This window comes from Liolophura sinensis, chromosome 9, assembly GCF_032854445.1.
Source record: "Liolophura sinensis isolate JHLJ2023 chromosome 9, CUHK_Ljap_v2, whole genome shotgun sequence".
Classification (NCBI taxonomy): Eukaryota; Metazoa; Mollusca; class Polyplacophora; order Chitonida; family Chitonidae; genus Liolophura; species Liolophura sinensis.
In genome coordinates, this window is record NC_088303.1 from 33991300 (window position 1) to 34063388 (window position 72089).

Consider the following 72089-nt stretch of genomic DNA (forward strand, 5'->3'; position numbering starts at 1 on the left):
GTGTTACAGTCTGTTACATTTGTGCTTCATGCAAACCAGTCTGACACATGTAACAAAGTGATCAGGAGCAACAGGAGTTAAATTTCCTTCTGTGGCAAATATTGTGCAAAAAAAGTGCCTGCAGTTGAAGAAATAAAACGAGAGTGTATGTTGCCAAAAAGATTCTTCCATTTGTCAGTGGAAATATATCTTGGCATTAAAGGCAATTTAATTGTGTTTTCATCCCAGTTGATGAACTTGATGGAAAAACAAAAACGAGAATTGAAAAAGAGATTTAAATAATGAAACAAAAACCAGATACCTTTTCACCTTACATGTCTATATTGAAGTGAAGTGTGTTTTCAGATTGGTGACGCTAACTGCACATGCAGATGATTTTTTCCATGAAGAGAAGCTGCATGCACTTATATAACTTGTGTGGACAAACTGAGTTCTGTTCAAAGAACATTTTGTATCCAGTAAGAAATGGTTGTATCTGTGTAGTTGTTTGAGACGTGAATGCCACTAGTGTCTCTTTGGATTTCCAGTTAACTCTCAGGAAAGCACCTAACATTTACATGTTGTCTGTCATCAGTAGCAGAGTGGTCATGGCCACAGCATCAGTGTATATACATGTAGGATCAGATTGGTGAGTGAGTGAGTGAGTGCTTGGGGTTTAACGTCGTACTTAACAATTTTTCAGTCATAAGACGACAAAGGAATCATTAGAGTGCATGTAATGTGCCTCCTTGTTGCAGGACGGATTTTCACCGTTCTTTTATCTAGTGCTGCTTCACTGAGGCTCCTCACTGAAGGCAAGTAAGCCGCCCCACCCAAGCCATTATACTGATACGGGTCAACCAGCTGTTGCACTATCCCCTTCATGCTGAATGCCAAGCGAGGAAGTTACAACTTCCTCTTTTAAGGTCTTGGGTGTGACTCGACCCAAGATTGACCCTGTATCTACCGCTCCCGAAAAGGGCGCTTTACCAACCGTGCTATCAGGGGCGGGTGGATCAGATTGGGTAGGACATTTGATTCATTATAAAGGCTGCAGTGACAAGGGTTGTACCAGTATGCATGGCCTTACCGATCATTGTCAGCAATACTAGCTGGTATGCAAGGAATCCAAAACCAATTTTTCTCCACTTCTCAGACATGGAGAATGTATGGATCAGACCTCAGGCACGAGATTTTCTTGAGTACCGGTTTGGTCTAAAACACCAGTCAAATAAATAAATAAATAAATAATGTGTGAGAGAAGTATGTGTCACTTTTTAGCTATGTGCAGCACTTTCCTGAAGTGTGAAGTGTATGCGGCTCTTTTTGGAAGTGTTAAATAAATGTAGTGCACTTTTCAGAAATGTAATATATGTGTGAATCACTTTTGTGAAGTGTGAATTGTGTGTGTAGCTCTTTTTTGAAGAGTTCAGTATGTATACATCACTTTTCAGCCAAATGTGAAATGTATGTGTAGCACCATTCAGATTTTTGAAACATCTGTGTGCAAAGATTTTTTTTTAATAATTTTTGGCAAAAAGCGTAAGTTCATATTATTTACAACTTCTACCCTGTACCTGGACTCCAAAGATCGGCCATGGTCCCCAAACTGTTCTAACTGGTCATTATAATAAAAAAATATGTACATGCATGATTTGAATACTGTTAGACAGAAGAAGGAAAAGAAAGTTTGAAATTTTAATAGATTGGAATACCTTCTATTCTCAGAAAAAAAAATCCCCAAAAGCCAGCCCATGTGAAGATCATGCACGTGGTTATTACCTGCTACTGTACTAGATAATTGGTTGAAGTTTGACTCTGACTTCATTTTTGACTGACTAATATTTAACAATAAGACATTTTTTTATGAACCTGATGTTGAATGTGTACAGTCTTTCATTGATACATGATTATGTGTTAAGACGTTGATGGGAAATTTAATTTATTTGTTCCTATGCTGATAACAGAATCCCCAATGTCTTTACAACTGTCGATTGAATGTTTGATTTTAGAATGGATTTTTGATAAATTTAGGGTCTTATTTTTAAGTCTGAAAACCCAGCTTGGAATGCCATTAATGACCATGCAGAAGAGAAACTATGTTTGTTTTTGTTTTTTAAGATTCATAGTCCATTCTCACAAAACTTTGAAGTAAGTTTGGCATGACTTGTCAGTCATGGGGCCTTTGATAATAGTGTTATAACGTAGACAGTGTGACTTCCGAAAGAAAGTTATGAGACACTAAATTCATGAAGCTATGTGAAAGCAATCCAATATTTGATTCCACTTACAGGTTCCAATGTTTATTTTTCTGTCTTAAGTTCAGATGATGTCCAATACTGATCCATGTTACATGTTGATAGTATATTCTGTTCATAATGGTCAGAGGAAGCTACATGTATCTGCTAGACAATGTAAACTTTTGAATTTGTCTCTGATCTAGTAGCAACACAGAGAACTCTGAACTCAATTTTTTTCTTTTACATAATTATTTGGAACTTTTCTAATGTAAAGTTTATTGATCTAGAGTAAAGATTTTGACTTCAAAGGTAGCATGTCTTATGTGTTAAGAATGATAATTTCTATAATGTATTTAAATAAGTAATTAACGCATCTTTCAAATTCTAGACTAAGTCATAATTGCCATCATGAAATCAATTTGGAACACTGTGAACTTACATTTTCCAACCTATTAACACCTTCTTAAGATCAGTGGAACTCTCAGAAGCAAGCCAAAATGAACCATAACCTGCGGATGGTCGTGGGTTTCCCCCAGGCTCTTGCCCGGTTTCCTCCCACCATAATGCTGGCCTCTGTCGTATAAGTGAAATATTCTTGAGCACGGCGTAAAACACCAATCAAATAAATCAAATAAATAAAATGAGCCATGGACAAAATTTTAGGTTCTTTACGGTACTTCATTATTTGCTCTCAGCTTAGACTCAGTAGATCAGAAATAAATTTCAATCAAGGTAGAAGGAATCCAGTCTGATGTACTTGGATCCGAAATTATAATATGACCTTGCACAAGTCTATGCTTGTCTCCTAAGCAGATCCTTTTAAACAATTCCTTTGCATATTATGGTCCTGAAAATGTCCCGACTTAGATTGTACCATTGTGTGATGTGACAGTTATCGGTTAAGAAGGTTGTGAGTATACAATGCTGTGTATATATATATATATATATATATATATATATATATATATATATATATATAATACTGAAATTATATGATACATGTAAATACTGTTAACTTTTACAGTACTCACTAAACGTAGGCCTTAATCAGATATTTTGTTTGGTGGGATTATTTTTTCAATTATTTTAATTCAATTATAAGATGGTGTTCCAGAATATACAATATACATGTTACTTATACTCATTTTCTTCTACAATCTCGCCATGCTTCTGGCAGAAATACTGCGAGTGTATTATTAAGCCTCAATCATTCATACGTGCGTCCTTTACATTCTTTAAATTTACTTATTTATCTGGCAGAGAAAGCCATGTAACATCTTCAAAAGTACCTTCGTTCAAATCTTTATTCAGGGGATTTTCAGCTGAACAGATGCTAAGCGAAATTGCCCCGTTAAAGCTTATAATCTGAACTCTATGGCACGAGGAAAAATAATTCAGTCCAGTGGACAATCCAGCATCGTGATCAGTCATTTGTAAATAAATATTCTGTCATCCCACCAAGTATGTCAATGCAAATAACGGTGGACTAAAACTATAGGCTGCCATTTTTTTTATTTCATGGCCATGTCTGTAACCAAGACGCGATATTGCCTGTGTTTGGTTTAGAGGGTATATTTACACGACTCAACCCCGTTCTTTCATATGTACCATAAACGGTCTTTAAAGCCCTTGTTGTAGTTATAGTGTATGTAGTGTAGCTGTGCGATAGTTTTAAAATATGGCTGTTGGCGAAGGTTGTTTAGGAACGAAGATAAATGTTTAGAATGGAAAATGACGATATTTTTTCAACTGAAATGAACACCCTATATGCATGTATATTCCCTCACTTCATGCCCCCCCCCCCCCACCCAATCCCCCAATCTCCCAATCTCCAGCCCCATCTCCCGCTCCGCACCAATGAAAGACACCTTCAACCCAATTGACTGTTCCTATCTCGCATGCCAAATACATCTTGTCAATAGACACGTAAAAGGAAACACGAAATGTTTTGGGTCCACTTAATACACAAAACTTGATCATCATAGGAAATCTGGATTATGCTAGCAAAGTCTTCACAATCTGTCAAAGAAAAATGTTTGGGGTCTTGATAATTTTTTTCGTAGGTTTTGTAAAACGCTGTTAGATGTAATTGTAATCTGTATCGCTGTTAGAGGCCGAACCATGAAGATCTGCGAAGGCTAATGTGTGAAATTGTTGGCCACTTCCTTATCATCAAGCGAATGGCGAACGTACATGTATTTATGTTAATCTAGTCTGTAGAGTCCTGTGATATTCTATTTAACACTGTCTGTTCGTGGGAAAGTCACTCAGCAACCTGCGGATGGTCGTGGGTTTGCCCCGGGCTCTGTCGGGTTTCCTTTCACCATAGTGCTGGCCGCCGTCGTATAAGTGAAATATTCTTTAGTTCAGCGTAAAACACAAGTCAGATAAACAAATAAATGAAAAAGAAGTCCATTCTTTTTAACTTTTAACTTAAAGATTTAAACTTTGACTTGTGCTAGACTACCGATAGTTCTTCTGTGTGTACACATAAATATGTGCTTTTCAATAGAACTCTTCTAATTTGAATTGTCATAAAAACCGAAACTTGTTTTTGTAATAAAGCCATGCATTTTTTATGACTTCGTGCCTTATGTTAATTATTGCACTTAAGCGAAAAAAAAACAAAAACAATATTGTGTTTACATGAGCTTCATCGAAAGCACTTTGCCACGGCAGGATACTTGTTTGCATTCGATAGACAATTGTTTCCCTTCACTCTACCGCTTCACTCTGCTGTAGAATACAGTCTTCATATAGCAAGGTGTATTCTGGAGTCGCCATGGAAGTGCGTTACTGGTGAACGTTGCAGATGTCAGATATGTAACGAAGAGCTTCTCCCGGGCCCTGCCAAAATAATGCTATCCGCTATCATATAAGAGAAATATTCTTGACTACGGCGTAAAATAACATTCAAATAAATTCAGTAAATAAAAATGTAGAGTATGGTAAATGAAAAAACATGTGGCAAAAGAAGAGAAAACAATTTTTTTTTAGGGCATGTTTTATATTCGTTAATAACCGCTCTGTTTTTAGCATGTTTCCTGTCAGTGGTCAGAAATATTAGAAAATTACGTCCTCGATGAACATATTTGGTGAAACGTTACCATGGAACACAAAGGATTTAGTGAATCAAAATAGAAATCAACTGACAAAACGACAGATTTTTAGACATCACTCTTTATTAATGAGTTCAAGCTATTAACCCATGTAGGTATATCATTGAAAAATTATCACAATCAAGTCTCAGACGGTTGAGTGAAGAATCCAAAAATACACTTTATACGTATATATTTATGCCGATATTAAGCTAATATTAACGTCAAGGCAAAGTAGTAGAAAAACATCATTTCATTTTACCTACAAAGTTTTTTGTCTTACAAAATGTTGCCATTGTAACGGATCTTACATAAGATCTTTCACCATGCAGGTTCCAGGAGAGCGGAGAGAAAGTGTACTAAGTGAGAGATATTCGGTTTCAACAGTTTACTAGGCTGGAAAAGATCATGAACAGTAAAACGATATCTGAAAATATAAGCATTTATAAACAGTTACACATTCTCCCTCGGAAAGTCTTGAAATTATACACTTATTGTGAACAAGAGTAACCAGGAAGATTATCACAGACAATCAGACGTTATTTACACAGTTTTCAGCGTGATTATTTGGTCGATTGGCTCTTTTGACTGAGGAGAATTATTAGTGTATTACGATATGGACGTATTTAAAGCAGTTTGCTGAATTGCCTCCCCTGGGTCGTCACAGCATCTTCACGGTTGCACAACATCATGCAAGCCTAACCGAGGTTCAGACTTAAACAGAAGGTCGAGAAAAAGTCAGCATTTTAAGAGTACATGGAATCCGACACTACTGTGACTTAAGCCCTTACTTGCAAAAATACAATTTTATTCAGCTAAAATATTTATTTATTTGATTGGTGTTCCACACTGCAACATAAGAATATTTCACTTATATATCGGCGGTTAGGTTAATGTGGGGAGGAAACAAGGTCGGACAGCGGGGGGCAACAGGTCAGAGTTCAGAGGAACCCCCGCTCTAGCCCAGATGCTTTACTAATTTTCCGACGTTGAGTGGCAGCATCATGTTGATTACGTGTTTGATTGGTGTTTTACGCCGTACTCAAGAATACTTCACTTGTTCGACGAAGGCCATCATTATGATGGGAGGAAACCAGACAGGGCTAGGGAAAACCCATTACCATCTGCAGGCTGCTGACAGACCTTCCCACGTACAGCCGGAGAGGAAGCCAGCATAAGCTGGACTTGAACTCACAGCGAACGCATTGGTGAGAGGCTAATTGCTAACGGCCGCAGCGTCATGTGTGTCTGGCGTCTTCGGCATAGTATTTCGGTGAGGCAGCACTTTAAATTTTAGGCATTTTGACCGGCCTCCTACATGGAAACACCGTTGTAATATAACAGAAATATTAACGGTACGGTAAAAGCAACACTGAAGACAAACGTTTTCGTGTCTCCGCGATGCAGGTGAGCTTCTTAAAGTAATAGAATACCCACCAAAGCGTCCGTGGAAAAATCATTGAAAACTATTTTTTTGTAGTTGTGTTTTCCCCTATGAACGAACAAAACGAAGTCTAAAATTTGAAATTTATTAACCAATTTAGATATCACAAAACGTCAGATTAATTCCAAAATACTAAATGTAATGTCTGAGATATGTGGATAAGTAGTCATCACATCTGTAAACGTCACAAGACTTTCACCCAAAGATGAAAATAAAAGTATAAAAACTAAGTTTACATCTCTGGCTTTCAACGGTATCGACCATTTAATTTTAATTTAAATTTCATCTGTAAACAATAAATAGCTTTATTATAGGATACACATGTAGTTTTCAATGGCCTTACATATTTTGAGGGTAATCTTCCACTTTAATCGCTTGACCAGCATATGCAGAAAAACGGGAAGTAGGCCTATCACAGAAATAAGCAGCAGTCTGCTCACAGTGTGGATCTTAACTGCATTAAGCTAAGACGGCTCCACACTCAGTTCAACTGAATCGGCCATGTTTATCACAGAAATGGCGGGCAAGCTAACAGCAGTTCCTTCTGTATGATGAGAGATCTCGTGCTGTCTCACGAGAGAAGTGGTTTCAAAGCCCACTGCATCAAGACGGCCTCTGTACCGCCAGCTGAGATGATGTACCTGTCTTCCATAGCGAACTGGACACTCGTCACTTGTGAGGAGAATGACTTCTTCGAGTAACACTGTGCCTGGAGAACGATGCAAAAATTGGAGTACATTTAAAGAGTACAGAACATAACAACTATATCCTGGGCGAAAATTATGATATTACCGGGTGAGAATATAGACCGTGGCCTACACTGGATTAAAATGGCAGTTTACGTTTGCGTTGAGCAGGACAGAGATGTTACCAGCTTTATACCTATACATGTATTGTAGGCCCTGAAAATAGATTTCCACAAATCACGGTTGTGCACATTGATTACAATGAGAATATCGCTTGTCTTTTTTGTTAGTCTATGCACCCCTTCTCAGATGTTTATTGTGAAGAACTGATTCTTCAATGAATTGACGCCACTCTACCACGTGGTACATCCTCAACGTTCAAATTCCCCGTGAACATTTCCCGCCTAAACAAGTCAGTTCAAGTTGTTTAAAATCACATCATTTAAAGCCATTACGCCGCATTTCTTGGGAACTACCGCTTTGCCTTACCGGCAACGGCAACGGCAACAGTGACGTATCACAGAAGACGAGAAGAGACCACCGCTTGAACCGTCCAGTTTTATGCGGGTAGTTTTTGCAGACGTGAGTGGAAGTGTGTAGGTTTCTCACCTTCTGACAAGAGCTAGGGTACTTGTACAGCTTCACTGACCCACTGTTTGTCCCCACAGCCAGGTACTCCCTAAAGCCCGATCGACTCACACAGCGGATGTCCTCACCCGCCTTCAGGTTCGTCCAGGGGCCTATACGTGCATGAGGGATAATGGGGGTTAGCGTACTTACTGATACATCCATAGATTGATGGGCTCCGGGATCCCGAAGGTGTCTTAGACTGAATGAAAATTAGCGTCTAAGTTCAAACCTTAATATCAAAACAGCTTGTTGAGCTAAAATTGTGACTCTCGTTAAGTTGTCTTGGGCCAAAAATGAAAATTAGCGTTTAAGTTCAAACCTAAGTTCAGGTACAATACTAGTGTGAATTAAGACTAATACAACTCGTGATCCAGGAATACCAACGAGTGCTGTGAATTAGTAAAAAGTGTTCTAACAAAAAGTTGTATTAGACCTTCATGACAAAAGTTCAGGAATAATACAACAAGTTAAGACGGCTTTGTGATTTCAGGGGCCACTGTGTTCTTTCAAGATTTCTCCTGCGCCGCTCAAGTATAGGTTGCAAATACCTAGGCCTATATGCACAAAATTAAACTTTTTTACGTATCCTTGGGGTTTAAAGTCATACTTAACAATTCTGCATTCATATGACGACGCGGAGTCATTAGGTGCCCGTACTTATATTAGTCTGCCGCCACTGATGTATCAAGCCGAATACACCACACTCAGTCACATTATACTCACTCTGGGCCAACCAGTCCTGTATTCTCGCTCTAACCTTTCAGTGCCAAGTGTGTTTAGCTCGCAAAGCGTAAGTAAGGGAACACAATCGGTGAGAGACTACCGCACTTTGTGCAATTTTTAAAGCACAAATTAAGTACTCGAGAGTCATCCCCGTCTTGGTCCTAGCTGACACACGGACAGCTGTTAATTTCAGACATGCAATATCTGTAGAATTTTCGGGCGTAGGCAATGGCGGATTTCCCAACGGAATAGACTACGTTGGATAAACACACGGTTGAGGACATTTCTTATAGATCCAAATATCTTGAACATTCACTTCAAGGTACCTATTACAACATGTAACAACCTTAGTGAGCACGTTGTTAACACCTACATAGCACAAACCTAGACTTAAGTTATTGCAATCGTTTAAAACTCGCGCAACAACAATATTTCAATAATAAAAGAATATTCACTTGAAAAATGTAAACAACGCGAACTACTATAAACGGCTATATGTACAACAACTGTATTCTCATATTGATACACCTACCTATGATGTTATAGGACAACACGCATGTTTGTGTGGACCAATCCACGTCACGCATCGCCCTGACAGAAGTCACGTGATTAAGGTCTTCCACTTCCCCTGTAAATCAAGTGGTGTTTTTTTTTTAAATAACGTGCACGTGTTCGAACAGGTGTTTGATAACGCCTATAAACTTTCTCAAATCAAAAATGTTATTCGACTTTTTTTACATTTTGTTCATTTTTTTTAGGTTTCTATGTTATCAAATTGAAGTTTATAAAGACGATCTCCGTTTACAGATTCCTTTAATGAAGCAAAAGAAATGCGATAATCAGCATATACCTGAACTGAAATTATTATATTAAAACATAATTAGCACATAAACAGAATCCATGAATATCACCGTTCCACCCAAAAGGCCTGGGTGGGACGGTATATATATATATATATATATATATATATATATATAGCCAGGCAGGAAAGTCTGATTGCCAAATGTAATAATTAAATTAAACGGATTTAGAAAAGCGTACAGAAGAAGAGGTCGTAATCAGCAGAAACTGTCTGTAGAAACTTGTTATCACTGGACCAGTCCATTTGAGTCACGGCATTCTTGTGTCCCTAGAAGAAAACAATCGCGCAGAAATATAAAATAATGTTAAACAGTGCCATGAATCGACAAAGGAAGGCATCAGTGTCAGAGGCCTAAATGTCTGTGCTAACGCTGACTAAGGAGTAACCCTTATGAAAACTCAAAACAACAGTACGTAATTCTATATCGGATATATGAAATTTTGGTAACCGACCCAATACAAACCTGTGTTAGTTGAACATTGATGTTTGTTGTGCTAATGCAGAATTTATTTACTTAATTATTTACTTTCTCTTTTATTTACTTATTTCATTGTTATTTAATATTCAAGAAAATTTCACCCATAGGATGACAGTCAGGATTATGGGTGGAATAAACCAGAGTTACCAGTGCAAAACACCGATTTTTGGTAAGTTATTGGCGAACTTTTCCACCCGTAACGTATATATATATATATATATGGACACCATACTGCAGGAAGACAATTGTCGTCACCAAGCCCCACGAGCAGTGATGGTAATGCAGAAAACACACGCCAGAATGTAACTAAATTTTCTAGAGATCTATTCATTAATTTGGTTTCTTCCTAACAATCTAATAGCCCAAAATCAGAGCCAAACAAAAATACCTCCTACCTGCAGATTGCCAATCTTCCTCAGGTAAAAGCCGTCATCCATCACTTCATACAGACAGACGGTGCCATCTTGGCAGCCCGCGGATACCGTCTGGCCGTCTGCAAGCATGGTCAATTAAATAATGGACGAAATTTTAAAATGTACCAAAAGTCAAAAAATAATGAGCACAGCTGGAACGTAACAGAGGACTGCGCCCATTTCAAATTATTATTATTATTTTTTTTTTACATTTTCTTTAGCAAGAAATTCCTCAAATGTAATTGTTTTCTAAGGTAGACTTCTTACCACATTTCCCCCACATGTTTTTCACATTATTCTGAGTGCCTAAAAATCCAATAAAAACCGATTTCAATCACCCTGAGCCAGTGCACCACAGATGGTTTTGAAGAAAATGTTCCGAAGATAAGCCAGGGAAACTCTTACGAGCAAAGTGATGTCACACCACTTAGTTGTTGCTCCTGTAGTATTTTATCCTTTTTTCATGGCGGAAAAACTATTTTAGGGTACAGTTTTGCGCAAGGTTTTGATTGCCACGGACTGTCACAACGTTTATATCCATTAATTATTGAACGATTTGAGTGACTTACGAACAGAATTCTTGACTGGATGTTCGTCTATGTATGTTTGCTTTGGGTTTTAGGTCATACTTAACAATTTTAGTTATATGACGACAAACTGGATGTTCGTGACGCACTGGTTGACTTATTACTGAATTAAAAGAGTGATAAACTCATTGATACATTTCTTAAACGTATTTCTGATCTGACTGTTCGAATGATCATGTTTGATGAAGACATTAAGTACATACAATAACAGTTGGACCGAGCAGCTTATAGCTGAACTGATTGACCTTACTGGCACAATTGTTCTCCACACATGAACTGGTAAATGTACCCATGAGCTGATCCAGCTGATATGGGACACGCTGTGCTTGTGATGATTTTTAACAACCAAGGCCCAGGGAACAACTGAACACGGAAATCTTGACAATTACCTGTGACTTAAAGACTATGATAGTATCCTTGTTAATGGATGGAGGAAACCATTACATCTCTCTATGCTCTAAGCTACACTGCGTATTAGTAATGTCACAAAAACTCACTGGGAGAAAATCTGACGACAGTGATCTTATCCAAGCTGACTTGTGTCGCAGAGATGTTAGACCCATTTCCGGCACTCATCACAATCAATTTCCCATCCGTTGTCCCAACGACGAGAAGATTTCCACTTGGGTCGATTGTCATGGATACACAAGGTTTCTACAGTTATAAACATAAATGAGAATAAAGCTATAGAACATGCAAACGGTTCTTAAGTTTACATCAGAATAATATGTTTGGTGAACCCGATGTGACGATCCGTTACAGAATACTAAAGCTGGGGTGTCTGAATATACACGTAATAAGTTATTCACCACAGCATTGATTGTTGCTTTCAAGTTCTTGGCTCTTTAAAGTCTTGTCGTTATAAACGTTTTTAGGTCTTGTATCCAGCATAAACTTGCTCTCAAATTTACGGAAAACTCATGCTTCTCTCTTGAATAATAGCAAGCAACTGTACACTAACAATTTAATTTCTTGACTGTTAAGGTTTTAACATTATAAACGTTTTTCCTTCTTCTATCCTCCAACAATGGGACACAAAGTTCACTTGTTAAATTCTCAAATCCTTTTTCTATAAATGACGTCGCCTTATGGCCCTACAACATTTAAACTGTCCCCAGTTACTAAAAGTTACAAGAAATCATGATTGCGAAAGTGGTCCATGGAAGATATACGCATGGCTTAAGGTATTGGCAGACGTATGTTTCGTGTTTTAGCGTTCGAATTGTAGGTATAAGTGCTCTAGGTTGTACCCACCTCTACCTGAATCCTCCATGCTACCGTGTGCATGATGGTAGACCATCTACACACCTGCATGTCAAACCCAGCCGTGAAGAAACAGGGTTCCTTGGGGTGGACAGCCAATGCCCAAAGCTTGTCACTGTGCCCCTGGAAACATCCATTTTGAGTATTACCAGTGTCCATTATTGACAGCAATACTGATAGTAGTAGTGTTCACGGCTAAACATCATTCACCAATGGTAAAACTGATTACGACATATACATTTTGGAAAAGGTCGCTGGCATAACCATGTTCTACTGATAATAGAGACCTTTAACAAGAAGTTACAAGTTCGACTCGTAACTTCAAACTAAAAAAGGTAAACTAATTGTAATTTGAAGTTAATAACTACAACTTGCTGATATCAATAAAAAACTAATGGCATTAAAGGTTTGTATATTTTGTTAGTTTCATTCAATGAATATCAACACATACCAGAATCAACCATATGGCCACACTTCATTCACTGAATATCAACACATACCAGAATCAACCATATGGCCACACTTCATTCAATTAATATCAACACATACCAGAATCAACCATATGGCCACACTTCATTCACTGAATATCAACATATACCAGAATCAACCATATGGCCACACTTCATTCACTGAATATCAACATATACCAGAATCAACCCTATGGCCACACTTCATTCAATGAATATCAACATATACCAGAATCAACCCTATGGCCACACTTCATTCAATGAATATCAACATATACCAGAATCAACCCTATGGACACATTTCATTTAATGAATAGATGTCACAAGCCGATGTCCAACTACAACCGATGTTTTTAATCTCATTGAACAAGACCACGCTACATCGAGCAAAATCGAATCTATTTGTATTCTTAATCCCCAAACTTCGAAAACTGTGTCGCCAAGAAGAGCTGAAATATTGTCGATTTATTGTCATTCATTGGAAATCTGTGTTTTTCGTTATTGATGTTAAGGTGTTTAATGTAAATGTTTTATTGTAAACGTTTGTGGTAAACCTATTTATCATACACGTGTTTGTTGTAAAACTTCTTTGGTGTGAACGAGTTTAGTATCAAACTAGTTTAATTTAAACATGTTGAGTCAAAATGTGATTGATGTACTTTGATTTGATATAGTTATGTTTAACAAGATGGGCCATATACTGGCCGTATCTCTATAGTTCTTGATTAGCACCTATATCCAAACATCCCAAAGCGTACCAGAGAGTCACTTTCGACCTAAACAAAAATGGAATCGCCAGCGTCCAGCGTCTTATCACATTTTAATCTACTCCAACCATCTCTGTACCCACCTGAATAACAAACTTGAATTTGTGCTGTAGCGAACCTTCCAGTACGAAGTTCTTGGTGGTGCCGATGTACAGCGCACCGTCGGCGTCGCTCTCCGATACCGGCACCAGCGTCCGTATATAACCGGCGCTATCTGGTAACTACACAATGGGACAATAGGATGGGATAACAAGACAGTAACAAAATGTATTTATCTGGCACATACTTCTTATATATTTGTTTACACTTTGTCCACCTTCTTCTTCAAAGTAGATTTCTATGGGAATTCATGAGCATTCCACATATAAGCGAAACTATTAAAGATGTAGTCTGCCTTCAACCTGCGGGTGGTCGTGGATTTTCCCCGGGCCTTCCGACCATAATCAGTAGTCAGTCGTCGTATAAGTGAAATATTCTTGAGTACGGCGTAAGACACGAATAAAATAAATATTTAGGAGGTAATGTGGAAAGCCTTATTTCTTCTTATAAACGTTGGCTATGGAATAGAAGGTGTGCATGTACTTAAGGCTGCTTGAGACTGAGTTCTGTGACATTACTACACTGGTATAGACTCACCGCTCGTTCTTTTATCATCCGATAATAATTCTCTGAGTCCCAGGTTTTAATTTCGCTACCTCCACCGGACAGGAGAGTTCCGTCTTCCAGAAAACACAATGAGAAAACGCTTTTCTGAAACAAGGTAGCGCAGAAAAATCCAGTTTTGTTTTGTTATGCTTTTTGAATTAGACTGTCCGTTCTTTTGAGAAAAAAGCCGTTGTGTCTGCAAAAATTCCTCAACTACCGGTAAGTACTTCTTCTATTTACAACAAATAAAATAGAAAGAGTGAAAAGATATTTTTGTTTTAGAAACTTTCTTGAAACATTTCTTTATCAAAAGAAGCACACACCTTATGGGCGTTCTTGGTGTGGTCTGAGCATGCGTGGTTGATTCTGAAAGCATCCGTTTCGTCTCGACTCCACACAGTGATGTTTCCATTAGAATCACCCACAACTACGTCTCCGAGAGGGGAAAATGCCAATGACGTCACAAATTTTGGAATATCATCCTGAATGTGAAATGAGATAATAGTCATTTGGTCATAATGGTCATGTTTAATAAGATACATGTAGTATACTCAACGTTCAAAACATAAACGCCACAGTGTCCAATACATTCAATTCGAGGCAATAGTGGTTTAATCAATCAAAAGAATGTTTTCAAATTATGACTGAAAAATTATTAAGTACGACTTTAAAACCCAAGCACTCACTCACTTAAATTATGTGCCATAATATGACGAAATTCCGAAATATTTAACTTTTTTGTAAAATTTTAAACGATGTATAAACCTAGTTTTTGTTCCCATTTCATTAAGATCACATCAACATTTTGGACAGCTGGGTCAGCTAATAACATTGGGTGCTGCTTTGACGTACCCTGAATATGCCACTCTCCTTGTCACGGATGATTCTCCCCTCCCCCTCTTGTCGTGACGTCCACACCAGACGCCAAAAGTAGATGTGACGTTTGCCGTACGTCACCAAAATGCTATCGTCCAGGTTATGGAATCTGCCCCATACTACCATGTCGGTTGTCGTCTGTAAGATAAAAAAGATAAGGATTTCTTTTATCCACTAAGACTATATTTGCACACGATGTTTTCTCTGATGTTTGAAAACCCGTTATGTTAAGAATGTGTCCAATGACACAGAGAGTCGTAAAGACATGGTATGTTTTAAATGAGTATCGGTGGTTGAGGATATAGGAAATGTTAAAAAGGTTAGCTTTGATATAAAGTTATTGACATCGGTAATGCTATAATGCTTCATCAACTTTCTTGAAACGTTTGCTATAACTATTACGAATCGCGGTTCATCGGCATTTTGACTTGTGCTGTTGCTTTCCCCCCCTTTTACAACATGAAGAATCGTTTCCACAAGGCCATTATCACCATCATGAAAAATTCATTTTGACTCAAGGTAAGCTTAATTGCATTCGACGAAATAAACACAAACTTCAGTACAGAAACAGAATTGTTCATCGTGTCCAAATCAATGATATAAATCCGTGAAGCTATTATGACAATTTCAATGATAGTTCAAGAATACGTTAGTTTGCTTTGAGTTCTGTCATATGTTATGTACAAAGACAATACTATATCAACCACGCATAGAGCAATTAGAGGATACAGGATGACACCATGCATTCATGTCATGCGGAAATTGGTAGGAGAGATCAGAGATAAACTGGGATCTGGGCAATCAAAGAGAATGTCAAAAGAGTGGGTAGCTTAGATAATCATGTTAATAGAAACTGTAGATGGGTTTGTCTTAGTTTAACGTGAGCATAGCATATCATGTACACAGGAAACAGAGGGAGGGTACATATATAGGAAGGTTATGTTGACTATCCAGTATAACACGGGAGTAGTGATTCCACACAAATTTAGATAGGGACGGAAGATATAAGTACACCATAGAGACAAATACTCACTCCATATATCGAAAATTTGACGTTGTACGCCAGCTATGTGTTGTGCGTAAGATACAGAATGAGAAATGCAATTACCGGTGAACCATTTGTGATATCGTGAAAGAATTTGACTTTTGAGGTGTGAATGAAAAGTGTATATTCTTGCAAGACATTTATATTGAATAACAACTCTTCATCTTCAATTTTTAATATTTATGAAATAAAGGCATTTATCCCATCTGCAAAGTTACACGTCCCTATATAATCGTACAGGATGAAACTTTAAACACATGATCGGTCTACTAAAATTGTTCACTTCTTTAAGTGGTGTTTAACGTCATACTTAAGACTTTTTCACATATATGACGGCTGTAAGGTTTATGGGTGGGGTGGGGGAAACCGGAGGACCCAGAGTAAACCAGGTAATGAAAATATGTCCTGACTTAAAGCCGGGGTTGAAATGAGGAGGGCTGAATTCGAATCTGCGATCTCATTGGCCAGGGACCGACTGAGTGAGGCAACATCAACGCATTGACAGAATGACTGTTAAAAGTGAATTATCTTCCAATGCTTCCAATGACGAAAGGTCAGACAACACAGTCAACACGAATAATGTATAAATTTCATGAAACAATTTCATAAAACATCTGAGTGAAGTGATATTGTGTGTGTGAACAGTGCAAATAAGTCTGTGTGGCGACCTACCCTCTATCATTGGAAACAAAAAGACAACAAGTTTGAAAATACATTTCTCGCAAAGAATGATTAAACAATACAATTCTTTAAGAAAATACATTTCTCGCAAAGAATGATTAAACAATACAATTCTTTAAGCTGCTTTTTTTGTACATTATACTCATGTGTGAAGTAAAATATTAGTCAAATTTCTCACTCATGTATATTATCCTCAGTAAAATTTGTTATGTCTTCAAGGAAACAACCTTTAAAGTCACAGGAGATCTTATCTACCTGTAGTCATTTGACCAATGGCAAAGCAGAATGAGAGTGACATTAAAATCTTTCATAATTTAAGAGTGCGGAAAAATTGGTAATTTGCTCTTTGTTGTGTAATATATGTTGAGAGACCACGTTCGACTTCTGACAGATTTAAGCCCCTGTGTTAAAAAAATATGAATTTGGGTTTACTGTTATAAAGTGGACGAAATGTTTCGCCTATCATCACCAAAACCCACATGTCCGCCTAATACCAAGGATCCCGGCCAACTTTGAACAAAAACATATATTTTACAACAGAAAGCAAATATAGCCATACACCATAATTATACTGGCCTCTACTACCCCTTCCACACAACGGTGTACAGTAAAGACAGTCCAAGAATTAAGGATGGCAGCTGGGGCGACTAAAGCATTATTTAACTTCTTTTCTCTGTCTGATCAAACATCAAAACGTTACTGCCCGTAACAAATTACGCTGTTACTCAATGTCCACCACAAATTTTGGTTCTGAAGAATGTTTAGATAAAATTGCATGCCAGAAATTCAAATCGGAACTGTCGTTTCACGTGCACGTCGCATATGTTAGAAATTGAAAGATCGTTAGAGTTTTTGTGTTACTGCCTTATCACCGTGACCCCATTGACCTTGACCATGTTGATGATTTCTGTTCAAAATTCGCTAGTTGAGGCAGTGATATAAAGGGAACGTAGAGAGCGGCACGTATATATGCCAGTCAGTCTTAGAATCATATTGTCATCAGCGACTGGGACCAACAATCTACTACCAGTTGAGTTGAGTCGCGTCTTTTAGCTCTCGTGTACGACTCCTCTATCAGCCGAGCATTACAGTGGTCTTGGCATATACTTTGACAAAAGCACATATTACACTTACCGTGGTCTTTGCTGCCAGCTTGGAGTTCTGCCAATCCCAGACACTGAGTGTGTGCTTCTCCCCATCATCCACTACCAGAACAAAATCTCCTTGGCTCTGTAGGTATGGAAGACAAGACAATTTTATTTACAACTGAGAGAAGGAAGCGTGAACTATGACGCCAGAAGACGTCAAATAGTCTTTGCTTCAAAATGTCACGCATGTATGATCGTCACAGTGTGTAGTAAAATGTTGAAGGTGGCTTTCATGGAATGGATATTGCATGGGTCCTGGGTTCAAATCCAGCTCGGGGCTTTAAGTCTGGATGTTTGCCAGGTCCCTTTTCAACCCCATAAGCATAACCACCTGGCCCTTTTTCAACCCCAAAAATCCTCATATACGTGGAATAATAAATAATGCAAAAAATAAAAAAATTAAAAATATGTCACTATTTTTGTAGGAGCTGTAGTAACACCGTTTATAGCCGCGTATGAACTTACCTGAACAGAAAACGACACAGAACTGATACCAGCCTGGAACACGCCCAGACCGATAATAGAGTAGGTACTCAGTGATATCGTGTCCCAGATTCGCACGTGAGACTGGAATGTAAAAAAGGAGAAAACATGAGCTTCCCAATCAATGCCTTCACTCGCTTGATCACTACGATATGCAAGTATTACCAATGTGGCGTTAACACATTGGTTACCCATAGCCATTCATTCATTCTTTCATTAACATGACAGGACTCGAGGTTACCTCATTCGTATAACACGATCTAAAACTTCAGGGCTGACTATAACATCTCAGCTTACTAATATAAGAAGAGCATGTACAAAGTTTCTAACCTGTATTGCTGAATCTTTAACTCGTATTTAATGAGTACCAGGCATTAAAAGAGTACATCATGGGTTTTGAATTGCTACACAACTTCACAAATATGGACACCATATTGGTGGAAACCAAAGCCATCAAAGTCCTACACACAGTGAGATCGCAGGAATCCAGCAATTCCCTGTCGAAGGCCGGGATTGACCCCGCATCTTGTGCGTCCTAGCAATACAAAGACAAACACCTTAACCATTCTCCCACGACCCGCTCATCCCGTAAATGTAGAAAAGGGTATTTATATCCTTAGATACTAATAAAACGTACGTGATTATCAAAATGAATTTATGAAGCGTTTAAAGACTAACCTATGAAGTTGCCTAATGAATTAAACCACACAAAAGATGGTATGGCGCTAAAAGAGACCGTTTCAGTATGTTTAAAACCTGAGCTTGGCGGAAAAACGCAGTTCGCTGAAATAGTGTCCACCGGTTTTAATCCAATATGATCCATCGATATATTTATCCATGATGATACGATTTTTTGGAATAGCTACAAAATCTGGCTGCAATAAGTTAAACCATAACCATTTTCTTATTCACTTTTTGGAAAATGGCTGTTTCAACATCGGATTGTCGAAGAATATGGCAATGTTGGACCTACAAAGCTTAATTATAGGTTGGCCTACATCTAAATGATCTTGTCGGCAAATAATCAGACACCTTGTCTAGACCAGTGACATCTAATAAATTGCAATTAACATCACTCCATTTTTTTCTTCACCTAATTCTGCTTAAGCCATGCTGCTAGGGGCGTGTAAATTGTTGCTATTTATACATTTACGCGAACAGTTAGAATAAAATCCTGACGGAGGTAAATGGACAACAGTCCATATTTCACCTGTTACCTGTGACCATTTCCAAGCTATCGTACTGTCGTCCTTGCTCTGGTTTTACTGCGTACGCTGTACGTCTATAATCATATTGTACTGGCTGAAAGGTTAAATCCGGATTACCTGTCGAGTCTGGCAATGTACAAGGCTGTACATCTGAATATACTAGTGATTCCTTGTTTAATGGTCATTGTACGAGGACAGGAGAAAAGTTCTGGACTCCTGTGCTAGCAGCAAACATGCAAGCATAGAGCCTGGAGCGCGACCACCTTAATTATCCTTGATGGACTCTCTCCTGATTTGTCTAATACAACATGCGTGTAGTTGAGCGCATGTTGCCAGTGCACGCTGATCATCGAACCTGTATTCCTCGGCGCAATGCCTTTGTAAACATCCATAGCCGGTCCATCGCCTTAATTGCATTTGGCCTTGTCTCTCCCGTATGGTACATATTGCATGAGCTAGGAGTGCCTACACTAGATCCCTGCTCTTGGCAGCAATTTACTGAGATATGCCAGCTTCTGATTAGAAATTGACTGTGTATATCTGGATGGAAGGTGTGGCTGAGAAAGAATGAAGGAAGTGTACGGAGTGGTTTGTTTATATCGATATGTAATATTATTGGCAACATATATTAAACCTTACTCAACACCCATCTTAATCCTGGCATCTGTCGAACAAATGAAATGTCCTTTATGTTCGACCTAAAACACCAATCAGATATATAAACAAATAAATGAATAAATGAACAAACCTTTTACGATCTGCAGCCATCCGCCGCAGATATACATGTTTGCTAGATCTTAATGTTTTGCTTCATCACTCTGTGTGAGATGTTTTTCCATGTATTTTAGAAGACACATGGCCCGCCAGGGAACTCGTATACCGGTATTCAGTCAAAATTAAGAGTCAGTCCGGAAATTCGTTGAAACAAATTAGTCTTTGTTCTACTTCTCTGTTAGACAACATTCCTCACAACACAGGATATAGTGAAATGCTACATATACTTACGGCCGAATCTGATGTTTTGCCAGAAAGTTGCCCAGAAGCAACCAGCCTTTTTCCAGGATGTAAAGCCATACTGTAGGGTAATCAAACAAGAACGTTAAATGACCAGGGCTTTATACTTTGAAACTTATGTTGAATTTGATTCTCTGCCGTGTAGCCCCACAGTGTTCCAAATTCACATTAAATATAAGGGGTATGAACATCAGTTATTTTTGTCAATCTAGTTGCATTAAAGGATTTATCTAAACTCTTTTTAATTTCAGTTAGCACTTCTGCCCAATGTCTTGATCTGAAATTACGACTTTTGACGAAAAAGCTCCGTATGAACATCAGTTATTTATGCCAAGTCTAGCTGCATTAAAAGATTTATCTAAACTCTTTTTAATTTCAGTTAACACTTCTGCCCAATGTCTTGATCTGAAATTCCGACTTTTGACGAAAAAGCTACGTGCTAAATGGATCATCAGTAGTACTAGAGCGTGCTTTGAGACAGAATACTTTCTTCCTACTGGAAATAGTCCTTTGATACATTTACAACATGACAGGAAAGACGAATGACCTGGACGCAAAAGTTGACAAAGGCTTCAGGCATGACTACCTGGTTATGTCCTCATTATGTCCACAGTAATGACGCTGTATCTCCTTTCGTCTGTCATAAAGGACAGCCACGGCTCCAACGAAGTACAGCAGTTCGCCAGACGCGGAGATGACAAAGAGGTTGCAGCGGGCGTCTTTACCTCTGTAACCATAGCTGCAAAGGTCAAGGTCATAATTACCGAATGCTATTTTGAAGTAAATTTCCGTCAGGTACATCAAGGAAATATAATTTACTAAACAGACATATTGTTTTTCACAATATACAGATACAGAATTTCATACTGTATAGGGCCTGGTGAAAATCCTAAGTGCGTGTATACTCACAAGATGCAGGATTGAGGAAAATTTTACTCTCAGTATCAGCCGAGGAAATAGCGTTTATCTTTAAACTAATGACATTTGATTTAGACTAACTTTAAACTACTTTCCGGAAATATGAGTTTTTAAATGAGGAGATTCGGGTCCATTAGCTAACATCTAAAGACAAAAGGATACACCCAGTCTAGTTTTAAAACTTTGTCGGGTTTTGCACCATCGTCGTCTGAATCGAAAACTGTTGGCGGGTAAAATTCTGCAAATAAAAAAATAAGAGTATCACAATGAACGACGCATGTATATTTCAAAAATGGACACCACGATCAGGGATCAGATGATCACTATCTCCGGAAAAACAAGAACAACAACAAAAATGTAAAATAAGAAGAAAGGCTTGAACCTTGAATGTAAAATCAGAGAAGTGGAAGTAAGGAATGTCAAATGATCCAGAAACATCGCCAATCTTTACCTTTCCTCCGTCCATGTACATTCAGTCTCACGGTCTCATACTGTTTGCTATTCATTTTCGAACCGTTACCACCTTGCCTCTTCCCTTGTCTAATGGAGGCCAATGGTTTCCCGCTTCGCGGAAAAGGTGTGTCCACGTGGGCCGGGCTTGCTTCCATCGACATGTCTGTCCGAGAATGAGTGGCTTCTGAAGCTGAAAAAATATGGTAAAAATGAACATACCTCAAGATAATATAAAAATAGCAAAAATTATTTTCCCAGTCTCGATCCTAACATTTTTTGATAAAACTAATTCCGTTCTACCTCACAAAAGGTGGAGGAAATTGTAAGTAAAGATCTGTAGTGGCCTAAACCACCAGTTCCCAAATCTTTGCTCTTACCAAATTGCATGACCTAAGTAATGTAAGTTAGAAAATAACTGTGTTATTGCCCTTAATTAGGCACTCTTAGGATATTCTGTAAAATATGAATTTGAATTGGGATGTGCGTAACGTTGGAAACGAAAACGCCACGTGGATGTACAGAATTGATTTCAGAAGTAAAGTCTCTTTTCTCACTCCTTGTTTCATTCGTGATTTGAGAAGCAACTTCACAAAGTGTACTCCATATAGTTTCCGCTAACAATCACAGGGTTTGCAGGACGATAATGGAGTCTCTATATGTGATGTTTGAAACTGAGAAAAGTTATAGATTATTATCAAAAGACAAAAGCAGTGACGACCGTGTGATACATGTCAAACGGTCACACATAACCTGTGAAATAGGGCCTGTTGTCAATTTACCTCAGTTAGGGTTTCATTCTATCTGTCCATGCATATGCCCAAAAAGTAGCAACGTAGACCACCCCTAGCACAATGACTTAAACAGACTTTAAATAAATGGTCAGTACAAAACATTCTAGACGTCACCAGTCTAGAATTACTCAATTACCCATTATCCTTTACCAGAATCGACCTTGTTCGTGCTTCTCTGCATTGTCTACTAGATAATCTATTCTGGTTTCCTCCTGCTTGTCGTTTCCTAAGCAGGAATTACATACCACTATACATCTGTTTCTGGAACTTCCTAGGTTTCCGTAAAGGGTGACTACTCGAGCTCTCCGTGCTAGAGTTACTTCCCGGTGCGTGGCGCTTTCCTGTCATCTCCGTTGGCTTCCCTTCTTCCCCACAGGCTAAGAAGTTCACGTGATCCTTAAACTCTCGTAACAGTTGAGAATAACTCTGAATCTTTTTTCAAGGAAAAATAAATATTGCAAGTTAAAGCAATGTTAATAGATGAACTGATAGAGCATTTCCTCTCATTTATGTATTTGTTTGATTGTGTTCAAGGCAATAATAAAGCATTTTTCACACTTATGAGGGCCATAAGATTTATGGGTAGAGGAACCCGGAGAGCCAGCAGCAACTCACCGACCTTAAACACGTATCTGACAAACCTACTGACAGTCGCAACGAGCCGTAAGTACTAGCAAATCCTTTCAGTACACTGTGCATAAAACAGAGCGCGTTATTATCAAAGTATTTTATTCATTGTTCAATCGATTTATTCATTTCCAGATGGATTTGATGATACACTTCTACAATTGTGGTTTCACTGATAAGTTAAATACCTGCAACAATGACTTATTGAGTGATCAGATGAATGATTGATGTAAGGCTTGATTGATTGGCTTATTGATTAATTACCGGTTAAAATTTTAAGACGGGTTAAGTTATTCTATATTTCGTGTTGACAGTTGTATGTTCTGAAGTACTGACGGTAATTATTTACAGTACTGCTGACCATCGATGAATCATCGAACCCTTAGATTGAGGCATAAATTCGGGTGAAGTAAGAGGCAGAGCTATATAACAGGAAGTTGTGACTTCCTCCCTTGACGTTCAGCATGAAGGGAATAGTGCAGTGACTGGCTGAAGCAGCACTAGATAAAAGAGCGATGGAAATCTGTCCTGCAACAAGGCGGCACATTACATGCACCGTAAGTTTTTCCTTCGTCGTCATGTGACTGAAAAATTGTTAAGTACGACGTTAAACCCCAAACACTCACTCACTCACTCATATCAAATCTTTAGCATTTTTTGCCTTCGATAAGAGCATCACTGCTGTCAAAAATATCCATGACGTACTATAGCACTAACCATTTAAATCGATTTGGAATCAATTTTATTCATTCTAATGCACATGTAATGTTTATATGCAAACACTTTCAATCCAAACTGAGTGCTTTCTAACAGATATAACAGTCTGATTAAGTCTGCTCCATTACTATAGGTAATCAATACATTGCGCTGTCAACCCAAATACCGACGAGCCTACATCAGATGTAGCATGTGAAGTAATGCGGATGATTTCCGCACTTTCTTCCCACGAAGCCTTGAAAAATCCATATTATGCGATCTGATGGGAGATTCCCCCAAAAGCTTCATCGATTTACTGATGGCGCAAGTGACTTTTACTTTTAACACGTAAATATGTTTCCTGTAGCGGATGCATTGAATCATCAATCAGGGTTTTTGGACTTTAAAAAGACACGAGAAAACGCGACGCCACGCCCTTAAACCGTCGGCTGAAACGATTCAAAGTTAGGGGGATATAACAACAAAAACTGCGTGAAGTATATAATCAGCGAAATACCAAATCCTAGCAGTTATTTGACGTTGAAATCAAGTGGTACAGTCTGTCATATTTCATACGAATACCAGCACACTTTAATGACCATTTATAGCCAAACTTAACACTTTTATTCTGCCACTTATTTCATATTTCATAATTATACACATACCTAACGCATGCCATTTATTGCTAGAATAATTTTAGATATTTTACGTGTGCTTCTCAAATGATCAAAATATTTCACAATTCAGCTGAACTCAACCATTGTAACTCGTCGACTTTTAATTGAATTTGTACTTTGATAACTGTGTTGTGTCTGTCAGCAGTACCGGGCTTGATGCACAATAAAATCAATTCGACACGTTATCATCATGAAGGCATGAGAGCGTCTTATCAATTAATCATCTGTCTTTCTCTACAAACTCATTATAGAGGTGAAACTTCAGAGTGAATACAAACATCAGCATCTCTTGCACGATTTTTACTTCACTTGTTTTGTTCACTTCTGCAGTGCTCAACATGCAATTGCATGCTATACAAAAGCTAGAAACGATTGAAAAAATTTTTGGAAAGTTTTTGAAAGAAATGGTGTAGGATTTCTCCTAGCGTAAACAAGATTCGTGTTCGCGTAAATCATGTATGATAACGAAAACGAATCAATCTTTTCACGATGTTCGCTGAATTTTCGTGTCTGTGAAAAGCCTGAAAGAGTAGCATTTTATTGCCATAATAAGGATATTAAATAGCTGTGAAAATGACAAAATTATAGATTTACAAGCAGAAGAGATTGAATTTGCTTTATAAGTTTCTGCTTTATTTATAAATTTAACGACGGACAATCATAGAATCAGTGAGCAATATCAGCTTTTCAAAACAACAATATAACAATCACAATATGAGATATGTTTTATTTATTTATTTATTTACATATCTAATTGGTGTTTTGCGGTATATTGAAGAATATTTCACTTGTACGACGGCGACCAGCATGATGTGGTGGGAGGAAACCGGGTATAGCCGGGGGGGGGGGGGATCCACAACCATCCGCAAAATATGAGATTGTCCATTTTGTTGTCTTTCTTGAGGCTACAGTATCTTTGTATAAAAGGTAACTTAAAAAAATACAACTAAAGAAAAAAATAAACAAAGCATAAAATATAGAATAGAATGATTAGGGTTACCACGGTTATTAGCATACCATGAAGTTGAACAGAGCTAACTGTTTAGAACTGAGATAAAATGAGCTAGATCGCCGTTTAGAAATATCTAACTAATTCTCCGAAACATTTACACAAATTATGTGGTACATAGTTTATATTGGTTTATATGTAAATTCCTTTTGCACTTTGCACTATAGACTATTCATAGTTTTTTCCCGATTCCTAAAGTTCAAAGAACTACATGACACTGAAATTATCATTTTTGAAGGCTAAACATATTGTGATTACTTTTGCAGAAAGAATTTCTTACCTAAAAGCCATATTTTGCATTTTATGCTAAAATGTTCTTAAATGTCTATTTCACCTGGGATAATTTCGCTTTGTTTTCACATCCAAGTACCTCAGTCACGTGACAAAAGAATGTGCTGATGATTGGCCCACAGCATCTATGACAACATTGCAAAACTTTGCATTTTACTGAGGAATTTTGTCCACTCACCTGAGCATGCGGAGGCCTTTCTGTAAACAAGGCTTTGACTGGTGGACGTGGGACCCGAATCAGTGACGTCAGATCAGACAAGAGTTCCTCAAAGGTCAAGGTCGTTTGTGGGTTCAGAATGAGTTTTTCCCTACTTGACCTGTCCAAATTGCTGATAATTGTCAGGATGCGGGGCCTACGGGAAGATGGAGTGGTCCGAGAACCGCTATTGTTGTCTGTAGCCTGGAACAAGTGAATGTCGTCACTGCGAATTTTGTCCACATTTATAGGCTTTGATGCCCAGACGCGTTGTTTCTTGGGCCCGTAAGCACACGAGGTTTTAAGCTTGTTCGACCCTGACACAACGTAACATCGCGAATGTTTGAACTCTTCCAAACTCTTTAATTGTCTTCCATCTTGCAGGCTGAATACGAACCGAACTCCTGATGGCATATCCACTTTTTCCGTTAGCCATTCCATTAGCGTTTGCAAATTTCGAAAGTCTTTTTCGTTTACGGATGTCGTAAAACCCTGAAAGTAAGGATCGCCATTTCTGAAAAACGTCACCAACTTTCCTCGCTTGTTTGGCGGGAGTTGTGCAGCTTCACGATCACGAACCGGAGAAATCTCGCGAACAGGTCTCTCCTCGTGGAAATCCCGCGAGAAGTCGTTGGTCTCGTCCGATCTGAAAAAATCCTCCTCTGACTGAAACAAACGGTCCCGCCGATTTCGATGATGTCCGTGTAGGGTTTCCGACATGAGAGGCGCCATTTCATTCTGTGGTAAAGTAAAATAAAACATTTTACTCACTTAGTCTAGATCAAGCTGATTCTAAAATAGAATCATGGAGATCACATGTAAAGACGAGTCGATGCTCATCCAGCTATCGCTTCCTTACATCGTTTCGTTCCCTCGTGCCGTCGCTTTGTGCAATCGTGTTATCGGTTCATACAATCGTGTCATCGCTTCGTACAATCGTGTCATCGCTTCGTGCAATCGTGTCATCGCTTTGTGCAATCGTATAATCCCTTCGTGCAATCGTGTCATCGCTTTGTGAAATCGTCTGGCGATACTACGACGGAGGCCTTAACTTGCTTTTGTGTACAACCTTCAATTCCATTACGATGCGTTTATTTCTGACAATCTGAAAACACACCATAAAGGTCCTTCACAGCTAAGAGGACATGCTAAATGAAAGAATTGTTTCGTAAAAGTGAGTTTCAACTCATGTACCTATGGAAGGTGGTTTATAATCCTCCACAGCGTCGCATAAGTGAACAATTGTTCAGACGCGACAATATCCCCATCAGGTCGATACTTTCAAGACGATGTCAGGTATATGAACAACAAAATCTAGGCAAGAACTCTTGTAGTGCAACCTGAACGATTTGTGTTATCTTGTGCAGAGGAGAAAATTCTTGTTGTTCAACCTGAACAATTCGTGGAGAGGAGAGAACTACCTGAAAAATTTGTGTTATCATGAGGAGGATAAAGCACTTATAGTACAAACTGAACAATTATAGTTATCATGAAGAGGACAAAAGTATTTTATGTACAATGTGAACAATTTTTGTTATTGTGAAGAGGAAAAAGAAAACCTGGACCATTAAATTTGTTATGAAGAGGAGAAAGCACTTGTAGCACAACTTGAACAATGTAAGAGTTATCTCGAAGAGGGGAAGATGTCCTGTAGTTATCGCAAAAAAGGGAAAAATATCTTGTTGTACAAGAAAAACAATAACAGTTATCTCGAAGATGGGATAATGACCTCTAGTCGAACTAAAACAATGAGTTATCGCGAAGAGGGGCACATCCCTTGTAGTACAACTTGAACAATGTAAGAGTTATCTTGAAGAGGGAAAGATGCCCTGTAGTTATCGCAAAGAAGGGAAAATCTCTTGTTGTACAAGAAGAACAACAACAGTTATCTCGAAGACGGGATAATGACTTCTAGTTGAACTAGAACAATGAGTTACTGAGAAGAGGGGAACATTCCTTGCAGTACAACTTTAACAATATAAGAGTTATCTCGAAGAGGGGATAATACCCTGTAGTTACCGCAAGGAAGGGGAAAATATCTTGTTGTACAAGAAGAACAACAACAGTTATCTCAAGGATGGGATAATGACTTCTAGTTGAACTAGAACAATGAGTTATCGCGAAGAGGGGCACATTCCTTGTATAGTTTTAATCTGATCAATGATAGTTATCTCGAATAACGGTATTTATTAGCGGTATTAGTACAGACTAAAGGTTAAAGTAGGAAACAAATAAGCTTTCCCCACGAAAATAACGTAACTGTGTTATAGGCACGAACGAAGCAAGCAAGAGGATAATCGGCTTTTCCCAGTGATCTAGAGACTCTAAATTATCAACTCTCAGCGCGTACAATTCGCACCAACAATACGTATCAAGAATTACACAGGTGGCGATTGCATAAGAAAACAGTAAATCAATACTCTGTTCTTGAACAACAAGGTATTCTTCGCTTGAAACCCGGCGTATCTGGACAGTGGCACTGATTCAGAAATCACAACATCCAGTAAAACATTTTCCTACCTCAGCGTACTCCTCTTCCTCGTCCATCGGTGCCAAGCTCATACTATCCAGTATTAAAGTGCAGCTAACATTTCCATGTCACGATATTAAAAACCCTAAATAAACTCAACTCAAGATTTGATCGCTTTTTTGCCACTGAGAAGACAATCTACGCTTGGCCTTGATTTATTTGGCCGCGTTCTTTTCGTCCTGATAGTTTATAGGTATAAAGGAACGCAGGTCACGTGCAAGTAGATTTATCTATATTGCATGAAGCTCGGCGCGCGCGAGCGCGCTTCGACGCTGAGAGGGCTCAAAGGCGGGGAGACACTGTTGTGCTTGTTTTGAAACCGCATAATTGTATAAACGGCTTATTGGCATGGATATAATGGGTTGCTCTAAAAATCGATCTATTACGTAAGCTTCAATTTCGATATCGTGTTCACCGTTTCTAATAGGAATATTTTATATTCTTGTAATGTCTAATGTTCAGTTAGTGTTGAGGGGAAACGAATTTCCTATATCGACTGTCATTATGGGACATTATTTACCTAATGTGGTGAAGAACCTAAACAACAGTTTACGTGTAACCCTTTGCGTTACGGATACATTTATTCTAATATATCAAGCAAGCGCAAGAGTTGCCTGTATGTGAAATTGTGTTTAGAGCCTCACATTTCGGGTAGAGTACATATACGTATACCTAATTAATTAATTAACCCAATTTACGATAAGTTCGCACGTGAGGCGTAGCCATAGTAACTCTGGCTGTAGAGCGTGTTGGATATATCTGAAACGAGGGTAAAAGGCATAAACTACCGCGTAAAAAATATCACGAAAATCGTACAGGATATGTCAAATATTGATTGGATTTGTTTAATCCTACTATGTATCATTTGTATTTGTCAATTGACCTACAGTTTCGTGCAGAATAGAAAAATCTGCCTACAACGAACGTTAGGGTGTTGCCTTCCGGATATGACGTATAAAAAACCCGGAGTCACTTTACTGGTTGTCATGTTCACCATTCTGCATATTGTAAATATCGGATTAGTTACGGCTCATTTGGCAGAACGAGTACACGGTTTCTCTCGCAATTAAATGGATGGAACCGTCCCCTGTTGAGATATAATCAAATGTATATGGGCCGTTGACATACCAACCACCAAGCCGTTATATTGCTGCATTCAGAGGATTCTCTATCATAAATATTTTAAACCATTTGGTTGCATTTCTTTGTCCTTACTGACACCCGCTTGTATAACTGTGTTATGTATAAGGAAGGCGTCTTTTCCTAAAAAAAATGGCACGGAAAAGACGATTTACAACTATTTATAAATCTGAACACAGACCCAGTTTAACAAAACTTTTTGAATCAGTCGTTCTCTCGCTCTGTGACATTCTATAACCCTAAACAAGGTTACACGTACAACCTAAACAGCCTTTCTTGAGGCGGCGACCGTAGCATTGTTATGGACGCCAACAGAGGACATCTCGCTACCTAGACCATTCTAATACAGGGTCAGCGATGTGAGAGAGCGAGGTAGACCTTTGCCACATCACACTGCAAAGATCGAGGAAGCGAGGCGTCGAGGGGTCGAGGCAGCGAGTTAACGAGATTAGCCCTGTATTAGACAGGTTGAGGTAGGCAGATAGCGAGATTATCCTCTACTGGCTGTCATACATTTTTAAAACGGTCATCTTGTTTTCGCATGGTCGGCCAACATTTGAATCGGGCGAACCTGCATTGATTGGTCAGCTCTGGTCTCTGCTTTTATGTTATTATTTATTAAATTTGGACTATAACACAGCACATTGAGTAATTCTAGATCAATGAAGTCTAATCAGTTCCTGCTGAAATCACTGCATTTTCTTTTACCTAATTCTACTTAAGCCATGGTGCTAGGAGATGTGTAAGTTACAATAAAGCATTTATAGACGAACAGTTGGAATAAAATCCTAACTGAGGTAAATTGACAAGAGGCCGTATTTGACCAGTTACGCGTGACCATATGTCAATTATCTCTCCGTCGTCGCCTTTTCTGGATTTACTCTCTATACTGTAGTCATTTATTGTAGTATCAAACGGGCTTCAGGGCTCTAGACATAACGTTGTCATCGTAGTTGCACATATACAGAACAAGAGGCGTCATTTAATTACAGTGTTTAAACATTTCCTTGACATGGTTGTTGTGTAAACGCAATACGGTGTGTCCTTTTTTCTCCAGTGTTGTAGGACATTACGTTTTCATGGTTGTTTGCATATAGGCAACATGGCATACTGTTTTGTTCCAATGCTGTGGTGTTATGCTGTCATGGTAGTTGCCTATACGCAACAATGCCTACCTTTTTGTCCCGGTGCTGTGGTATTATGCTGTCATGGCAAGTTTGCCTATACGCAGCAATGCTTACCATTTTGCTCCAGTGCTGTGGTATTATGTCGTCATGGTAGTTGCTTATACGCAGCAATGCCTACCTTTTTTGTTCCAGTGCTGTGGTATTATGCTGTCATGGCAGTTGCCTATACGCAGCAATGCTTACCATTTTGCTCCAGTGCTGTGGTATTATGTCGTCATGGTAGTTGCTTATACGCAGTAATGCCTACCCTTTTGTTCCAGTGCTGCAGTATTGTTCTGTCATGGTAATTGCTTATACGCAGTAATGCCTACCCTTTGTTCCAGTGTTGTGGTATTATGCTGTGACATTACGTTTTCATGGTTGTTGCATATCGGCAACATGGCATGCTGTTTTGTTCCAGTGTTGTGGTGTTATGTTGTCATGGTAGTTGCTTATACGCAGCAATGCCTACCCTTTGTTCCAGTGTTGTGGTATTATGCTGTGACATTACGTTTTCATGGTTGTTGCATATCGGCAACATGGCATGCTGTTTTGTTCCAGTGTTGTGGTGTTATGTTGTCATGGTAGTTGCTTATACGCAGCAATGTCTACCCTTTGTTCCAGTGCTGTGTGGTATTATGCTGTCATGGTAGTTGCTTATACGCAGCAATGCCTACCCTTTTATTCCAGTGCTGTGGTATTATGCTGTCATGATAATTCCTTATACGCAGTAATGCCTACCCTTTTATTCCAGTGCTGTGGTATTATGCTGTCATGATAATTCCTTATACGCAGCAATGTCTACCCTTTTATTCCAGTGCTGTGGTATTATGCTGTCATGGTAATTCCATGCCTACCCTTTTATTCTAGTGCTAATGACATCACCCTGCCATTCTACATGCTGTTGCATATATCCAACGTGGCATGCCATGGAGGGCACATCTCTCAAAATCCTGTTTAGTTCAGATAACTTCAAAAATCTACGTTTTCTTCACTTTCGTCGTAATGACCTTAACTTTGATATGAACGTTATGTGCCAAAATGACCTAGAAGAGAAATTAATTCCAATTTAATTCGATGAAAATGAGCACAGCAAGATCAATTTTTCCCAACACATTGATGACAAATGTTGAAATAAAGGATTAAGGAAATTTCCATTAAGGATAGATGTTACTTGCACCACTTAAGAAACAACGTTCTTTCTGAAAAAGATATCAAGAAATTATATAACCAGTTTATGTTGCCATAGTTACTGCATCATGCATAACATTCTAGCATTGGGATGAATTATAACATGGACTGAATTAAAAACGTTGAACTGAATTAAAAAGTTGAGCTGAATTAAAGCACTGAGCCGAATTATAAACGAAGGAGGACTTTCATTCTCGGAAATTTCTGCTTTAGTTTCATTACCTGACTTAAAAAGAAGTTTGATTACCTTAAGTATAAACCTAACACAGGTTTTGTTCCCTTTGCATTGGTTTCATGTGACTGATTATTAAATGTGCAGACAAAAGAAGCACTTTGAGTAATTCTAGACCATTGACGTCTAATAAATTGCAGCTAAACATCAGTGCATTTTTCATTATATTGCTAGAGGTGGATGTGCTGCTTTTTAAACATATATACATGAACAGTTGGAAGAAAACCCCAAATGAAGTAAATTGACAAGAGGCCGGATTTCAGCGGTAATACATGTGGCCATTTGCCAACTATCACATTGTCGTCATTGCTCTTATTTTATCCTCTATGCTGTAGTCTTTTATGTTGTATTCCTGCGTAAACCAGGGTGTACTAAGCAACTCCAAGTCTTGTCCCTTTGTTTGAATGTGTTTGTATATTAAATGTGATGATAACACAGCATTTTCACCAGTTGTAGACTAGTGAAGCCTAATACCTTGCAGCTAACATTACTACTTGTTTGTTTGTTTGTTTTTTGTTTTTTTTTCCTGATTCTGCATAAGGTTGGTAGAGGTTGAACACTTGGGATAAAACTCTAAAGCTAAAATAAACTGACAAGACGCCCTCATTTCACCGGTAATAAGTGTAACAATTTACCAAATATCTCAATGTCATCGCTGCTCTCATTTACTCTCCACCCTGTAGTCCTTTATACTTTATAGGTTATACTACGTGATCTTTTTTCAAATCATCATAAATTTTCATGTTTTATAATGATCATCTCTTCTTGTCGCGACGTATACATTCAGTCCAGTTTCGGTTAAATGATTGTATTTCAAAAGCTATGTCTGAGTAGGTATAATTAATTCTATCGTCGTCGCTTGGCTATTATATGATATAACTGTTATTATTACTTGTATTTACATGAGACCATATCACGTGTAGTCTCGTGATGATCACCTCCCACACGGTGCTAACAGATCATTGCTCTTTCCCATCTCCTCAAACCGGAAAATGTCTGCCAAACCGGTAATGCGGTCCCATCACGTCACTTCCTGTCTGGGAAGTCGCAGGCTCCATCCCGTTCATCATGGTTCCGCCCAAACGATGGCGTCATCACTTACTTTGCATGCATGGAATCCTTTTGTCGATTAGACTGCCTCCATCACCGTACGGTAAGTGAGATTGTGCTTAAATAGACGACACTTTATCGATTTTGCTGGATTTAGAGCAACCCGTTGTCATACGTGATTAGATAACGCTAACTTGAACCTGAAACTGCATGTAGAGGATATAGAACGAAAGCACTTAACTAGCGAAAATCCTTTGGCCTTGGCAGGCAAATGGACATTATCTTGTATGCGTGTCTGTTGTTGCAAGAAGCGTAAAAGAGGTTAAGATAGCTTAGTCAAATCTAAGAATAAAACCTAAGAATGAGCCAGTTTACGATATCAAAAATGTTTCATCCGCTTTAAGAAGGAACGATCACCATCAAAGTGGTATTAAAGGATTCTAGCGATGAACTAGGACAAAGAAGTATATAATAGGCCTACTAATTAAGTTTTTTGTCGATGGGAATTGTTTTCGGTTAACCAACCTGTCGACAAATGGCTGGATTTTATCTATACAATTAATCAGCTTGAATAATACCATTTAAAATGGTAAATCCTCAACAATGTTTTCATTAACCCGATGGTAGTCAGTATATACATGTAATAAGTGGAGTAAACCACCTACCTTTGGTAAGTTATACGTGTGACATATGTGATATTGGCGGAGGCAAGTGATCTCCCGGCAATTTCATCTAAGACTACACGACACCATGCACCAAGCCCCTTCCCTTCCCCCATCTTCAGCTTAACTAGGTTAAGGTTTTTAGGTAGTTCTTTTTTTTTAGGCATCTGTAGAAAAATCGCTGCGACACATGGAATGTTCTGTGACAATTTTAGTGTGATACACACGGCTGTTTTTCCCTCTCGCTCCTGTTCACCGAAGAAGCAACATTACATTAATGTTTGTATTAAAATTCTTCCATCATTTTTTGTGGCAAAATTAAAAGTTTATACTTTTTTTTCAGTCTAAGGTATATAACATCAAACTCAATATCTTCAAAACTAACCAAATTTTTTAACAGGAGCCCTTATTTGAACTCAGATGAGCAACAAATATGATCCTTTTTCAAGAGGACGGAATCTTTGTTTTCAAAACTTGTAATTAATGTTTATGTATAAATTGTTGAGAAGAATCAAGTAAATAAATAAATATATAAAATAGTGCATCTTGGGTAATACTTTGACTAAAATTGCAGCTTATATGTATGTACATCAGTCCAAAGTTGCCAAATATGTTGACTGCTTGAACAGAAAAATGGTTTATTTTCACAACAACAGACCGAAAAGGGTTGGCAAATACACCTGATATTGAAAATTCATCTGGCAAAAGTAATTATCTATTATGAAGTGAAAGGGCGTTGAGAATGTTAAAAACTAATGTGTGCGTGCTGAGACTGCTGACCGTATCGTTTGAACTCTTTTGAAAATTGGTAAGTCACCGGAAGTAAAACTTGGAGCCATGACAACCAAAATATTTTCCCCACTAATTTTTAATCAGACTGCCTAGCGGAAACATGAGCTGAAATCAATCCGTATTTTGTGTTAAACGACAAAAACTTGTTTGAAAGACATAGTTTTTCATTTTTTATAGTCGATCGATGTTCACTTAGAATGATTGCAAGCGAGACATTGACACACTATCAACAGAATGACTACCGTGCGATCAACACTAGCCATCATTATCGGCAATTACCTCCCGGGAATGGATGTATAGGTCAAGAGAACAGATCAAACTCTGTAAAGCCTTTCCCAGCGGCACTTTCATATTTACACATAAATTTAGAGCAATTTTATATGATAAACAAGACAGTTTTGACGGATGACTTGATGGCATGTAAAAAGGCACTCAAAATCATTCATGAAATGTTTCAGCGATGTACAGCCGCCATATTATCTCCAGGACAACTGTCAAAATCATGTGACAATTATCCGTGAAAACCGGAAGTGAGCCATTTCCATGCGTCATCCATTCAGGTGAAATTGACGGTCCATTTAAGTAGTATATTATCCCAAATGATACAATCATTTTCACATCAATTGAGGTGACTTATTAACGATCTGTGCAGACAGACTGAAAACATCATACAATATTTTATGTATGATGTAACATTAGTTCATGCAGAAAATGTATATTCGTGTACTTGTTAAGATGTACACATTCTTGAAAAGAAGGTCCCAATGTGCCAAAAAGGCGCACGAAGGCTTCATATTACACAAGTAATGTATGTCTTCCATATTTGTTTCTTATGTATTGTGCAATGAAGGATTCCATGTGAAGCAACACCATTGAAAAACAGCCCATAAATACACAAAAAGTTGTCAGCATTTGTGTAACGTTAAAATTTTGTACAAAATGACACTGCCGTGTAAATTTACAAAAGACATCGCATCTACGCATGCATATTGATATTTCTTTGTTTATATGACACGCCATACATATATTTCTGAACATTCAAACGACTTTGATCATGAAGACGTTTCTGTTTTATTTGATTTATTTAATTTTTTGATTGGTGTTTTACGCCGTACTCTGTTTTCACTTATACGACGGGGGCCAGCATTATTGTGGGAGGAAAGTGGGCAGAGCCGAGGGGAAACCCACGATCATCTGCAGGTTGCTGCAGGCCTTCCCACTTACGGCCGGAGAGGAAGCAAGTATGAGCTGGACTTGAACTCACAGCGACCGCATTGGTGAGATGGTTCTGGGTCATTACGCTGCTTGCTAGCGCGCTATCCAACTTAGCTGTTTCTTTTTGTTCCCTTCTTACCATTGCTGGGTGAAAGCTATCAGCTTTCTTCAAATATTTGACAGACCATTGGTCATTCATAGGTCACAATGAGATGTATATCAATTTCCGTGCCTAATTAGACGGACGTTTTAATAATTGGTAAAGAGCGTGCTGTACTCAACCTTTCTTCATGTGTCCTTTATATTTGCCGTGACGATAGAAAACGTAAACAGCGATATTCATTTCCTTGATTACATGTAAGAGATATAACAAATGTGCATCAAAAGGCTGCTCTTGAAGAGTATGAAGTCAAGTGTCCAAATCACATTTCAGGCCATCAACGGGTAAAATATTATCCAAAATCAAATTCCGAAGAAAAAAAAACAATTTCATTAATAACAATTGCATCTCGATTTCTTAAAAGTATATATGTTTTTGTCGGAAAACAGTAGGAAAGTAGAGGTACATGTACTCATTTAGAATGATGTCGACAGGACATGGTGTAATGTTCATATTTGCGTTTTACAGAATATCCACTTATAATATAAAGCAATAAGAAATAGAAGTTATAGAAAGTGTTCATGTGACCAATTTTTTAATGTTGTTCAATGTTGTTGAACATTGTTGTTGAAAAATGTCTACCTAAGGATTGTGCTTATACATGTTGCTCCGTAAACTCAGTAAGTTTAAGAAAAATTTTTGTTTTCAAACAGAACAAAGTTGTTGACGCTAGTAAAGTGCTAAAGTCATTAGGCCTATTTTAGGAAGACTATATTTACTCATCCCGCTTTGAGTATTTGTCCAAAATCGTCTTAGCAACGACCGTCAGCCGTAATATTTACCTGACACTCGCCCTTACTATGATGGTTGGCATGGCTGGGCCTAATTACTGATACTCTATGAAGTTTGATTTGCGATATACAGGTATTTTGATCAAAATCTCTCGGGCTGGCCCATTTCAGTATCCAACAATCGATCTTTAGAGGACAGATGTCAAGTTGGATGACCTAATCCAAAAACAAATCAAGTGAAACGACAGCGACGTCAGTTTTGATATTTACCGTTTGGTCCACACGTAAAGGTTGAATAGTATGTATGACTACGTTGACATCATTGTGTTTTTCCACAATTGCTTCAGACATTCCGCAGAAAAATACAATTGACGTATGGTATGCATTGAAGGCTCAAATTCTACGTTTTATACCAATGCATTTTCATAAGCCCATAATATATATAATTTCTGTTAAATTGCCATCCGCTGTTCCTCTCAGTCATATCTAACGAAATGGAATATAAAATAATTCCCCATGGATTTAATGCCAAAAAGTTGATCCGTAAACAAAGCACAAAATTGCCAGTACGTCCAAAATTGGGACTGAGTACTGGACAAAAGTACATTTATATTTCAGTCAACCAAAACGGGAATACACAAGTGAAGAACATAAGCTTGATATTCGGGAAGCATCAACATGATAAGGGACACAGGTGATTTACACGAACAGTAAGATGAAAACCCTAACTCAGGTAGATAGACAAGAGACTGTATTTCACCGGTTACGTGTTACCGTTTATCAACTATCACATTGTCGCCGCTGCTCTGGTTTTTCTCTCTACGATGTTCGTCTTAATTACTGTATATTAGCTAATCTTAAGCGGAGAAACTCTGAAAGAAATATTTAATAACAGTGAAACATCGTGGTAAATGAAACCAGTGGCTGCTTCACACAATCCTGAAAATAAAATTTAAAAACTTACCTTGTGATAAATAAAGTGTTGGTTTGATTTTACCCAGGCAGTAGCCCCATTCTTCGCAAGCATAGTACCCTCGTCAGGACATAGTCTATTTACATAAACCCATTGTTACTTGAGCTCACTTCCTATTGACGACTGTCATGTCATAAGGATAACTATTCGCGCCTAACGATTACTGTTGTTGCGTGGACACCTTGGGGGCTTCGACCGAGCCAAAGTACAAGAGAACTTGGATAGCATTAGGAATTAGCTGCATGTATCAGCAGGCAGGGATGTTCCCTTTGGGACTCCTGCGTGTATGACTACCTATTGGAAATCGGTATGTGGGATTTTTGTGACTGGATAACGTATAAATACGGCCAGCAATCAAAGCTCTCTCAATTTTTTCTACACAGTTCACCCCAGTGAGCATACTATATTAAATGTGACGGGTATTTTCTAGGAGGAAGCCGATTGCTGTTTGTCAACGGCCCGGTCATCACAAAGACTCCCCTCTGATTTATTGATCTTCTCCTTACCGGTCAGGCCAGGTACAGATCGATATCTAGTGATTAACCTCTCATCAAGGGCCACTTTACATTGAGCTGTTACAGGTGCATGGATTATCTCCCTTGATGAGTATGCGCCTTGTCGAGAGACTTGCGCACAGACAGAAAGTGGCTTTCATCGGGCAACTTTTCCGGTTGTTCCAATCATGGTAAAGGCATTGTACAACTTTCGCCACTGTACAATTTAATTGGATTCTTTTTTATCAGATGTATTTATAACTAACGTTTTCACACATCTAATCCAATTTTTTTTTATTTGTGTATCAAAATATTTATAAATCACGTATAAAGCCTTTATATTTTTCTGTCTGCCCCCACAGAAATACCTACTCTGACGGGAGACATCTAATCAAACTAGACGACCGTCAACATTAGGACATATTGTTTGCCGTGACAAGCAGTTCTATAAATCTCCCGATTTGTCTGTCGTCTTTGTCGGCCGGTCACTCAAATGAGTGTCTGAATTGCTACTGTCTCGGCATTTCATGAACAGTTAGAATAAAATCCGAACAGGTAAACTTATAAAGAGGCCAAATTTCACCGGTTACCGGTCACCATTTTCCAGTAATCACATGGTGGTCAGCTGCTCTGGTTTTACTCTCCACACTGTTGGCTTTTTAATAATGACCGGAACGACATTCTGTATAAAGGCCATTAGTTCGCCTGAAAATTAATGCTACCCTCCTTCCCCCTCCCCCCCCCCCCCCCCCCTCTTCAAAAGAGTGTCATACATCATGGAAAATAGTGTCTGTGTGTCTTTATCCAATTACTACCCGGCAACATATCATGTGATCTTATCAAAAACTTTTGAATAATTGGACAAATATTATATACCGGTGAGCAATATAATAACTACCACCGGGATCAATCGAATGTTCTTTTGTCATCGCCTAACTGAAAAGGATGACAGCAAAAAGGTTGAAATATATATACTTCAAACAAGATTATTTCAGTAAGCATTTGTTCTAACCTGAGGCTGACTCACTGAGCTCCATTCTATAGGTTCCCATAGCAGCAAGCCGTTCCGAGAAACGCATCGTTCTTGGAGGTCTCTCTCTACCCTTTCCAGTACATCTCGTCTTCTCGCGTGTCTCCTCTGTACATGTTCGGGCAATATGGCTGGTTCAGGTGGGCGGGATGATTCCGCCGTGTCTTCCGGAAAACAATCTTCGTCAATCATCGGACATTCCCGGAAACCTATTTCTTCCTGTGGAGACCCCATTGTTTGTGTACCCTGAGACGTATGCTGCAAGACAACTTCGCCGCCATTTTGATCACACTTATCCCAATACAGATAGTCGGCCTTTGTCAATCGTGACTGCACCGTCATGGCTCTCGCTTTCAGTCTTAAACGACGACATTTTGAATACAGCTGAACTTTTTTTGAAAGCTTGTATCTAGTCGAATGTTTTTTCCAAGCGTTCAAAGAAGTTGGCGGAAAGTCGCTATTCGCAGATATGATTGGTCGAAGAGCTGGCTGGTACCTTGTCATGTTTAGGCTAATGTTATTGGTTAATGACGTCGTCAAAAGCAGCGCTCTTCATCTAGTCTCTCCACCAAAAAATAATCATTATTTTCTCCTTAAGTCCACCATACTCGTAAATCAGCGCGAGTTGAACTCATTAGCAAGGCGTTTATCGATCACCATAGGCCTACTTGTGCTTCCAAATTCGTTACCTCAACGTATGAGTCGCCATTAGAGAATTGTTCACCTTGACATATCTGTTCAAGAATATCTCCATTAAATTCGTTAATTTACAATTCCATCCCAAAACTTTCTCTTGTTGATAGAAATACTATATCAACGCTGTTAGAATAACACTTTCCAAGCTACGATGGCGCGAGCCAGGATGTGCACAACGCACCACTGTTTTTTCCTTCCCGGGGGAGGAAACTGCGAAGCTGTCTGACGCAAAAGCTTCTTAGTGCGCTACTTTCAACTCTGTTCTATAGAAAAATATTTCCCCACGCTAAATTGAACAAGCCAATGCCTTGTCAACGCAATAATCCTCCTCTTAAAATGAACTGGTCTAGGAAATTACCAAGCTCTATGTATCAAGTGGTTATTCTGGCCTCAAATGCTAATAAGCCAAAACAAATACTCTTCACTTGTTAATCTCGAGGCAAGAGAGTTGTCATGATTGTGTTTGATATAGCGATTTATGGCCCTTTGATGAAAGTATTTGCTGGAGCAAACATTGCGAAGACCAACACTCCATATAAACTATAACATGATCTCTGCGTGTCTTGGCGACAGAGACCAAACCTATTGCTATATCTGACATTGACTACACATGTATGTTGTGTGAATTCAGACTGACAGATTGTCACAAAATACTCTTAGCACGTGGGTTAGTTGGCCTTGTCCCTAGGGTAACTACTAATCCAAGCTGACTCGGTCACGGCTGCCACATCGGACCAAGGTAGTATACGCGTTACCTATTTTGAGGTAGTGCTGAGTGTTTACATCATTGCGCCGTGCTGGCTCGCTAACCGCTCGGTCACGGAGGCTCTTAAGTGCTTATAAATTGAGAGGGTCTTATTCACCATTCTCAGATGCATGCGTCGTGTGGTGTCGTTAGGTCTTTGGATACCTTCTGACAATTCCCTTGTTTTGCAGGGAAACAAACCCTTAACACTATAACTCTGTGACTTTGTAAATGATTATTGAATGATCGGTGAATGATTAGCGTTTAACGCAGCACTCAACCATATTTCGCTTATACAGATCTATGCGTCTTTCTATTCGTATACCACCCGTCAACCGATATGGAGGTTTCAGGTCAATAATCGCAAGCTCATGCTGGTTTCCTCTCCGGCCGTACGTGGGAAAGTCTGACAGCAACCTGCGGATGATCGTTTGTTTTTCGCCCTGGCTCTGCACGGTTTCCTCCCACCATAATGCTGGCCGCCGTCGTATAAGTGAAATATTCTTGAGTACGGCGTAAAACACCAGTCAAATAAATAAATAAATAAATCAAACCACCAAAGAACAAAAAAGTACGAAATTTGGGCGAAGTCAGAGAAGGAGTCAACAGTTTTCATGATGCTGGAAAGACGCAATGTATGTTCAAGGCGAATGAGTAAAATCAGTTGTCAAATTTGTTTTGTGACAGTTACACAGACGCAGGACTTAATTCTACGACGGACAGCATTATGGTCCGGGAAAACCGAGCAGAGCCAGGGGAAACCAAGCAGAGTCCGGGGGTAACCCACACAGGTTACGACTTGAGAGGTAGCCAGTATGAGCTGGCCTTGAACTCACAGCGATCACATTGGCGAGAGACTCCTGGGTTTTGTGCATGTTGCCCTAACACGCTAACTACTAGGTCACAGGGGCCCCTTATGTATTATAAAGACGTATGATCATGTTCAGCACATACTAGTGTGTTTTGCCAGTGGACATTTGGGGAAGATTGACAATTAATTTATACCAAAGGTCAATGATTTACTCTGGCAGGTACACCGACATTCGCAATACTGATCACCTTTACAAGAATGAGTTACTATAATTTGTTTCTTTTATCCCCGGGTCGGGGCAAAGTGGAACTTGTTACTGCCTCGACTGCCTGGCGCTCAGTACAGAGAAGCCAGAGCAAGGAAACAGGACTGGTTGACCCAGTGTCAGTATATATGTAACTGGGTGGAGTGTCGTGTTTGGTGTCTTCGGCATGATACTTCAGTGACGACAGCACTAGCCCTGCCACAAGGAAACATAATGTATATACACACACACCTAGTGACTCCTTGTCGTCATATGACTGAAAAATTGTTTAGTGCGACGTTAAACCCCAAGCATAAATACATGTAAAATCACTCACACTGGCTACCAAAATTGCGTTTTGTCAGTGGCACTAACACCATGAGATTTACGCTCTGCTGTGTTGGGTGTATACATTATTGCAAGGAAAATGCAGTTAGGATAGTTTTTCGACATAAGGTCTTCACTACCTCGGTTGACGTCATAATTGTTCAAAAACGGCAATATTGCTAGCGAGTAGGACGGAACTTACGGGTCGCAGAATATAGGCCACAAGTTGAAAGAAACACACAATAGGCGGACACTAGCGTTACACCAAAGTCATTCAATCAATCTGCGTTTGCGGATAAGGGAAACTGTTAGTTAGAATAGTGGGTCAGTTCAGTATATTCCATCAAACGCCTTCGCTCAAAATTTTTTGGCCGCCGTCGTATTAATTAGTATGGAGCAAAACACCAATGAGATAAATAAATAAATAAGTCAAAGTTTCTTAAATTTTACAATGAGTATAATTCTCTTGTAAGTAAATGCGGACGGAGTGTCCCGAACCTCTGTCACTGTAGATTCTTCATAACTATGACTCGTTTCTTTTCACTTAGGTCAAGTGGTGGTCTATGCATCATGTGGAAGTAAGCGGCATGTTGGTTCGATGAACAGTTACAATCAAAACGCAACTGGAGTACACATTTTTGATTAACGTCAAATTGTAAACTGCATTGTATTGGAACACTAATTAAATTTATTGGCCTAAAATGTTTCCAGCTATTGACGATTGGTATACGAATGTCTGTTACAACGCTCAGACAGAAGTATTCTCACTTTATATTATCGTGATCTTTGTATACCAATCTGTTCTGCACCACCCAACCATTCTGGTTCCCGTGGGTTTTTCGTTCCTTACAGACACTTCGATATTATTTATTTATTTATTTATTTATTTATTTATTTTATTGGGCTTAAAAACAGCACTCAACAATATTTCATTTACACAAAGTGGATTAGGTTTATCAGTGGGGGAATCCATCGCCCTCGGTCCATATATCTTACAAGTCTCCTATGTTAAGGCCCTGACCGAACATAATGATATAGGATCATCCTCATAATCTTTCGGGCGCGGGGGCTTATGGACTTGAATGTCTTGGCCAGTGCGACACTACACATGCACTAATTCCCTAGAGTTGTTCCCCTTGATCCGTGTAATCGGACGTGAGATTTCAAGTCTGTTCCCGAGAAATGAGAAAGCCCTTAAACCTGACTTTTTTACTTTGACATTTCAGTTGATAATGAAACAGAACAGACAAGACGTCATGATTAAATGCCACGCCTCTGAAGCGAAAGTACACATCACAGTGTGATACATAGGCAAATGCTTAAACGTAACCGGTGGAATCCGGCTTCTGGTGTGTTCACCTCAGTTAGGGCTTATTTTAACTCTTCAAGACAGTGCTTAAATGGTGACAACTAGAGCGTCCTGTAGCACCATGGTATAAATATAACCAAAATGCTGTCTTGTCCTCACATTAAATTAGCAGTCGCATAAAACAATGTAAAGGAACCAGTCCTCGGTGATTCGTAGTCCCCCAGCAGGATTCTGGTTAAATAGAGGTATGCAATATAAAAGAATACAGCATGGAGTTGCAAAGCCGAGTTTGCACAAGTTATTCATACATTACGAGAAATTATCTGCTAGATGACGGGGATTCAAAGATTTGTTCATCCCTAGCCACTGTTTAGAGCATTATGCCCTGTTTCGTTTTCATTATTGAGGCCAAATGTACGAATGTTGTGTTCGTATTTGTCTTCACAGAAACTTTGTTTTCCACTAATTAGGTTAACGCAATACACAAGTAATCAAACCCGTTCATTTGACTCAATATTTTGGCACTTTATTAAAGCGTGTATATTGAGTCAGAAAAAGAAATATTGAGTCATTTTGCCTTTCGTTTTTCGGTATTAGACCCTTCGTTTATCATCACGCATATGACCATAAATATTTTGACATGTCAAATATTTCCAGGCATTCAACATTGCTCGACCCCAAAGCAGGCAGATGCATAACTCCACCGACCTCTAACGGCACCAAATATCAATTAGCTCACGCATAGCTGCACATTTCTATATAACAGAATCAATGACTGATTATGACTTTACGCCACATCGGCAGTATTAAGTGATATTGTGGCTGGAACATATTAAAACCAAGAATCAGTCCTGGCTTTCCAGATGAAAATAATAACATTCACAAGAAACATCAAAGAGAAGGACGCTTTTAAAACCAGCTAAGAAAATGAAATCAGTTAAAAATCGAAAACCACATTTAATATTTCAAAAAATAAATATGTTGTATACATACTATGTCTTAATATGGAGTCCTATTTCTTTCAAATAGTCTATGACAGCAAAGCGTCCTCTAAATAGATGAAAGACTTTTGACATAGCCGTGAACAGAAAATTCCCTTAAACGGGTAAGCATATACACCTGTAACTAGTTTATAAGACAATATTGCACCATGGAACAACTGTTTGATAACAGAATTTGTAACTGTTTATCTTGCCCCTAAGCTATATTCTGCAATGTAGCTCCATCTGGCGCACTGAAAATAGAGAATTAAGAAAAGCACATGTAAAGTCTGAGCCCCAGCACCACTAATTATTCAAATATGCTGTCCCATGAGATTAACCAGGCACTTGCCAGCCTTAGATGTTCCTATTTACATGTGTGTAATCGTACCTCCTGGGGACCCCGATGCGATAAGCATCATCTTAGCCAATATAAGGCCTTCGAGTGAGGTAACGTTCATGAGCCTGTGGCGACACGATCAACAGGTTGTGTGGTTTTCCAAATGCATGCACAAGATAACATTTATCCTTCAATCTTCCCAATACTGTTGCTAGACCCGATCAATCATAAAGATCGACCAAAAAACAATTGTTGATTGTTTATGATTTTGCAACCAATTTTTATCACTGTATTTTGGTAAGGAAGAATGTCGACCAACAGCTTAGGAATTATTTCTGAAAACTGAAAAAACATCTCAATCTTAAAAGAAAGAAAAATCCGCAAATACGGTTTCTCTATATGTCTTTTTGGCCTAGAAATTATCGATCTTAACTTTGAACTGAATTGCCCCTAAGCTAAGCTATAGCACCACGGAAACCCGATGACTTCTTCTCTCTTACATGTTGCATGGCAGCTTTATTTGGAATTCATGAACTGTTTATTATCTATTCCTGTGAGAATTGGTGAACTGTTTTTTGGAAATGGGTCTTGAAACGCCCTTTCACAGTCTTCGAGTATTTTCCAAATTTCGGACTTGATATTTAGATTTAGAAATTTATTTCATGTAATTCAGGTTTCCTTGCAGCTATATAACTCTGATTAATCCGGTAAAGCCGCGGTTAGCATTGCTTAGTTATTGACTTTAAAGTCTAGTAACAACCATTATAACTTTTACCGTTGTCATAATGCGATAATTAAGAGTGTGTATGACCGCAGTATTCACCTTGTCGGTCTCTACCGGTCAGCTGGCATGAGTACAGACAAACAGGACTACCAAAAAGGGACAATTACTGTTCCCTCTCCATTATTCAACAAGTGGACATTACTGGAACTATTCCTTCGGGCAATAGTCAACAGGTTGGTATTCCCCGTGGTGATTTTCCCCCTGGGGTAGGGGACAAGGGTGTGACAGGTTCCTTTCCTACAAGGGCTAGTTCGCCACCTTTGTGCGTGAAGTACCTGTCAGGAGGCAAAAGAGCTATTTAACCAGGTCATTGAGCTTACAATTTACAAAGTCTATTGCACTAGATTCAACTGTCCAAAGGCCTTGAGTGTATGTTGTACAGTCTTCAGATGTTTTCAGTCTCTCCTAGTATGTAACGGCTTACCTCAGTGTGTCTAATATATTTGATATTAGTATTAGATATTTGAGAAACTTAAATTCAGATACTGAAACATGATATAAGTCCGTAATTAACTTGTTTCTGTCAAGCAATTAACAAGCCAATAAAATACGTACGAGCTCATTCAGAGTTATTACTCGATCAATCAAAGGGGACAGGTTTCAAAACATCATAAAAACAGCGTTCTGTACAGTTTGAAGATTGTCATTTCATTCCGTTACCAGTGCTGTGTTATACTATGACTACTAACTGTAGACACACGTCGACAAGGTTTGGGGGGATATGATATTTGTGATGCATTCAGTTTGTCGGGAGTCAGACTAAACAAATTCTGTCAAAATTCGAAATTCTGTTGATATGCTCCATATTGCTGTGACACCCCCTTTTAAATGCCTTTGGTCCAGTTTAAAGCGGCTGTCGGGAATTGCCGGTTCCGTATTTCTGCCAGTAGGTCTCTTTTTAAGTCATAATTGCAGATTCATCAGAACAGAAGCATATGTGGCATTTTCCAAAGGACCACTTAATTTAATTTTAAAAATTCAATTTTAGCATATACACCTTCTTCGGTTTTCATATCCGGCTTACTTCGTCTTTTCTGTTTGTCGTCGAATAAGATCCAACCCTCAGACTGAGTTAGAAATGACACTGAACGTAGTATTAGACACCGATCAAGTCAAATAACTAATCGCATTACAATAAAAAGTTCAGCCTTTGTTAATATCGTCTCGTTAACACCCAGGGATCAGCATTACTACATGGCACTTTAACAGTCCTTCAAATGATTCCATACTCGTCTGTTCTCATTAAGTTTACCAGTTTAAGATTTCCTGCTGCTTTAGTGTCACACGTGTCACTCTCTACCGATCACACAGTGGTCAGTATTGCCCCGGGGCCTTGGTGTTAAAGACCCTAGCCACGGCTGACCATTGTCCAGTCACCAGAACTTCAGAATCAGGCTATGTAATTAGTGTGTCAAGCACGCTATTGTTACCTTCAACAGTGTCATACCAGACTCTATGCTACAATACATCCAAATGTATCCAACTTTAGGGTATTAGAAATGGTGGACATACTTTTCTGTCTGAGCAGCATCACTGATACCTTATAAACTTAGTTTGAGTCACAGTTCAAACTATTTGACATTCACTTAAACAAAAAGTTTGATTTATAAATTTATTTACTAAATCGATTTATTGGTTGCTCTTTAGACAACAATAAAATTTATGTGTGGAGAAACTGGAGTGCCAGGGGAAACCCAGGACCATTGTCAAGTGCCTGACGGAGCCAGCGAGGGCGTCAGAAGTGCCTGTACAGACAGTTGTAAATGGTTGTAAAAGTGGTACGCGCAAACGACGTAAGCTTTTGGTTAGATATCTTGTTTACAAACGTTTCTTTGTGTTTTGGAGTAGAAATGATTGTTTTACCTCTACTTACATTCTCACAATGACTGTTACAAAGGCAACTAAATTTTGGTTCAGAGTGCATGCATTGTTACTCGGATGAATGTTGAATCATAGCTCTCTATATATTCTTAAAACCGGCCGTACATGGGAAGGTCTGACAGCAACCTGCGGATGGTCGTGGGTTTCCTCCAGCTTGTGCCCGGTTTCCATCCACCACAATGCTGGCGGCCGTTGTATAAGTGAAATATTCTTGAGTACGGCGCAAAAAAACACCAATCAAATGAAATAAATAAATATTCCTAGGATATAGTACGTTCATAATCATATATGTACGAACTCAAAGATTGACATAGGAACAACAAATTTGATTTTAGACTGAACAAACTTTTAACCACGTAAACTGTTCTTCATGCGTAACCAAGTAGTATGATTTGTCTGGGGCAGCGTGTTCATTCATTGGTTTGTACTGAATATAACGAAAGAAATGAACAATCGTAACAGCCGGAATGGCCATGGCAGTTAAAATTCACAAACAAAAAGGGGCATTGTTACCCAGGTTTCTAGTAAGACTTTGTACCACATTTACGATCAACGGAAAGGAGGTGTAACAATAAGCCGCATGTCTCCTTGCTACTGTATTTGGATCTGAATAAATAATTAGCATATTGGGTAATGAGAGTTGGCCCCTTTATCACTGTGATATACAGGAGATAGCGGTACCAGGGAGTGAGTTAAAGTGGGCGGAGGGGGCAACCTATAATTATGCGCAACAACTGCTTTTACTAGCAAAAACTTTCTCTTTGATTTGTGCTCTTGGTAAACAAATACCACATGGCGTGAGCAATAGCATGAAATATTGATGAGGATACAGATTATTTACACCAGGGTGAAGTAGAAGTTAAAGACATTTCGCCTCTATTGAAGTTGAATATTATCTAATGTTGCCTAACCACACAATCCTGCTTGCACATGTTCTTAAGTTTTACTGGCATAACCTAAAACGTAATTTTTTAACTTTCTTTGTGAACAAGCGGCTTCAGAATTGTTTCAGCAATGTCATATTCAATATTGTTTCAGTAAGGTTACAAAAGGGTCTAATTGAAGCGGTACCAAGGCCGACATATATATATTTCTGCCTCACTGGAACGCCATACCGACGATTCCAGCCATAATGCTCCACCCAGATAAATTATATTATATTTATTTATTTGATTGGTGTTATACGCCTTACTCAACAATCAATCACTTACACGACGGCGACGAGCATTAAGGTGGGAGGTTGCTGGCAGACCTTCCCACGTACGGCCGGAGAGAAAGCCAGCATGAACTGGACTTGAGCTCACAGCGATCACATTGGTTAGAGGCTCCTGGGTCATCACGCTGCGCTAGCGCGTTAACCGGCCAATGAGCCACGGACGCCCCTAGACATATTATAGACCCGGCACTATAGGTAGACCACTGCCTGGTCTATGTTATGAGTGTTATGAGGGCCAAGCAAGAAATAGTTAATATTCCTGATTTTTTTGTGTCTCAGATGTAACTCGACTAATCGGAATTAAAGGGTCATACGGCCGCAAGAAATTCAGAATTTTTCAGTTGGTTAAGCTAAGTACAAAAATGAGTTGCATATGACTCCTAACTAAACCTCCAGGCCCAATTATTTTCCAAACAATGTCAATTAAGTGAATTACAAGGGAAATCCGTCACTGGTCTAAACGGTCCGCCCGGCGAGATAACACGCAAATGGGGCAGAACAGAGATTCTCACAACGCAACGTTCACTCGTCGACTGCACATGTAAACAATACCATAGACTGAATGCGAATTGTAAGTCTAGAAAACTAAATACGACCTTCCTTTCTATCGATCGACTTGAGTGAGTTAAAAAAGGTCCGAGGAAAATCCCAGATAAAACATTCGATTGCTAACTCAAAGTCGGATACGTGTCAGTAGACATCTGGAAGTCTCAGCTTTGCGTAGAGGACGTCTAAAATAACACCACAATTTCTTCGACGTGGGCGGTATCTTCCCTTAAGCGCCGGCATACTTGATTGTTAAGGAGAGCCCGAGTCATTTAATCATTGGGTTCATTAATACTTTAGGTTTTCAATTATGAATACAAATGCAAAGTTGCACATACGACCAATAGATTTGACTTAAGACAGAATAACCCCTTTACCACAGAAACTCTTCTGTTGCACGTACTTTAGTCATTTGAGAAGGTTATGAGACGCCTATTCATTAATTATTCGGTGCCAAGTTCATTTAATGCCTTACCGGAGCTGGCGAATGAAAGGTCAGTTAGGGCAGTCGGGATGGCATGAAGAGCAAAGTTCATCCAGGCACAACGGCCCTGTCGTACACGTCGTTCTTATAACGCTTTGTTCTTTATTTCTGGTGAAAGAAAGGCAGCTGTAACCGTAAATCACATGTGTCCTCACTGCTGGACTTAAAATCAAGTAAATTATGGGCGTATTGGGTAATCAGAGTTGGCGCCTTTATCCCTGTGATCTCCGGGACATAACGGTACAACTCCGAAGCTAGGGGACCATATAAACCCATTATCATGCACGGCAACTACCTTTACTGGCAAAAGGTTCTCTTTGATTTGTGCTCTTGGAAAATAAATACCACATGGGTTGAGTAATAGTATGAAATATTGATGAGGATACAGATCATTTACACCAGGGTGAAGTAGAAGTTAAAGACATTTGAGTACCCTTTGAATTGTCTCAGAAGACATTTGAGTACCCTTTGAATTGTCTCAGAAGACATTTGAGTGCCCTTTGAATTGTCTCAGAAGACATTTGAGTGCCCTTTGAGTTGTTGATTTTTTTTTTTTTTTTTTTTTTTTTTTTTTTTTTGGAAAAGGAATGCCACATGGGGTGCACAATATCATGAAATAATGATGAGGACGCAGATCCTTTACACCACAGTGAAGCAAAATTGTAAGACATTTTCCATGTATTAGCAGCTTATTAACTTTAAAGTTGATTCGCGTCACTGTATAATGTTAGAATATCTAATGTTTCTCCAACACACTATCCTGTGGCCGGATGTGTTCTCAGTTGTTTCTGGTATGCATGTTTTTGTCATAGATAAAATGGTTTTACTAGTCAGACACTACTGTGTAATATATGTTTGTTTTCTTTCTTGGAGCTTATCGTCACATTCAACATTATCTCGGTCGTGTCATCACCGTGTCTTCCTGGATCCGACATAATTTCTAGTGCTGCTTCAGTGGAATACCATATCATCCAAGTCATAGTTATAGGCCTGACACTGGGAAGACCACTATTTGGTCTGCGTTGTGAATATTATGAGTACCAATCAACGCAAAATCAATGTTCTCGATTTTTAAGCCATAGATATCACCAGACTAACAGGAACTAGAACCCGGCTTACCTGCTGCTTGCTTTGCCGAGGAAATCGGAGTGCAAGGAGCAACTAAAATGTTATCAATGACAGCATGGCATCATAGGCTATGGGTCTTGTTGCGTGGTTTCATATTTAATTATAGGTTCTTATGCTTTAGGTTCCAAATTATGTACATACAAATGCAAAGTTGCATAAACGACCAATAGATTAGACTGCGGATTGATTATTTGGTGCGAAGTCCATCTAATACCTTACTGAAGCTGGCGAATGAAAGAACAATTAGGACAGGCATAATGGTCATTTGGGTTAAAATCCACCCAAGCAAAACGGCCTTGATCGAGGTCAAGGAAAAATGACCGTAACCATAAACCACATAAGCCCTAGCTACTGAAAATAATTAGCATATTGGGTAATCAGAGTTGTCCCCTTTATCCTTGTGATCTCCAAGAGATAACAGTTCAACCTCGAAGGTTGGGGACCGTATAAACCTGTTATCATGCACAGCGACCACCTTTACTGGTATAACAGGTACCCTTTGAATTGTGCTCTTGGAGAACGAATGGCACATGCTGAGAGCAATAGTATGAATTATTGATGAGGATACCGATTATTTACGCCACGGTAAAGTAAAGATGAACGACAGTTCGCCTGTATTGTTGAATCGAGTCGCCGTATAATGTTACAACGCCTAATGTTGCCCGAATACACTATCTTCCTTGTATATGTTCTTAAAAATTGTTCTTTTCCTCGACGAAAATATTATCAAGAATATTTTACTTAAAAGACGGCGGTATGGCAGTTTCAACCATATCTTATTGGTCGTACTGGTCTCCTTGTAGCGGTCCAAATGCTGACATACTTAATGTGCTGCACTGTCGCAAACCAGACCTGACGTTCCACACAATGATAACATTCCAACGCTGAGTTAACCAGTCCGTCATCTGCGTTATAAGTCTTATGAGAACAAATTAGCAGCAAAAAATTCAAATGTTGCCGATTTGTAAGTCTTAAGAATAACCCGATTAGGAATTGAACCGCTTATACCAGGCTCACTTCCAACCCTTGGCGAACAGCAATACGGTCAATTATGAAGAATTAAACATCCCAGTGGACTATTTCCATAACGTTAACGCTAGATATGACGTACTTTAAAAATACGCAGTGATCTAAATTACAATTTATTAGAAGCCACTGACTCATGTAATGATCATACAATAACTGCACGACGTCCTGCTATTTCATTTTTCTCCAACTTCTGCACGTGTATCACCTCGAGCCAGACATAACATGAATATAGACTGTGGTAATGTGATGTCCTCAGCTCAGTGTTATTGTTGCGCCCATAATAACTGTTAATTGAGTATAATATATAGTCCCCATGATACCGTATAATACTTAACGACTTATTTCATTGGTGTTTACGCCGTACTCTAGAATCACTGTATAATACGAAAACCGATAAGAAACAGTATGACTTTGTATTGTTTGAGATCAAGCACTCAATACAGGACTCTTTCATCCTTTCAGCACCCTTAATGGTACTTTCGGAAATAACCCGTTATGCCCTCAAAGAACGAGAAGTCATTTAATAGCCAGATGGGGTTGAAGAGCAGGATTCGAACACGCCCTCTCATGTATAGTTCCATGTTTTGTTTCCAAAACAACCTAGTGTAATTTATTTAGTTATTTCATTGGTGTTTTACACCATACTCACGATTATTTCATTTATAAGACAGCGGCCGGCATTATCGTAGGAGGAAAACAGGCAAAGCCTGGGAGAAACTAATGTAATTTACTTCGTTATCAACAATCTATCATACCCTGCGAATAAGCATGGATTCATTTTTCTCATCATGACTCAAAAATGAAGAGACAGGTGGTCGTTCAGATGTACACAGTTTGACAGGCGGGGGTGAAACAGTGATCGGCACCTGATAGCGCACATTGGACCTTAGACACACGTGACTCAAGAGAAATTTACTATCTACTTAGGGAGATTCTATTATGCTATAGGTAATGGCTACTAGTGTATTTCACATAAGTATGGATTTTCCGCATTTCCCATGCTTCGATCAGACACTGCTCGTTTTATCTCTTCATAATTACATCAATAAATCTTGAATAAGGCACCAATTAGAGTCAGTTAATCTGCTAATTGGAGGGGCGAGTTTAACCTGCACTGCTAGTTAATCATAAGTGATCGTCCGCGTGTTGCAGACTGCCTATAATAAAAGCAAGACAGAATTGAGATTTTATGAAGTTTGCACGCGTTCAAGATTCACCTTTTCGGCCGGTCATCTTATACCGGAAACCTCTTTATTCTGGAGAAAGTCTTTGTCACCGACACAAAACTTCCAATCTTTTCACAGCCAACGGCTACGTGAGAGAATTTTTCACTGAAAAGAAATCAGCTGTGTGGCCTTTGTACGGGGATCTCAGTGCGGCAGACGACACTGTACAGCTCCCGTGTTCAAATCACCCGCGCTAGCTGTGAGGCACGTGTCTGATTGGCTATAGCAGACACTCCTGCTGTGATTATTGGCTGCCCACTTGAGTTTGTTTTGAGGCAGACAACGACTGACACTGACCGCTCGTTCTAAAGTTCACGAACGCAGAATTCTGAAAGTAGCATTATAAGTAGGACATCCGCTGAAGAAACATCTGCCTGACCTTAGTTTCAAACTTTCAACCGTGGGACAGGAAGTTGAGACTGCCGACGGTTAAGTTAGCTATCACAACTAATGCTAAATCAGCTGTTCAAATAGAAAGCTAATCGATTTATGCTTTATATATACATTGTTCACCGGCATTATGATTGACAGCACACGAATATACCTACATGTTAAGTTGGAAGGCATCGGTCTGCATACCGTAGTGTTATATATTAATACAACACACACTGTCTGGCCCACTGTAAAACGCTTTAACGCAAGTTTACATAAACATTTACATAAACATTTAAAGCTATTTGGGGCTTGCGCTAGTCGTGGTTCAGTGTAATATGTCCTCGGTCATTTATTACTCACGCTCGTCCTTATAATAATATGCGTTTTATATGCCGGTAATATAATTTGTCCTTATTTTATAGAAAACAAGATTCCTTTACCGTGTGTTATATCAGTGTCATGAAGAAAAAAAAACCTTCATAGACAGAAACATTCTTCAAAAGAAAGCCTTGCACCTCTCTACCGCAAAGTTCATCTTTGTTTGAAATGCGGTTTAGAATTAGGTCATGCCTTTGTGGGAGGTTTTCTTAAACTATCATTCACAGTTCATCCGTTTCCTATCATGTAGAGACCACCGGTGTTGAGCTTTGAATGAAACTGTCTGTCCGGTCGTTTAACATCAAGATACTGAATGGCCTAGATAATGAAAACAACCCTTTCAAACTCGTCTGCCTAGCAACAGACATAACTTGTTACTTCTAATAGCCTGTTGTGGCACGCGAGGGTGAAAAAAATTCGGCACGTGGTACCACAAGCTGTAGACTGTCGCATGCCGACTAATCCGTCGCATGCCAAATGTTGTCGCAAGTCGCGAGTAGTCGCGTGTGGAGACGGTCGCATGCGCATCGTTGCCGCACGCGTAGAAAGATATGTTGTATGCCTTACATAGCCGAGTGCGTCTGTCATGTAGCCTCTTGTAACGTTAAGACGTAAAATGCTTTCAGGAGAGTTGCAGCATTCGTAGTGGGGGGGGGGGGTGTAAATAATGTACAAATGAATGGCTAGAAGATGTTTTATTTATTTAATCATTTAAATACATTTAGTTCTTTCATTTATTTAGTTATTTGCTGTTTAATCCCATACTCAGAACTTATTCAATGATATAGTTACGATCGGCTTTTAATTTTTAACAGCCATTAACAGTGAGAAAGCATGGTTAAATTAATAAGTAGTTGTCCATTGTCGAAAATGAACATACATTTCATTAGAATTCTAAAAACATTTCCCAGGTCACATGTGATGTGTGAACTTGTCTCTTATGTAAACTGCGATACTAGGAAGATTAAAACCAAACGAAACCAAAGATGAAATATGGAAACTACTGATTAAAAATCTCATTTGTAACTAAACAGACAATGTGCTCAATGATATTGACAAGCTCGCTCTAATACGACCATGACCTCATTGGAAACAGTTCCTTGTCGGTGAAGCTGTTCACAAAACTGTGAGAGGGCATTGGCAACGTGTACGTGTCGCCATGGAAACCGGAAAGCTGGTCACCCACGCACCATCACCATGCAGACATGTAAAGGTTGCAGAGGCGGATGCCATGACAACATGTCTGAGTATCATGAATGTGAGGAAACGGTTGACAAACTCATCCCGATGCATATACAGCCACCTTGCATTGTACGAGCCACATAGATGGCTAAAGCCGACAGTTAAACTTTCCGTGAAGTTGTCAAATACCTATACAGCAAGAAAGATGACATCATTTCTGTATTGCACATGTTGACAGGTCTGGGAGTTGAAACCATTTGGATCATTTACAGATGGCGCATGCCGACCACAGGTGAAGCTACAAAATTAAAGTATACCATCAATAGGCGGTAAATTACCAGTTGTGTGTAACAGTGTCCAAAACAATGAGCTATCTTGTATTCCTCAGTTTAATCCCGGAAGTTTGCTATTAATTGTTTTAGTGCAAAAGGTTTACACGCGAAATAGTAATCGATATTTCATCTTTAAAACTCTACACCATCTTTGATATCCATTTCTTCAGTGTCAGAGGCTTGACTTTGTCATCCGATATTTCAAAATGTACTCATGTTTGTACAGACTAATGGTGGGAGGAAAACGGGCAGAGCCCGGGGGAATCATATATATTTGCAACCTATATACCTGTTTGTTATACGTCAAATGACGTAAATATTTATTTGATTTGTGTTTTACGCCGTACGCCGTAGAATATTTCACCTCTTTACGAAGTTGGTGGGAGGATAAGCGGGCAGAGCCCGGGAAAAAACCACGACAGGTTGCTGGAAGACCTTCCCACGTACATAGAGGAAGCCCGCGTGTGTGCATGTATGTATGTTTGGGGTTTTAGGTCGTACTTAACAATTTTTTCAATCATATGATGACGAGGGTCATTAGATGTGCGTACATATACTTTGTCTTCTTGTGACAAGGTGAGTTTATGCTGCCAAAGTGCTGCGGCCACTGAGGATTCATGCCAAAGTGTGACACCTGACATATTAGTTGTATTAAAGTGACACTGGGCCCACCAGTCCTCTTCCCGGAAGCCAGCATGAGCTGGATCTAAATTCACAGCACCTGAATTTACTGCATTATTGAAAGCCTCCTGTGTAATTGTGCTGGGCTAGCACGCTAACCACTTGGCCATGGAGGTCCCTGAGGTAAAATATTAACTGGTCGTAATTCAGCACTCATCTGAGACCAGTTTCCAATAGTACTCTCTGCGCTATGCTGTGCCCCACCATAATTGGTGTCCCATACAACTAGAATATAGGAACATAAGACATAAGCTAAAGAAGCTTATTATCTGAAAAACGCGTTCATTTTGCGTGTCGATTGCTAAAAACTGTACAGAGTTTCAATATGTACCATTCTGTGAGAACAGATGGAAAAGGGAGAAATTTTTTGTCCAACAAGCGTATATACAGATCTCATTTACATATCGTGCACAGCTCAAAACCTGACCCAAACACTAGCCGCGATATTCTTGCATGTCAACGACTACTGCTCCCGTTTGTCACGCTTGAATTGTGCACATAAGTGTGGGAAACTGATTGTCAGTGTAAAACCGAGCCGTATACCAAAGTGACCCCATACAGCGACTGGCCCTATTGCACTTTCTCTCGGAAAACATTTTTTATTCACTTTTCTCTTGATATTGTCAAAGCCTGGTGATTAAGGCCTTTCACTCTGTTATTTGGCTGACTCTGTCTTGAGGGCTGCAGTCATGAAAGGTGAGGGGGTATAATAAACAACTTCACTCACTGACCGATGGTCAAGGGAGGTCAACCTTTCTGCCCATTCAAAACTGCCCAACCCTCTATTCGTCAATAAAACAGGTAAGTACAAAAAGACAGCCCTAAGCACCAGCTGTTATACGACGAATTTCGTACTAATTTATACAGGTGTTAATCCGTGTTTCATCAAAATTCTCATGGATGGGAGTTTTTGAGTGTTTCATTTTTTTTACAATATGTATCCAGCCAACGTCTTTGACAACACGTGTATATAGACAAAGAATTCCAATTTTATCTACATTGTTCTTTTCAATACCATACAGTAAATGTCATGGAGATGTCCAGATGGTTGCATGTCTACCCTTGATAAATGTTTTCTATTTCACTCTGTAGTAAATCTTGATCCCAAATGTAGTTACAAAGATTTGTTCAGTATAAGCATTGTGTTATGAATGGTTTGAACAAGTTTCCCAGAGAGTAACCATCCAATACAGTGTTTATGAAGGACTACAATCTTGAAAACGCAAAGATTCTTGTGGACGAGCGTTTTAGTAATATCACAACCGCTTGGAATGGATACCCATGTTAGTGAAGACAGGTTGATAACGCGATTCGATGTAGATATTCGCGATTCGATGTAGATATTTGAAGACTAAAATTCAAGATGAATTTGAAATATAGTGTGCGTCGCACCAAACTCTCAGCCTAATAAAATAAAACAGATACCACATTCGATCTATAATGGCACCTTTTCAGCCAAACCCAACAGAAATGTTTTATAAAGAACATAATGTGTATGGTGGTCCGCGTCATAGTAAAATCTAATTCCGTTTAACCCTAGGCTGGGGGTTTATGAGCATCGATGTAAATTTATTACATGGGATATACACGTACCTATAATTGTATTCAGTTTTGAACTTTGAACTGAATATCTTTACTGCACGATTGAAACACTTATGACAGCTTATCTCTGATTTGTTACCAGGTTTTATTCGCTGTTTATATATTAGTTCTTACATATTCCTTGGGAACTAGTGTTTTAAGTTGTGTTTGAAATGGGTCTTGCTATTATGGACTTGGAACTCTCCTTCATGATCTAGTCTACTATGAATGGGTGTACATATTGGGCATAAGATCTGTTTGATAGGACATGTCGTACCTGTCAGGCAGCACTACACCCTCTACGGGTCATTCGGTTACACGAGGACACCGTCGTAATATGACCTATTTATGTGTTTCTTTATTTATTTGATTGGTATTTTAAGCCATCCGCAAGAATATTTCACATTATCGCATACAGGAAAAATCAGGTAGGGCCCCGGGGAATCCCACGACCATCCACAGGTAATATGACGGAAAAAATGTCGAAAGCCACTTAGTAATTACTTAGCATGTAGATCTTTAACCGTCTGTTCAAGTTTGTTAGGATGACTTTGTAATCGTTATGATGTTTTAGCAAATATATCCCATATATTTCTCATGGTGAAGCAGAGACGGTTGTGTATTCACTTAATGCAGTAACTGTTAAGAGACGGGTGAGAGACTTAATTCGTTAACTTGACCTGTATCTGTAAAAGGAGACAAGAGCTCACAACAAGTTTTGCGATAATATCCACTTTACGCGGCTATATTAAGTAAAAACTTGAATAATACGGTGGACTAGTTTTAACCACAGAATATATAAAGGCCAGGTGCAGTTGGTTATTTTTATGACATAGTATTATTCGCGAACCAGAGACAAGGATGGCCCCGGGTCAGTGTTTCTATGGAGGCACGTGGCTAGATTAGATGTCAAGTGAACAATACCACAGGTCATATTTACCCGGGTACCATAAAGCAAAGACAGACAACGGAGCGCACCGCCACAAATGCCGACACCCTCAAATTAGGTCTACGCAATAATGCGTTAGTTGAATGGGCACGTGGCTGGTCGGGCGTATAACAAGGAGGTAATACAGCCCCTCGGGAGTTGTTCTACTCTGTAAGCCAATCGAAACCGGGCAAACGAATTCCCGGGCTTTTTGGATGTCAAAAGTTTAGGACAGGTGTTACGTTCAAATTGGTGCTGTCCTTCCACCTTACTTCTAATTACGCCTTCCCCTCGTGCGCCCACCTTAATCTGCCAGGTAGTGTCAGCCCTGAAGTGGCCACAGTGACCGGGGACATGTGGACAAGATAAAGACACAGGGATGAAATTAGCATCTCTGACATAAGGATGCGGCTTCAGTGGCTGGCTCCATCTGACAGCTATCAACATGACACGTGCCAACTCAGCATTCGCCAGGCCACAATCGATAATTGTTCAATGGTGTTATAAAGGATCACCATTGTTGCAGACTTAATTCTGTACGGCCATGTGTCTCTATTAATATTGACACGCTAAAGGGCGATGCATGGTTGTTGGTTATTTGACAGGATTTCCTGTCCATCGGCATGCAATGACCATCGAGAATTTTTCTACATTCTACAAAGCTAAATCTTCATTTCAGTACATCTGCCATCGCCCTTCGTGTGTCACTACACTGGAAATGTGTTACATATCATTAAAACCAGAAAGGTGTATTTATTTATCTATTTATGTCTCTATATATTATCATTTGAAATGATCAACCGTTGAAAAGAAATCCCAAAACTTGTTCAACATGTATACAACTATATATGACATCGTGCGTGCATACAAAAATCGTACACTGAGAAAGGCAATTGCAAACGACACCCTGCAGAGTCCATACACCATAATATTCAATACAGCCCAGTAACCTTTCAATACCTTGCTCATAACATGTGCTATATATGTAGTTTTAATTATATAGTAACAAGTCGGTTGTTCTTTCTTGGTGAAGTTATATTACTTGTGTTATTTACTGATATTCTAAGCTTAAGAGCGTGGGGAAAATGGTCTTGACGTTATAGAAATAGCGAAATGAAAACTAAGTCCTATGAACTTGGTAATATATAGTATCTGTTTAACTTGGCATTTGCTCATAAATGCTATATATATATATATATATATATATATATATATATATATATATATATATATATATATATATATATATATATATATATATATATATATATATATATATATATATATCACTGTATGCTGCTTTTCGTTAATTTAGTAAAACGCTGACAAAGGTGTGGTATATACATGCTCCATCTTCGGTCTGAAAAGAACAGAAGGTGTACTAGCCATCCCGCCTGTTCTTTATCACCACAGACACGTATATGGTCATCTGATGGAAACCTTTTGTTGGAATTCCCTTGCCCAGGGCAATTGGCGGATGGGTCAGGAGGCATACAAAAGGTGGACTACTGAAAAAATGAATCTCTTCACAGTTCCTGACGGAGGATGTCATAAACTCAATATCAGACCTGCCATAAGCTCAATTAAAACCATGATTGATGTGATCAAATGCACAGTTTGAATTTATCCACAGATCCGCCGTTCTGCCATGCTGGTGACGAGATGATCAATACCAGAGCATCGAAAAGCCAATAATATGTGTAGAACAAATATGGAGCATAGATTAGAATAGCCTGCCTAAGCATTGCTGTAAACCTGAAATCATTACCACTGTGAAATGTATCTTAAGATCACAACTGCCACTATATTCCTACATTACGTTACTGTAGAAATTTAGCTTCAGTTTTTAGGTTGTAATACGTTTATAAATATGATTCCTATAGAACAACGATGATCCACCTTATAGAGTTCAAGTTGGTAAAACTCGTGCATATATATATGTGTGTGTTTGTTTGTGTGTGTTTGTGTGTGTGTGTGTGTGTGTGTGTGTGTGTGTGTGTGTGTGTGTGTGTGTGTGTGTGTGTGTGTGTGTGTGTGTGTGTGTGTGTGTGTGTGTGTGTGTGTGTGTGTGTGTGTGTGTGTATGTGTGTGTGTGTGTGTGTGGCTATATTTCAATATGTGTAATATTTTTGCAATGAAGCCTGGGGTTGCCCTCTTAAAAGTGCTCTTACGTGCGTAGTTATGCATGAAAGCATGCCGTGTTGAGCAATGGACTGTCGTTCATTACGTCTGAAAGCACAAAAACTAATTTTCATTTTACTTCATAAAGACTGAGAGTTTCGGGCATGTCGGAAAATGTGAAAATAAACGAACTAAACAAGCAATTAAATTGTTTGAACTCAGGCTTAGTTCTCACTGATTCTTAACATACCCCATGTAGTTGAACGAAAAGAAAATGCAGACTAATAAAAGCTCAACTGTGTATAGTGAAAATTTCAGCCTAAAAATAATATCTTCAGTTATATTTTCGTTTAGGATTTTAGAGAAGTTTTGAATTTCATTTGATTTCTTTGAGATTTAAGTTGTTAATTATCACGATTACAAACCAAGGTTGACTGAAAAATATCTTTTCTTAGCTCTTTATTTTAATACATTGATAGAATTCCCAAATTCAATGATAAGGGTAATTAAGTACCTAGCTTGATTTGCCATGCATCAAGAAAGTTTCAAAACATAAACTGATCCATAAAATCGTTGTGATTTTGATGAATGTCAAAAGTATATACATACGTGTCTCTGCCACATATTATTTGTCGTGCAGACCTTGACTTATACATTGTTAGATATCTGTGGTCATGTCACAGTGATAGGTGTATAGATTCAGGTCAGGTCAGCTGGATTGCCTTCAGGATCAGGTGGCCTATATTATAAACTGATCTTATCTTTGTTCAAACATTGACAGGTGTAAGCAACAGGCTTTACCCTCGGGGAATTCAGAGGTAAGCCGTTAAAGATGAGTATATCTGTACAGGTACGTATAATTGCACAGATTAAAAGCCTATGTTGATGGATTTATTTACATGTTTATCTCTATAATTTAATTGTGGATTGAAATATTTAAACATTCAAAATTTAGCTCTCATCAGTTCAGTCAGCCATTTATAGTTGAGCCACGCGTGGGTCCGTGGTTTTTCTTCTCTGATTGAAGAAATCGTTCAATTTCTATGTTTGTTTTGGTATATCCATTTATTCATTAACGTTTTCCTTTATTCGTATTTACATGCATGCAGTGTCTTATCCGTTTCCAGTTGATGATTATAAACACTGTATAAAGATGATTGCATAGCTATATACCTGTTACTGAAGAGATTAATTAGCGTCATCAGTTTAATGTTAGAACAGTTTGTTGTTTTACATTAGGATATTGATCACAGTAACAAGCGCACATTCGTAATTGTTTTGTAATAGCATGCAAGAAGATTATGTTGTCTTGCACGCGGACCCATTGTTAACCGGTAGAAGAAAGCTAGGAGGTCAAAATTTTGACTCAGCATTCTGACCAACAGACAGACAGTCCCAGCGACATTGAGAGTTGCTTGTTGCGGCTAATAATATATAATGTAACTGTTTACATACGATCCATTCAGATGTGGATTGCTTTTTGCTCTTCATACTGTGTGATTTAACCGTGACTTCTTTAACAAATAAGGTTTAATTTGGACTTACTTTCAGTTTTTGGCCGTTGCCTGACTGTGTATCAGATGTGGACAAAGACGTGCTAGCAATCCCGCGAGAGGTTGACAAGTCGATAATCAGGGCATTGTCAAATTAGGACACTGCTGTGTCATTTCCATCAATGAGTGTAGGAAGCTTGAAATGAGGCTCTCGTGGGCGGGACTTCGTCATATTTCCCTCCTCAGCTACATTTGCTGTATTCCGATTGGTCACCACACCAGTGAACGCATGAATGGAAACTTGGACCCGGGGTGAGATACATCATTCATGGTTAATCGTGAGGCTCTCCGAATCGTGAGGCACAAAACAGGGTAACCCAGCTTACGCTGAGTAAGGAATTTAGTTCGGTCTGTGCGTGGTGCGCAAAGATAGGAGAGCAGGGCCTCTGATGTAAGCGGCAACTTTACCTACACTCGTCGTAGCATATAGCGAACAACATGGAAAAACGGGTGCTGCAAGAGCGATCAGCATCCAGTTTGAACATTCGCAAGAAATCCAGTCTTAAACAGAGGGTAAGTCCACCTATGAATTTTACTTGACTTTACTGTGTTAAACGGTATCTTATTAGCTTTGCAATGCATCGTAGGTTTAGTGATATGAGCTGGCCTTAAGTAGAACAAAACCAAGAGTTTCCTCAGTTTTTATCTCCGATAGTCAACAGTGCCATCTGCCAACTGCTGCAATACAAACGGACCTTTTTTTTTGCACTTTATTTTTTGCACTATGAGAAGTTACTTTGGAGTTCAAATTATCCGCCATCGAAAACCACCTAGAGCAAGCAGAGCGCATTCTTCTTAAATGTGTAGCCAACCGTTACCATGCCTACTTTGAATGACAAACAGCTGTAAGAACGTTAACATTCAACGCTATGCATTGCAATTCAGCCTAAGCCGCTAGGGATCCGCTCATTCTGAACGTTCCAATTTCTTGCAAGTGTTAATATTATGCATCAACATTTAATGCGACCATAATATAGCCCCTAGACCAACATTTGCTATATATTTTAACAAGCCATAGATTTCTACTGAAGATTGACGCCTTGGTTTCAGTATCCATACATGACCATCTTACAAAAATTTCTGTGAATTTTTTCTGCCGCAGAATACGAAACAGTTGATGGAAAAGAGACGCAGAGCGAGAATAAATAACTGTCTGGAAACCTTGAAGACCATTGTTTTGAAGAACACGAATCAGGATGTAAGTATTACGCATATATATGCCCAAGGAAATATTACTGTCCCACAATTTGATTTTATTTATTTATTTGATTGGTGTTTTACGACGTACTCAAGAATAATTCACTTATACGACGGTGGCAAGCATTATGGTGGGTAGAGTCCGCAGGTTCCTGGCAGATCTTCCCACGTACGGCCGGAGAGGAAGCCAGCATGAGCTGGACTTGAACTCACAGCGACCGTATTGGTGAGAGACTGCTGGGTCATCACGCTGCGCGAGAGCGCTAACCAACTGAGCCACGGAGGCCCCACTCTCACAATTTGAACAACAATGGATATGTCCACATGCTAGTCACAATGGTAAATACGTAGCAGTGCGTGAAGCGATTTATTTATTCATTTCATTGTTTTTACAAATTCAGTCAAGTTGCTCTACTTTATTTGCTCAAACCGTAACTGTCGTTTTCATTCGTCCCCAGGTATCGCAGTTTTCTAAGCTGGAAAAGGCAGACATATTAGAGATGGCGGTGCAATACATGGAAGGCATTCAAAAGACGAAACAGTCGGGTTCTAAGAGCCATACAAACGAAAACAACCCCTGTTCGAACTTTCAAACCGGATATCAGGAAAGCACCGATGAGGTCATGCGACTGATTGACTCTTCTCAAGCAGCAGAAAGAGGTCAAGAGCGCCTGTGTATGAAGCAGAGGCGGAAAGACATGTCGTCCATTTCTGCTCAGGACGAAAACCTTCCCCCAAACATGCCTTCCGAGATAGTTCCTGGCGTTCCTAAATCATCTTTGAGCTCTGAAGACAATAGTGTAGTGCAACGAAACATTTTGCCCAGGGTGAATAATTTTTATCTACCGGAGCTAAATCATGACGTCTTAGCGGACGTGGATTACAATATGGCGCGGACGTCAAATAACTTATGGCGGCCTTGGTGAAAGCTGGCGAATTTATCTGGACTGAATTATATTTACAAAACAAACGTTATTATATAATATTTACCTTGAAAGAAAACTTCAAAAGTGCAAATGGAAAAGTGACTAATGAATTAGATTGTACAAACTTGAGAATGTGGATTACATGACTTGTGACGCTACATATCTGTTGCTTAATCGCAGATTGCATACGTATTTCGTTTTACTAAACCATGTATACACGCCTAACTTATTAATTTGACTTTGTTCCTCCTTAAAACATCATATGTACATAAATGTTTGCCAGTTTGGGGCGGTTAACATATCGCCGACTGACTAAAGATGCTACCATATGGATGTGCCTTTGCTTTAAAAAGTTAATCAAGGTTGAGTGTTCGAATCCCGCTCTCGCTGGCCGGGTATAGTCTCAACCTGCACGCCTATGTCTTGCCACGATATACTGCCGAAGTGACGTAAAGTCATAATCATTTATTCATTCATTCATTTATTCATCAATTCAAGCTGCATATGAGCGATCTTTCGCCATTCCGACTCAACTCGGACAGCGGGGGGGGGGGGGGGGTACCAATGTCTATATTTAATTTTGGGTGGGTGCTTTTGGTGGAAAGTTTGATCTTTAGCTTCCACAATTAGAATACGCAAAATCGTGTCGACAGCGTGAAAAGTGGTATGTGGTCACTCATTATCGACAAACTGCGACCACTCCACGTTGACACTTTCTAATTTTTGATTATATACTTATTTATTGTTTAATGTCAATGTCAGACATTTCTCTTTTTTGTGATGGGGGTCATTTTTCTGGGTGGAGGAGATAATACACCACAAGTACATTAACATTTAACAACTTGCTGTCAAACTTCTCCGTACTAGTCAACGAACGAAAGGCTGTGCAAACGACCACACCAGCTCCGTCAACCGTTCATTGTCATCGACGCCCCACTAACAATGAGATCGAAAAAATCACGAAATTCCCTGACTAGCCTTCGACAGGTTACAGTGCTTATGTAGTAACGTTAAGCATTCCCTCAGCACAAATGCCTGAGTACCGACTCACCTATAGCTAGCATTACGTGTTTCCAGGTCGGCTGTTTGTACATACAGTTAACGAAGAAAGAGAAAGGTATTGTCCATTCACCAGTTAATTTAATCTCCTCACTGTTTCAAATTTGCGCGGTCCAGATATATAGAGGAGAATCTCGCTGGACACATGAGTCTCGTGACACACGACACCAGTTGCCACCTGTTTGAGCCAGTTACGTAACAGCGCGTGGTGTCGATTTCCACAACAGGTGGATGGTCGTAGAAGTATTTGCACGAGGCACACCTGTTATTGAAATTACACATGGCCAACATATTTCTATTTAGCGGCTAAATAAACTGAGTATAGAGTTGTCCATGTAGAACATGTCTCTCACACTCATCACAGCAAATCTCATTGGATCAGATTAACTGCTCAGAGTTCGCCATTGTACAACGCCAACAAAGCAAACTGTCTTGAAAGCGCACACGGTACATGCTAGTGGGCGCAGTTCCTCGCCTGTGTTTATCGGTTATTATTCAAGGAGATTGGATTCTTTGAAAAGCTTCGCGCATTTCATCGCCTCTGACCAGCTCACGAATGCCTCAGTACTTCAGCATGTATACTTTGTTAGTGCTATTGTTCCGTTGGAGTAAACGTAATAAACTATTTCCGGTCACGTGGGTGCCATAGCCAGTTTCTTCTTTATGGCGATCTAATAAAGCTTTTAAAAAAAGGCTTAAATTGTTACGACGATCTCTAAACTTGTATCTTTATTTACGGTAAGCCGACAAATTTGATTTTATTGCGGCCGAGCATTAGCGGGTGTTTCTTTCCAGTGTAACTGTGCGATAACCAGAGGAAACAGACTCACTTAGGTGTGCCTTTCTTAACGGGCAGTCAGCAACGCCCTTTACCAGAAGTCTTATGCCACAATCACTATAGTGTACTTTTCTTATGCAGAGGTCCACATCTGTAGGTCTTCTCAACCGCTACAGGTGGGTATGACCTGTCAGCGAGCGTGTACCAATAATTATGTATGAAGGCAGGGTTTTTTCCTATGCACACTGGAAAGTTCACAATGATGTGCTTTATATTCTGTGCACCGCTAAGCATTAAATACCCACGACCATCCGCTGGTTCTTGCCATACTTTCCCCACGTAAGACAGGAGAGAAAGCCAGCACGAGTTGGACTTAAACCATTTAGTCAGTTGAATTACGAGTATATCCACCCTTGACTATTAGAAGGTACTATAATATTAAGGGGTAAAAGTGTCAATAAGTAGACAGGGACTTTCAAGTTATTAGGTACTGGCTGTACACAGCGACTGCATCAGTCCCTAGGCTTTGCCTACTTCATTTTATCTTACACCGTTTACGGAAGGGATTGGGATACATGTAGTCCCAATTCGGTCAAATCTGCATGCATTTGGACAGAACTTCGGGCAAAACCCACCACCATCCGCAGGTTGCAGGAAGGACTTTCCACGTACACGACCGGAGAGGAAGACAGTATGAGATTGACTTTAACTAACAGCGAACACATTGAGCCATTCCACTTCGCTAACAAGCTAATCACTCGGCCACACGATTTGATTACAGCTAGTCATATGCAGCGTGTAGGTGAGATGTAGAAGGGTCAGTTTGTTACAGAAACAAGCCAGTGTGGCACGCAGTTACAGTTTGTACCAATGAAGCAAGTCATGCGCCACATGTAAAACTCGCGGGCTTGATGACGATTGGTCCATATTAACATCTTCGTTTAGAAAGCCGCAATTCCGGCAAACTACATATGTGAGTGTGTGTGCTACTTTGGACATTAGACGTACATTTGTTTCAAAGTGTGTCTAAATATTTTGTATGTACTATATGACTGGGGTCTTCAGCTTTAGTCTAATTATCAACATTTGCTATCTGTATGCATAGTGTATGTACAACTAAAAGGGAATGCTATGAATGTTCCACTTGCGCATGCGATGACATGAAATGAGAACAATGGTAAATAATGGTAATACAAAAGATAATGAACGTGCTATGAGCTCAGATGAAACTTTACTTCAACGTGAATACCGATTCGCCTTCAAGAAAAATGTAAATGTTCTTGAGACAAAATCTGCACGTGTAAACACTGCTCCTTCCGTGTAACGGACTTTCAAACTTTGAATTACAGGCCCCGTTCTGCGATTGGCTAAACCTTAAAATACAGACATCGTCTTGGGGAAATTAGATATTCAAAAAACAGGTATATACACGTACATGTGTGTCCGCGCACCTTGTTGTAAGCAGACAATCCCCATCAATAAAAGATACATTATATAGAGTTCAACACAGAGCAATTTTATCTTAGATAGAAGAACAAAGATGAATACCTACTGGATATACGTAAAGCGTGCGAAAGCCGATTAAAAAGTGAAATAAACAGTACAAAGTCTATGATGAGTCTTTACATGTTGGAAGGTAAACGCCCGCGAAGCAGCTGCTGTACGATGTTGTTTACTGCCCTTAGGGCCATCTCTGTGTGTGTCGGGCCCAGCTAGGCAGGCTGACATCATGTAACGTGATAGATCTACAACAAGGTATATAATTATTTTCAAATTTTCTAGACCGTGAACCAGTCGTGAGCTCATCTTAAGTCCTCAGTGGTTCGCGTGACCCCCGTGTGTTTGAATTCGACGCGCGACAACCTATGCAGCCTCTTCTATTCACTAAGTTACAAAAAGTACCGTGGCACGCGACGGTGACGTTCGTTTTCATTGGTGGAATCCGCGGACTCAAAACAGCACAAGAAGTCGAAAGGCCTGAAAATGATTGGGAAAACCCCTCATACTCCCGATCGCTTTCTTTCTTCATTTCCTTTTTATTCCTATGTACTGCCCCAACATCTGATCTTCATACCATCTGCCATTAACATAAAGGCATATGAATCACTCACACAAATTTATGGCTTACTAGTCAGACGGGCTTTGTACAATGGCCTGACCGACGCATTTTTGTGTCCCTTTGAGTCTGCAACTTTGTGAAAGGCGAACAAACCTCTATAAACATTATCAAAACTTTAGATTCAGGATTCAGATTTTGTTTCACTCTTATCGTTGTATATTATAAAATAGTGTGTTTATGAACGTCAACAATTTACTAAAACCACGCTGGTCCCAATGCTTATATTTATAATAAAACAACTTTATATCTTTACGACTGAATGAAATTGATACATTTGGGCGTCCAATCCTTTGTTCATTTGCTCATGACAAGGAAGATTTGAAAATAGTTAACGTTTTGTTCTTTTTTACCGTATTCAGAGAGGATCTGGCAGTGTGCATTGCACGTATGATGTGTGCCAATAATAGTCCATTGGACCCACTAATTAACTTTGCATAGTAAAGTATGCAAGGTTAGTCTGTAACTTCATTGATGGTAATTATTAATATGTGAACCTTTATTCTGAAAATCTGTATGCCAGGGTAGATGTTAATTGGCTGATTGACTGATTGATTGGTGTTTAACACCGTGCTCAAGAATTGTTCGTTTATATTACGGTGATTGGGTTTATGGATGAAGGAACCCGGAGTGCCCGGAGTATGCCACCGACTTCCACCAGATAAACCGGAGTGCCCGGAATATGCCACCGACTTCCACCAGATAAACCGTAGTGTCCGGAGCATGCCACCGACTTCCACCAGATAAACCGTAGTGTCTGGAGCATGCCACCGACTTCCACCAGATAAACCGTAGTGTCTGGAGCATGCCACCGACTTCCACCAGATAAACCGTAGTGTCCGGAAGTCGCAGGCGAAACAGTAAAAGCTGGATTGGAACATTCATTGTTCAAGGGACTGATAATCACAGTGGTTGCTTTAACTAACCAACTATGATTAGGTACATTTGACTAACTGAATACTTGATAGCATGGTCGATTGATGTACGTACCAATTATGTACGACGCTTTGTTTTAATATTGTCCGGATTTCACGAGTCGGTAGGTTCATTGTTTTGATATACAATGTCAAAGGCACCTGACGAACGTTGGAAACATGCCCCATCCAGTAGCCCAACATTTTTTTTAGATCACACGGACATTCCACGCTTTCTAGGAGGTTCAAGATCGACTAATCATTGTTATGTTTATTCATAAGTTTCATTATTATGAAGCCTCTGTAAACCAACTGTTTAATGGAGTCGGTGTTTTGCCCGCTTTTTGATGTGGGTGAGTTATTTTGTTCGTGGGTGTGTATTTTGGGGGGTATTTTAAGCGGGGGCTTTTTGTCCAGTGGGTATTAATTTTGTCCTACTCCCGCGTATATTCACATCATGTTCGTATTGGGTATTGGTCAGCTGTTTTATGGTGTATTTGTAAAACAATAATATTTCTACAAATTATACACAATGAAATATTTACAATCAATGTCTTCAAATACATGTCTATAGCCTACATTAATGTGACTTGCTGTGTTCATATAGCGCATATGCCAGAAGGATTTCTACTTTCCTGTGACTTTTGACACTTAAAAGTTTACATGACTGTATGTTACTGAGTGTATGACTGAAGACTGTCATGTCGTTAAAAAAAATTGCTATTAACTCCTTTTTGGTGATACTACAGGGTTTAAATACCTATTCAAAGTCAGACAACGGCTTGCCTTACAATTACCCGAACAGGAATGTTTAAATGTAATTTTTTTTATCCTAATATTGCTTGTCTATTAAATAATATATCTTTTGTGGTAAGTACGCAAATATACGCGAAGGGTTCTTGAAGAAAAGAACTGAGCAGTTTTTCTTATTTCCAATATCATGGAAGTATAGTTTTGCTTAGTACTGAATGCTCACCTTCTTGTAAACATGAATACGGTGTTATTTTCAGACCCGCGGTTTGAGCCGTTGAGCCTTTAGGACACACGCTCTTTTATCTCAGTACTAGTATTGGTGTGAGTGAAAGGATTAAATTCACACAGTGCATCCATTGGCATTGGTATATCACTTAAGGAAACACTTATATCTTACTCCTGCAGCGTCTTTAGTGTGCTTGGGTGTGCATCAACAGTGTAGGGGTTATTCTTATCGTGTATGTTGCTAAAAGCCCAGTTTTGTAAAAACACTTCAAGCTTATCCGGTCTAGCTTCCCCGGGTATAGTCTGCACCCGCCCACCAAGGGAGCTCACCGGGGAATAGAATTCAAGGTGATATATGCATCGGATAATCCCGCTGCATGGTGGCATCGTGTGGTGATTACGGTAGCTTTTGATCTAATTTTGTAATGATCGTGGGATGCGCGTATACATCTATAGCAATTGATGAATAAGGATGAGTAAATAATTGAATTAACAAATCATCAATTCAAATCTTTATATTAAATGCTAATAAACATGCAACTAATAGACAGTTTTTTTTGTATGAATCCAAATTCACTGACAATACCAAATGCAGATATTTATTTCGCCTAATGAATAAAACAAATTAATGTTTCACAAAAACGGATGCATTGTCAATCTCATATTTCTCTGTATGACAGTTCAAATGTGATTTAACACTTGCAAAGCTGGCTTTAATTCACAAATCTAATAATTGCTAAATCATTTAACTTGGGGATAAACTTATGCAAATATGGGCATACACCTGGGATAAGCAATCTTTCCACAATGGGTGATATGAACTGGCCTGCATTACACCCTATATAGTCTGTTGATTGAGCCTTTGCAGACTGAGTATGTTGTCTGTGGAAACTGGGATCCAAGTCCCGAACTGTTAAACGGGCGTCATATGATATGTCCAGACAACAAATGTATGAAGTCGTATTCTTTGTGCCATTTAGCTAAGTGCGTAACGGGTTCGAGGAGTTTCTTGCTGAGGAAAAGCACACTTCCTATAAAACAGTAACAAAATGGGCCTTAAATTCTCATTATGGAACTCATACATCTGCTTAATGTAGTACTATATATTATTCTTTCTGCTCTATAAATGAGGTTATTTCTAATTAACATGAGAATTCTGTAGTCATATCTATGTCAGACAAAATGTAAAATGTATTGTTGTTGTGCAACGTACATATGCATGTATTATTAAATAACACGCCTGGGGCCGGTTGTTCAGAAGTGTTTTAAAAGTTAAGCCAAGCTTAAATCTTAATACCAGTCTTGGCATAATACAAAACGAATGAGACTTTGGTTCATACTAAAGTTATTACCAGGCTTAACTCCTAATACTCTTTTGAACAACTGGGCCATGAAGTTTAAACGTTCGCAGTATCAAACATTTAACGTTTCACAATAGTACAACTTGTACTTTTTGTATTATTCATAGCTTTCATATTCACGT

The 72089-nt window shown here is 39.1% G+C and overlaps 4 protein-coding genes across 5 annotated transcripts in view; 2 read left to right on the forward strand and 2 right to left on the reverse strand.

The window, feature by feature from the left end:
- The window catches only part of LOC135475314 (uncharacterized), a 15841-nt gene extending 14609 nt beyond the window's left edge, over positions 1-1232 (forward strand). The window contains exon 4 of the mRNA XM_064755162.1: positions 1-1232. This exon is cut by the window's left edge and continues 1068 nt beyond it. The gene's annotated coding sequence lies outside the window, so the exon portion shown is untranslated.
- Positions 1233-6832: 5600 nt separating this feature from the next.
- LOC135475390 (77 kDa echinoderm microtubule-associated protein-like) lies at positions 6833-23261 on the reverse strand. 2 transcript variants are annotated; one of them, XM_064755262.1, is made up of 19 exons: positions 23145-23261; positions 22107-22298; positions 21818-21893; positions 21324-21476; positions 20729-20798; positions 18498-18599; positions 18019-18114; positions 16192-16224; positions 15135-15296; positions 14606-14764; positions 14274-14387; positions 13721-13858; positions 12395-12526; positions 11638-11794; positions 10536-10633; positions 9842-9929; positions 9333-9428; positions 8057-8187; positions 6833-7470 (listed from the first exon to the last, which is right to left on the reverse strand). In XM_064755262.1, exons 1-19 carry the CDS (start codon positions 23245-23247, stop codon positions 7333-7335), a joined length of 2238 nt encoding a protein of 745 aa, XP_064611332.1. In that variant the 5' UTR covers positions 23248-23261; the 3' UTR covers positions 6833-7332. The 2 variants fall into 2 exon arrangements, with proteins under 2 accessions (XP_064611332.1, XP_064611333.1); XM_064755263.1 differs by lacking the exon at positions 16192-16224.
- LOC135475804 (neuronal migration protein doublecortin-like) lies at positions 23248-40103 on the reverse strand (the record flags this gene model as incomplete). Its single annotated transcript, XM_064755744.1, has 3 exons — positions 39744-40103; positions 26378-27133; positions 23248-23331 (listed from the first exon to the last, which is right to left on the reverse strand). Coding segments are annotated over exons 1-3 (1200 nt in total), but the record flags the coding sequence as incomplete, so codon positions are not given.
- Positions 40104-63071: 22968 nt separating this feature from the next.
- On the forward strand, positions 63072-64761 carry LOC135475805 (protein hairy-like). Its single transcript, XM_064755745.1, has 3 exons — positions 63072-63151; positions 63741-63836; positions 64294-64761. Exons 1-3 carry the CDS (start codon positions 63077-63079, stop codon positions 64759-64761), a joined length of 639 nt encoding a protein of 212 aa, XP_064611815.1. The 5' UTR covers positions 63072-63076.
- The last annotated feature ends 7328 nt before the right edge of the window (positions 64762-72089 follow it).

Bases quoted from the DNA above. Each gene is read 5' to 3' on its own strand.
- LOC135475390 (XM_064755262.1), bottom strand. From the start codon at position 23,247: ATGACAGGAAAGCGCCACGCACCGGGAAGTAACTCTAGCACGGAGAGC. The intron at 18,600-20,728 runs GTAAGTATATGT...TTTACATTCCAG, and splicing joins GCAAAACATCAGATTCGGCC to TCTCACGTGCGAATCTGGGA. The intron at 8,188-9,332 runs GTAGGTGTATCA...ATGCACGTATAG, and splicing joins GTTGTCCTATAACATCATAG to GCCCCTGGACGAACCTGAAG.
- LOC135475805 (XM_064755745.1), top strand. From the start codon at position 63,077: ATGGAAAAACGGGTGCTGCAAGAGCGATCAGCATCCAGTTTGAACATT. The intron at 63,152-63,740 runs GTAAGTCCACCT...TTTCTGCCGCAG, and splicing joins AATCCAGTCTTAAACAGAGG to AATACGAAACAGTTGATGGA. The intron at 63,837-64,293 runs GTAAGTATTACG...ATTCGTCCCCAG, and splicing joins TGAAGAACACGAATCAGGAT to GTATCGCAGTTTTCTAAGCT.